The sequence below is a fragment of the Rhinolophus hipposideros genome (assembly GCF_964194185.1).
Source record: "Rhinolophus hipposideros genome assembly, chromosome: 3".
Taxonomy (NCBI): domain Eukaryota; kingdom Metazoa; phylum Chordata; class Mammalia; order Chiroptera; family Rhinolophidae; genus Rhinolophus; species Rhinolophus hipposideros.
The window spans coordinates 36,774,754-36,846,842 of NC_138049.1; the positions used below are offsets into that span (position 1 = coordinate 36,774,754).

General features: G+C 36.1%; 1 protein-coding gene across 4 annotated transcripts; it reads right to left on the bottom strand.

Annotated features, from left to right (window-relative positions):
* Positions 1–3,339: 3,339 nt before the first annotated feature.
* Positions 3,340–33,653, bottom strand: HSF2 (heat shock transcription factor 2). Of its 4 annotated transcripts, XM_081044782.1 has the most exons (14): positions 33,397–33,653; positions 24,158–24,266; positions 23,870–23,997; positions 22,894–23,018; positions 19,854–19,929; positions 16,635–16,696; positions 15,631–15,718; positions 13,949–14,097; positions 13,316–13,555; positions 12,584–12,689; positions 8,357–8,410; positions 5,597–5,681; positions 4,992–5,165; positions 3,341–3,860 (listed from the first exon to the last, which is right to left on the bottom strand). In XM_081044782.1, exons 1-14 carry the CDS (start codon positions 33,487–33,489, stop codon positions 3,805–3,807), a joined length of 1,545 nt encoding a protein of 514 aa, XP_080900908.1. In that variant the 5' UTR covers positions 33,490–33,653; the 3' UTR covers positions 3,341–3,804. The 4 variants fall into 4 exon arrangements, with proteins under 4 accessions (XP_080900909.1, XP_080900908.1, XP_080900906.1 ...); XM_081044783.1 differs by lacking the exon at positions 8,357–8,410 and having other exon boundaries at positions 3,340–3,860; positions 33,397–33,607; XM_081044780.1 differs by lacking the exon at positions 3,341–3,860 and having other exon boundaries at positions 4,160–5,165.
* Between the last annotated feature and the right edge of the window lie 38,436 nt (positions 33,654–72,089).

The window sequence follows — 72,089 nt, forward strand, 5'->3', positions numbered from 1 at the left end:
TAAAGATTGTTCTAGGATATAGGATAGAGTTCATTTTTTAGTGAGTTTTTTAGGGCTCTCCAGAGAAACAGAACCAATAGGATATATATAAGGTGTTGGCTCACCGAATAAAGAGGCCAATTAGTCAAAAATAGGTATGGACTGGCAGACAGGGCTACATAAAAGACTGATATGTATAGATAGTGATGCCATGGGATGCCTGGGTTGTTTTTGAGACTGCATAGGCGGTATCATACAACCTTTGGGCTCATAAAAATGTTCCTTTTGATCTCTTTGATGGTTCAGTCTACTAAGTCAAGGTTAACAGTGAAGTTAGGTTGACAGCATGCCTCTGAAAACTTCACCTCTGTAGTTTTTTCCCCCAAACCCATAATCCCCGTGTAATCATGGAAAAAGCATCAGGTAACACCACACTGAGGGACACTACAAAATACCAGGCCAGTATTCCTCAGAATTGTCAAGGTCTAACTTACCTGTATTGTTAGTCTGTTTGATAACAATTCCTGGAAATTTTGCTGATTTGCTTTATAGCCTAATGTGCAACCAATTCTCAAAAAAATATTTCACGTATGCTTGAAACAAAAGTCTAGGAGCTAATTCTTAAATGTAGCATTGTATGTGTTCATCACAATAAGTGTCACTTGGTCATTTTCCCAGTCTGCAGACCTTTTGTTCTCCTACTTCAGCCTCTAAACTCCTAAGTCCACCACCCACATGAAACACACAGAAGAAGTCCTCACTTAACGTCACCCACAGGTTCTTGGAAACTGTGATTTTAAGCGAAACAACACAAAACAAAATCAATTTGACCACCATGGGTTAATTGATATAAACAAGATTTAAGTTACTAAAGCATATTTCTGGTCACAAAAACATCACGGAACTTCTAAATAAAGACCTGAAACACTTCCAATATTAAACATTGAAATAAATGTGCTATATATACATTTGAGAAAGATTAACAAAAACAAGATACAGTAGTACCTCAGTTTTTGAACGTCTCCATTGACAAACATTTCAGTTTACGAACACCGTAAATTTTATGGCGCTATGGTATAGTAGATAGTAAAATTCATGCTAAATTTGCAGTTTTCGGGGTTGATTTTAAAGGTCTGGAATGGATTAATCCATTTTGATTACTTTCTATGGGGAAACCGTGACTTGGTTTTCGAATGTTTCAGAACTCGAACACTCTTCCAGTACGGATTACGTTAGAAACCGAGGTACCACTGTAACTGTTTTCCAACCCACTTATTCTAGTTCAGAATAGCAGGTGACTAGAACCCATTCCAGCAGCTCAGGGTGCAAGGCGGGAACACACCCTGGACAGGATGCCCTTCAATCTTAGGGTGACTCACACACCCCCACTCTCACTCAACTGGGACAATTCGGACACACAGATTTACCTCACGTGCACATCTTTGGGATGTGGGAAGAAACAAGCCCCTGGAGAAAACCAATGCAGGCATAGAGACTGCAAACTCTATAGAGCGGCCTTGCCCAGGAATTAACTGTTTTTCTCATCAACTTTGCAACAAAACAACATTGACAGAAATGTTATCTGAGGACCTGCTGTAGTGACACAACCTAAACGAACACTTAGCTCTAAGTCATACGCTATCTCCGATGGCCCTACTTTTATCTCTCAGAGGCAAAAGAAAGTTGGAGGGGGGATGTCTCCATATGGTGGTATTTGTTTTTCATATTACACACAGACTTCCTCTGGTAAACACAAGCTAAATTCTTTTTATGGGAATCAGTTCCCAGATTTTCAAATTCCATGTGTACTCTTTCCTAAAGTTGATCTGCCTGAAAAGATGCCTCAGGACTAAGTATCATCCCTCTTATCAATTATTCTTTTTACATCAGACAACAAAGATACACCTCTTTTTCATTCTGAATTTTACCAAGGCACTTTATTTTAAATAGTAGTTACTAAAATATCCTAAATTGCTTGAACTATTTAAACCTAAAATGAAAATCTTAAAATGTCAATTTAAGAAGTGCTAGGGGATGTAAAGTTCTTCCAAATTATTTTTAGAATACTTCTAGGGCTCCGAAATGTCCCCAAGAAGAACTTGCTCATATCCCAGTGAGGAAGGAATGGGGAAAAAAAAATCTCTAAAGTTATCTCTCCATCTCTAAATACTTCTCATCTTAAAATCTCTAGGGCTTTCCAGTTTTCCCAGCACTATTTTTTGAAGAGGCTTTCTTTTCTCCATTTGTCACCTTACACAAAAATTGACTAAAAATGGATCAAAGACCTAAACATAAAACCTGAAACAATAAAATACATAAGAAAATATAGGTACTAAACTTATGGACCTCTGTCTTACAGAGGATTTTATGAATTTGATTTCAAAGGTAAGGGAAGTAAAGTAAAAATAAATGAATGGGACTATATCAAACCAAAAAGCTTTTGCACAACAACCATCAACAAAATGTGGCAACCAACAGAATGGGAGAACGTATTTGCAAACAACACCTCCAATAAGGAGCTAATATACAAATTCTACAAAGAACAATACAACAACAAAAAATCCAATTAAAAAATGAGCCTAGAATCGGAACAGACACTTATCCCAAGAGGATATACAAATGGCCAACAGATTATGAAAAAATGTTCACTAGCTATGAGGGAAATGCAAATTAAAACCAAGAGATACCGCCTCACACCTGTTAGAATGGCTATCATCAACAAAACAATAACAAATGTTGCAGAGGCTGTGGAGAAAAAGGAACCCTCACACACTGCTGGTGGGAATGTAAATTGGACAGACACTCTGGAAAACAGTACGGAAATGCCTCAAAAAATTAAGAACAGAGTTCCATATGACCCTGGAATCGCTCTCCTATCTACCTGAAAAATTTGAAAACATTTCTCTGGAAAGATATATGTACCCCTATGTTCATTGCAGCATTATTCACGGTGGCCAAGACTTGGAAACAATGGAAGTGTCCTTCAATAGATGAGTGGTAAAGCAGTGGTACATATATACAATGGAAATACTACTCGGCCATAAGATGAAATGCTGCCACTTGTGACAGCATGGATGGATCTTGAGATTATCATGCTAAGCAAAATAAGTCAGATGGAAAAAGTCAAGAACCATATGATTTCACACATATGTGGGATATAAAACAAAAGCAACAAGTGAACAAGACAAAAAACAAACAACAAAAATTCACAGACACAGACAACAGTTTAGTGGTTACCAGGGAGAAGGGGGTGGGGAGGAGGTAGAAAAGGGTATAAAGGGTATTAATTATATGGTGACTGAAGACTTGCCTTTGGGTGAACACACGATGCAATACACAGATGATGTACTACAGAACTGTACACTTGAAACCTACATAATTTTATTAACCAGTGTCACCTCAATAAATTTAATAAAATAATAAAATAAAAACCTCTAGGAAAGTAATCTCTACAGCTTATGCAGAAAACTGTTCTAAGGTAATTAGTTCACCAAATTCCCACTGTTTGAGCCAAGTAGTTTAGGATCTACTAAAGAAGGATTTCCTATCCCACTGCATTAGGATTTAGTTTGAATTTTTACATCATAGTAAGAGAAATTCAAGATATCAAGAGACAGAATATGGCCAATAGGGAAGCCATCGGTGTAATTCCTCATCAAGTCGCCCTATCAAATATTCAGATATTAACTGTACTGCTTCCCGCCCCTGCCTGAAGGTAGAATTCTTCAAATGATAAAAGAAAGAGGTGGCTTGGCCTCGCATTAAGTCTTTATAATCCTTCTGAGCACCTGTTCCGAAGAGAGGAAGTGATCTGTTTCTCTTCTCTCAGAACAAAAATTGTAGGCCTTTGGTGGCATCCAGTGATGATGTTCTTTCCTCATCTGGGACAATGAAAGACATACTTTTCTCAGTTCTTTACTAAACACATAGAAAGCAAGCCAGTATAATTTTTAAACAAAGAACTGCAAAGCACTTTAAGTTTAAAGACATTATATTCCTCCCTTGTGGCAATACACAGTCTACCTTTTGAGATGAGGCACAAAGATCTTGGTGTAACTCATATTAAAAGTAACAGACAACAGACGCAGTTTACAGTTTAAGTCTATCTACTTCTTATGAAAAGAAAAAAAACGTTAACATGTGGGTGTCACCTCCAAAGAAGACACATAACAGACACTAGTATGCAACATTCATTAGATTTATTTCACTAAATATTATGGTTCAAAAAAAACAAACCAAAAACTTTTACTTAAAACTAGTCCAACAAGGTGGATGGGGCCGGCGCCATCCCATCCCCATTTTCTTTCTATGTATATGGAACTAGAACCGTATCAAACAGCAAGCACTCAGGGATACTTTGCCTTTCCTGCTGAACATGAATGAACTTCTCTGAACCAAGAGAGACAAATGAAGTTTTACAAGATACAGGCACTTTATGTTCCCAGTTTTAGAAATAAGTGAAAAATACTTAGTGAAAGTAACTGGAACAGAGAAAGCTTTAGGAGTTCTACCATTAGTTTTAGTGACTTACACTCAATGCAAACAAATAGCATCAAACAAGTAAAACAAACAAAAGTTTAACTGGAGTTAATGGGCATATATGTAAAAAATAAATCCACTTTACTACAATTGGAGAAAAATGCCCATCTGAATCCAACTTAAAGATATGCCAATAATGCGCATTAAATCTTGTGTACCTACATAGCTGAGTAACATCTAAAAGCTTTGCAAGAGTGTGTAGTTAGTGAGAAAAGCAAAAGATGCTTTTGATTCCACAGTATCTGATTAAACAACACAAAGCAATTTACAAAAAAAAAGTACCAAATGATACTTTAAAATAAATAGTTCATCATTTTGATGAATATATACATGTAGAGTCCACTTCTTGGAAATTTAGCTATCTAAAAGTGGCATATCACTATCCAGAGGTGCAGGAGCAAGTTCACATAAATAGAACAGTGTGGCTTCACTAGCTTCGGCTTCAGTCAATGGCTCCAGGCGAACGAGCTTACTTTGGGTTGGTTCTGGGTCCAGGCTGCTATCCAGAAGTTCATCAACTTCTATGGGTTTATCTACAGAGGACATAACTTCTGATGAAGCCGTGCTCCCCTGTTCAACAGTAGAAGCAGGGTTTCCATCGAGGAATGCAAGAAGCGGAAAGGCAGTGTACTGGATAAGCTGCTTATCTGTAATCAAGATTAGAAAAATGCTCTTTTATCACCAGCTTACACAGCATTCAAACTGAAGGTGGAAAAAACAGAAACAGAGATGTGCATATATGCAATCACTAACCTCATAGAGCAAAACATATTTTATCAGTAAATCAAAAAATGCTTAAGTCAGAAAAGTTATAGTCTTTTATTTAACAATTAAGAAGTGAGGGTTATTTCAGTTCCAAAGTTAAATTAAAAAAAAAAAAACGACTTAAATTTTAAGAGCTCACTGATTCAAATTTCTCTTTATGCTGGAATCTTGGTACATCATGCATAGAACTGAGATCAGCACATTCTGTGTTCCATTGTTAAGTATTGCAAGACGTTCTTTGGCTTACATTAGTTTCTACATAGGATTCCTAATCTAAAAAACCTAGAGAAACTAGTACTACATTTATAATTACCTGTTTTGGGTTTAGATTTTCTTCCCTCTTCTGAAACTGGCTGAACTACATTGTTCTTGGTAGTTTCTAATCCTTTATTCTCAGACTAAAAGAGAAAAGAATATAAAAATACTTGTTTCATATTTTTCATGTTCCTGAAAATAGCAAAAAAATAATGTACTGGTACAGTATGTGAATATTGGTACATTATCTGAAACATATGGGAAGGGGGAGTATCAGGAAAGATAAGACTATAGAGAGAAAGAGATTTGAGGGCAGGTAACAGGACTGGTTAACTGTTGATGTCATCAGTGAATGAAACAAACATCCTGAACTAGGATGACAATCAGCATGAAAAGAAAGGTAGCATTTCAACAGTAGGATAGACAGAATGTGTCAAGGATTAAAGACGGGAATGAATCCAAGATGGCTGGTTTCAAACTTCTAATTAAGAGATAATTCTTTAAACAAACCCATTTTAAACAATTTTGATTAAAAATGTATTACACATTTCTCCTCGTTCACAAACAGAATATTAGCATAAGTTAACATATTTAGAGTAGCTCAGGATAACATGGTGACATCCTTAAAACTATTAATCCCTATATTTGGAAGCCTCAAAGTTGAGGTGATGTTTCTTCACACTTCATTTTTGTGGCTCTTTCAGTTCTTTTCTGTCATTTAAATTGCTTCTTTCAACCACTGTCTTCTCTCCTTACATCTGATTGTAAGGGGATTAAATCTTTAATGCTGTTAAATTCTTCAGTGCTCTTTTCAACGGTGTTCAAATTGATGTGCAAAGGTTCACAATTTTTCCTGAATAGCTGTTAAGTCCCAAATATCTGCATGCTGGTTAAGTATATATGGTGTAACAAACATACTAATTCCTATAATTCCTCTGATATTCATCATAAAAATGAAGCAGTACAACTTTCCAGGATTCAGAGATAATAATGACACCAAGATATAATAAAAATTACTTATACCTTATCAAAAATTTACACAAAAGTATTTCTCATTTAGCATTCACAATGAACATTAAGGTAATAATACCATTTTTATTTGTATACTTCCTAAAATAGGTATTTTTCCAAGGATGCTATTTTTGCTACTCTAAAACATATGAGTACTAGGATGACACATGGGTTTCATCTCCCATACAAATTCTTCTTTATTAGTAGCGGCCACTTAAGATTCCTGTACTGAGGAGTATGAGGTATCCTGATTTATTAGAAAAGAGCTTTGTAATCCATGTCATATAATATCTGTCATGAGCGAATAACAGTTTGATGTCCCAATTATGTAAAAAGATTAATCTAGATTTTAGAACTATAAAAATTCTAGAACTCTCAAACATAATTTTTCTGTAGTATTGTAGAGCAATACATAATTTGCTGTTTAACTACTATCTCTGAAAACTGTATTTAAGCTATTGGTTTTTGGAATAAGGAGGATGATCAAAGAATAAAAAATGACTCAATGTCTACCAATAAGAAGTACACCACATTCACTAAATGAGTGCATGCTATGGGTTCATTCCACTTAAGGTCTAAAACTCAATAATAACAGACTTACTGAAACACAGTGCTGAATTGATCCATAGGATCTTACAACATAAATCTAGGAAAACTATGGCCCACATGCCAAATTCAGCACTCTGTTTCTTTTATGTACTATGGCTGCTTTTGCACTAAAATTGCAGTTGAGTAGTTATGACAGAGACATGGCCTGTAAAACCTAAAATAATTTACCAACTGGCCTTTACAGAAAAAGTATGCTAACCCCTGACATAAATCATCCAAAACTGACTGTATAATCAGCTTTCGAGTTGAAAAATTCACAATTTCTTTCAAATCTACGTTACCCAGGCTGTAACTTTGAAAAAGTAGAAAATCTGATCAGGCTATCCTTACATATGATAATAACTAGAACAACTGCACCCCTTCACTATGATCATATTTATTTGATATGTATCCATTTTTAGACTACAATTAAAGTTTTGATTCTACTAATCTAAAATCTGTACAAATTTCAGAAAACTTGAATTACCTTTGTATTCGATGAAAAATAGGGATTACTATACAACTTGGTATAAATACAAAATAAACGGAGTATATACTTATTCAAACCAATAAAGGTTAACAGAATGATTTCTAAATATCTGCTTTAACAACCTCAGACTGTCCTTCTTACTCATTAAAAACCAGTTCCAAAGAATTTCTTGTCAACACTTACTAATCCCAACTGGTGTTCCTATACATTTCAATAACCAAAACCGTTACTTAAAAAAATCCAAATCCACACTTCACTGTTTCAATTTGCTTTACCTACTATCAGTACAAATCTCTAAGCTTTTACACTATGTGCTAACAAAATAAACTTATTTATGATTATCAGTACCAGCAAATTCTTAATAAAAAATGCTGAGAAGTTTATAGAAATAAAATATACAACAAAGCACTTAAAACATGTAGAAATTGTATTTTAATAATTGATTTCAGTGATATACCTGAACATGCCAAGTTTAATCAGGTGATCTCCAGCACTTTGAGGGCTGATTTCTTACTGGCAGTTAACCACACAAGTGCCAGTAGAATTGGGCAATGATTCACCCCATAATCAAAAGCTAATTTTCATCTGGAATTTTACTGTCTTGATCACATAATCAGGTAAGAGTATAAAACGCTTTTTGTAACTGGAAGTGATAATGCTTTCTACTTACTAGGACTTTTTTCAGATTCTTACAGCTATGGGTCCTGAGCAACATGAATTAAAACTTACTTTTGTATTATTGATGTAATCTGTGGGATTCATCTGCACAGAACTAGTGAAAAGCTGAAAGACCAAACAAGAAAGATGATAAGATTAAAAAATATTGAAAAAATTTAACTGTGTGTTCAAATTTTTTATAAAGCTGTGTTGGATGAAGAGATGTAGCTCCTGCACTGGGAAGTTTCTGTACTTCCTAAAACAAGTTTGGAAGAGAAAAGCAGAAAAGCAGAAAGAATAATAAACAAACGAACAAAAGCAGAAGAAGCTAGCCCATGCATTAGATGTTGTAAGAATTTCTCTATAGAACTACGGCGTAAATCACTTGAGACACAAATGGTGGTTTTCTGCTCCTCTCCTCTCCTTCATTTCCTGTATTTTTTTTCCTCCCTAAACAGCTTTGGCTTTAAGTGGCAACCAGGACTGAGTTCCTTGCTTTGACACTCAGCTCTCACTGACTATTTGCTAATTATGTAGTAAATTTATAGAATCTGCTCTATGGCAGTGGCCATAGATTATACCTCATGTGGAGCCCTCTGACCAAATGACACACCTCCTTGTTGGTTCTTTACACCTCACCTAGCAAGGGAGCCATAAATGCCAAGACCACTGCTTACTGCACTCCTCAGTCCAGCCAGTTTACAGACATAACTTTTGTTCAAAGCATAAGCTTCAATGTCATTCATTCCATAGGGATTTATTGAGCATATAAGAAATAATTGACATCATGAAGAATACAAGATGAAGACACTGTTCCTGCTCTCCAGGAGCTTACAATCTAAAGGACAAGATAAGAACAACATCAAATAGCAACATATGATCAGATACAATCCAATATTTTAATAATAATGGATGGCGGAGCTCAACAGTACTAAGGAGTTAAGAGAAAGGAGGAAAAGACACAGACAGATGGACACACACACACACACACACACACACACACACGATGAAACAAAAGGTCTGGATGAAACTATGAGACAGGTATCAGTCAGTCCCTGGAGACTGGTTAGGACTTGCTAAGGAGAGAATTGAGGGAAGAATACATTTTTATTGCAATAAGAACAACACAGAAGAAGGACTAAGTTGACCAACCCAAATAACATAGAAGTTCTGAGTTAAATAGTAAATTGTACACATAAGGTTCTAAAAGTAAAGAAAGTCCGCTCAGGGGACAAGACCACATTCTGCCAGCAATAAGAGTGGTGAGAATGGCCTAAGCAATTAATCATAGTGATAGCATTTTAAGAGAATGAGCACACCAAATGGTTCACAGGATAAAATGAAATGCAGAGGCCACAGGCAGATTCCCCATCCACCCTCTAGACCTTGACTCCTCTAATTTCCACATTCATGGTAGCCCTAAAAATATCCTCAGCTCTTCCTTTCCTTTCATGAACTTTCACGCCTTTCATATTACCTACTGATCTACGAAAAGGAAGAGACTCGGTTCCTTAAGAGTGGACAGCTACCAGACATGACTGCCAGTCTCTACCAGTTCAGCTTGCACTGCCTTCGAGGCCTGACCATTTTTTGTCCTACTGAGAATGGCATATAAGGAGGGCCAGCAGTGTAAGCTCCTCACTCGTCCTTTGCCCTGTCGCCGCGCCCCCATGCATTGAGTCAGGGATACCTTCATGTGTTCCCAGATGTATGGTATGAAGTAGAAAAAAGTAGGTAATATGTGAGAAGCTGACAGAGTTACTGAATTCTAAGGCCAGGCCTCTCTGGTTGATTCCACACTGGGTGACTCAGTACCAAACTTTGCAAAGGGAACCTATGAACTCTTCGGCATACTTATGTCCTTACCATCTTTGTCATCCAGAGAACAAGGCAACCTACAAGTGTATTTTTTTATTTATGACAATACAGTATAATTCAAAGATGAACTAATGAAGGTCTTGAATAAGAGAGGCAAGAGTGGAAACGGAAAGCAGAGATGTCTTGTGAATGCTATTTTGGAAAACACACAGGACTTAGTGAATGCTGAGATAAAAGATAAGGAAACCAAGATGACTCTGTGATTACTATCCTGGGCGAGTGAAAGGAAGTCTGATACCACCACAGAAAATAAGAAGGCTGAAAAGGGTAGCTAGTTTAAAGAATAAAGAAAAGTTTGGTGTTAAACACAAATATCTAAGACAAGATTTAACTGATGATCCTAACGGCATGGAATTAGAATTCAAGTAAAGTTTACTTTTAAAACTATCAAAAGCTGGAGATATATATTTGGGAGCAATCCTACAAGCTCAAATCCTTCAAAGAAGGATAGAAAAGGAAGACAGGCAGAAAAAACTAAAGAGGATAAAAGACCAGGTACTCTGAGGAATACCCACAAGTAGAAGAGAGCAGGAAAAATAAAAGCTCTTAAGAGAATGTACAGGATAGTTACGGGAACTGGAAAAGAACAAAGAGGTCCCAGTGCTTCTAAAATCAATACTGTTAACTCCTTTATAATCCTCACAACAGCCCTTCATGTTAGGCATTAGCCACATTTTACAGACAGCAAAACTGAGCAAGAGAGGTTCACTTTCCCAAGTTTAGTAAGTAACACGAGCCGAAAATGGAACCCAAATTTGATTCAAAATAAACTTTCTTCCATTAACCCAGTGACCTAATTCGGAAAAAAACAAAAACAAAAAAACACTATGTACTTCCTATGGATAAACCTAGACAGCACAGGCTTAGAGTAAATAAACAAGACAATGATAGTTTCAAAAATACAGAGTAAAAAAGAAGTAACAAATGTAGCCAATTATTTCTAAATGAGTAAAAAGATTAGAGAAACAGAATGGTAAATGAGCAACATATAGAAGTGTTTTTTAAAGATGGGGAAGATCTGTACTTATTGAAGGCAGATGGGAAATATAAAAGATAGAGACAGAAAACTAGAGAGGCAGAGAACAGCTGCACAAATTGGTTTTGAAGACAAACTACGTGCTTCCTCTAAGAAGAAAGGATATGAGATTCCACACCTTATGAGGACAAGGACTACCCTCTGTGAATAGGGAACAACAAACAGTTGGCGGGATGAGGTCTTAAGGACAAACAAGTGTGATAAATGTCCCTAAGTTGAATTAAAATAGCTTAGTTGAAGACTGCAAGGATTTGTAGAGGGTCAGAATTATGGATTTTATTTCTTCCTTAGTGATCTAAGGGACAGATATTCTATAAGGTCCCTGGATTCAGAGTGGGGACAAAAACTGATAGAATCAAGAAGCCAAGTTACTGTTAACAAGTTGCAGTAGGTCATTAACATGGATGTTGAATTCATTTAAGATAGTAAAATAGGTCAGCATGGAAAGGAAATCTTCAAGGAAGGTGAAATCCATCCTGTGGGAGGCACTCATGATTTGGAAAACATAAAGTCATGAGACACAAAGACTTCTAAGAAGCAGAAGGATAAGGTGGTAAATTAAGATTGAAGAGTAAGGACTAATTCCTTTTAGCCTCATTGAGAAGCTCTTTAAAGGAGAAGACTGTAGACGCTTGATGTGAGAAAAGCTGCATTTTAGGAAAGAAACACAAAAAAAGGAACAATAAAACTTTCAGGATAAAGGAAAAAACATGTTCACAACAGGAAATGAAAATGAGGAGAAACAGATTCACCTGGATGGGAAGAGGCCATGCAGGAAGCTTTAAGTAAGGGAAAGAGGGGTGACAGGAACAGGAAGGAAGAGAACAAGAAAGGTGGTTGGTGCCAGAAATGGTATATAAAGATTCACACACCAGACAACACTGGAGTCAAAATCATAAAGGTGAGAACTGGAACGGGAACCTCAGGACACAGGACATAAACATTTTAAAAACATAGCAAATATAACACATTTTGAGTGGGAAACATAAATTTCCAAAGTTAAGAAGAATCTCCATGCTGTTTCCTGGCTAAGTATCTCTATTACTAATTTCCATCAATTTCTATTCAATGACAATTTAGTCTAGAGCAAAACATAACACAGCGACAAGTCCAGACAAGACCTGGATTTAGCAGTACTGTTGAACAGAGTTTGATATGTTGTTACAGGGGGATTAACTGAACTGCTGCTCAGAGACAGTAGTGATTACCCTCCTTCATTGTCCTGAACCCATCTGTTCACTCTTTCTGATAAACAAAACCATTCATGTAAAAAAAAAGAAAATGCAAAAACAGTGCAGAATACAAGAAAATGACGTACTGATTTATAAATAATATACACAAATACACAAACTGCCAGTACAGCAAAGATTATTCAAAGTACCTACATCAACCAGGAGATCTGGGTCTATGCTAAACTGTCTTCCTGACAGCATGGCTTGGAAGTCCTCTAAACTGCAATCAATACTGTCAAGATAATCCAACAGCTCAACCCTAAGGAAAAAAGATTTTTAAAAAATCAAATATTAGGTTTCCTTGTTTTTATGTTTAAAATCACATTGAAATCTAGCTAGGCAAAATATTCCTAGCAACTACTGAATATTAACCAATTCTTAATCTTAAGAGATCCTATTCAATATTTGGGATTCCTAAAAATCTGGTTGAAATCTCATAGCCTTTACACAAAACTTTAGTACTTACAGAAAAAAGGTTCTGCAACAATACAGCTTGATTCATCTATTTCCTCTTTACTATAAATTATAAAATGTTTAACCTCTTATTACTCGTTATTGCTACTAATTTCTTGTTTTTTTATGCTATAAGTCCCTTAATAAAGATATATATACTATAGTCCTGATAAAAATACAAATACAATCAAACATACTTTATGTACATTCAAAACAAGTATTTCATCAAAGAAATCTGAGGAACTACCAAGAAAATCTCTAGATTGCTCTTGGGATGATTAAATCCTTCTCAAAACACCATTTGTGGTGCTCAGCCCTGACCAAACAGAGAAAAGTGGACTCTGAAAGGAAGATCAACTCAAAAAGAAGTAAAATATGTGAAGTAAACAAAGAAAACAAATAAATTTAGACAACATCTAGACGAACACTCACTTCCCCAAAAGATTGATGTTATCATTTAAAATGGAATCCATCATGGTCACGGGATCTTCTGTGGTCAGACTCGATGAACCATTTAGCTGGACAGCACTAGACATGAGAGGGCTGGTGGCATCACTGCCTGAACTTAGGGATTCACGGCTTGATTCATTCTGATCTCCACTCTGAATGACAGGTGCATACTCATCTTCATTGTCATCTTCCACAATGACAATATCAGGGTACTGGCTACAGCTAGATCAGCAATATGAGAAAGAACCAATTACATTTTCAGACCAATTCAATAAATTAATTCTATCCATTCATTCTCGTTGGAAACTCTTTCCCCAAACCACATATCAAAGAAATTTAAATTTCTTGAGAAAGCAGTTTAATCACAAATATTGATAGTTCATATAGTACAACACCATAAAGAATCAACTAAGGGTGTTTACAAAATTTGTAAAATCGAAATTAATTCTCGTTACTTTTTTGTTGGGATTCTTTTTGCTGGGGAGTGAGGGGCATTTGGTTCAATAACATGGCTTAATTTTTTAGTTTAATAATCCAAATATAAGTCAGGTATTAGTCTATCCAAGAATAAAGTGGTTTTGAATTTTCATAAATCCTATTTCACAATCTCCTTACTTGGAGGTATCAGATATAACATCCTCATTAGTTTCTGGAATAACTGGGATATTTTCTTCATCTGTGTTGTCATCAGTAACATCATAAATAATGATGTCATCTGAAATCCGCTCCCTTGGTTTTAAACCTTCAGTCCTGCTGTGTGGAACCTAAAATATCAGCGAGAAAATGTATCAAAAATATGAAATCATATTGATGACCAAACATTATTTGAAAAATGCCAACTGGGAACCTACTTTTTAGTAAGCAAAATAGAGATGTTCTCTGTCCTTCTGGGACTTACATGCTAATTAGAAGTAGTACCGAAGGTATATATTCTCTGTACTCCACTTACTATTTTTTTTAACTGTACAGCACCTTGAAGGTGATATGCCTCCTAAGATTTTATGGAAAGATCTTCAAATTTTAAAGGTTTTTTTTTATACTTAAAGGATAAGGACTTAAAAGTCTTAGGACTTCACCAGAAATTTCAAGCACAACCATCTGGTCACTGTGCCGATTTCATCTCAAACTACTCTGACACCTATTTTATTCTCACTCATTAAGCAGTTTCAATAACAGGACAACAAAACAAAACAAAAACAGAAACAAAAACAAACAAACAAAAACACTTCAACAAGTCCACAGTTAAATGTCAGACTGGCTTTTTAGCAATGATTTTTTCATCTGATTTTTTTACATATCAGACCAAAAGCATTTAATTCTCTAAAGCAAACTGAGGTCATTAGTATAATGTAAAAATCTATAAATTTCAACACTAGATAATAAAGAGGCAAATGGTGTAAAGTACTTAAAAATATATAAAGCCAGTTAAAAAATCTTCATTCTCTTACATGAATCTTCAATCCTAAAAACAAAATAGTTAGATGTGCTTGATTAGAAACAGTGGTGGGAAGAAAAACCAGACATTAGGTTAACTCTGATTTTACTGAGAACAAAAATCTCGATAGTTTAATAATAAATTTCCAACAGTATTTAGAAATCTAAGATTTGAAAGTAACAATGATAATAAAATAGTAAAAGAAGTCTGGACTCTGGACTGAACTAATTTGTCACCAGATGTAAGAGAGCCTGTGATAAAAATGAAGGCAAATAAAAATATTTTTTCAAATTGCTATAGTTAATAGTCTAGTCTGTGGCATATTTATAATAAAAGTTGGAAACTTAAAATAACCAATAGATGAAAGCATTAAGTACATTATCATAATATTCAATTAATATCATACAGTAGTTGAGATGAACTAATTCTTTATGTTTAATAAATCTCAAAAGCAAGACCAAGTAAAAAAAGCCACAATACAAAAATATGTACAAAACGGTATCATTTATATGAAGTTTAGATATATGCAGAGTAATACCAAATATTGTTCAAGGATTCACACATATAAAATGACCATGGGAATAATCAATACTAATTCAAGATAGTGATTATGTCAAAGTGACAGGGGAGACTGGAGACTGGAAGAAAAACAAACTTGGGAATGGGCAATTGAAACAACTACATATGTTTGTAATGGTTTATTTCTTAAAATAATCTAAAGCAAATAATGAAAACGTCATGATTTAATAAAGCTGGGGCATGAGCTTAGAGTATTACTCACTAAACTTCTCTGCATGAAATACTGTTAATAAAATTTAGTTTGAGATAATAAATATAAAATAGAAGTTAACTGAAAAATTACTTTATGATGGTGATTATCGGCTGGTTCTTTGACTATGTGCTGAAACAGATTCTTCTTTTGGGCTCCATTACTGTTTAGAAGTAGAGGCCTGAAAAATCAGAAGATATTCATGAAGTTCAATGAAGCAAACATACGAGGAATTTAAACTGCTTCTAATAATTTACCCACACATAAACACACTCATTTTAATAAATAAAAAATTTTAGCAAGGATACATAGGAACTCTTAAAAATGATTATACCAGTATCTTAGGAACAAAAACTAGGGGATGAGTGTGTCTAGGATTTTTATTTCTCCATTCATCTGTATTACATTTGTTACAATAAATGTAATGAATTACTCTTTCTAGATATACTTCATTGCTGACTGAACTATATAACTCTTTATGAGTTGTACTTACATAATAAAAAACAAACAGAAAATATCGTACGAATTAATTAGTGGAAATAGAGTTAATCAAGGACACAGCATAAACTGTGAGCATAACCAAGCTTTGCCAGAATCTTAGTCTTACAAGATAATTTTTTTCTTCTTCCAACTATTCCTTTGTCTATTGTTCTTCTTATGTATTAATTTTGACAATGGTAGTTACTGACATTTATAGGTATCATAACCCATGGTTGACACACAGGCTTTTAAAGACAGTTATGACTGGATTAAACATAAGAGGAATCAAATAAGATATGGCCTCTTTTAAAGAACTTCCCTCAGGCCTTCTAATGCAAAATTAAATTGCTAATGTGAATGAAAAATGGTTTATCTATCAACTGTATGTGTGTCTATAAAGTGACCATTTAGGCTATCCTCATCTCTCAAAAGGAACAGCAGGATGACAGCACTAGGAAATAACACACTAATGAAATGTTGTAAGTATAATTTAAAAGGGAGGAATGTTTATCTAGGACAACAGGCCTACATTCAGCTAATGTGGGCCATTCATGGTTAAACAGTTAAATTTGTACTTCTCCATGTAGAGGTCAAAATGTTGTATCATAAAAACTTACCTTTTACGTTTTAAACTCACGAGTTGGTTATTCTGAACCAATGTAACAATAAACTGGACAATCTAGAAGAAAAATATAAACAAAATATTTTCCATCAGACTCCTTAATTCTTAATCCACATTACAAGTCTTAATTCAAATACTGTATGTCCTCTATTCGAAGTCACATAACTTATCATTTATTAACACATTTGAAATTTGGATGCATCTTTTGCAATTGATATCTAAAGAAACATACTACCGTGTTTCCCCGAAAATAAGACCTAGCCGGGCAGTCAGCTCTAATGCATCTTTTGGAGCAAAAATTAATATAAGACCGGGTCTTATACAAGATGGGGTATAACATAATGTAATATAACACCGGGTATAATATAGTATAATATAATACTGGGTCTTCTATTAATTTTTACTCCAAAGGACGCATTAGAGCTGACTGCCCGGCTAGGTCTTATTTTCGGGAAACATGGTAGCTTTCAGGCAAAAGAATAACCTGCGATAAAGTTGCTACTACCTAGGATATAGAGATGCCTAAGACTGATCCATCCAATCCATCCAATCCATCCAATCCATCCATCCATCCATCCATCCATCCATCCATCCATCCATCCATCCATCCATCCATCCATCCACCCACCCACCCATCCATCATTCCACCCACTCACCCACCCATCCATTTATCTATCCAATATTCAGTTCAGTTATTTGTTTTGGTGATAAGTAGTAGCAAGCATGCCTGGATACAGATCCCAACTTTTTACTTAAAATTCTTTCAAGAAGATTATGATGCAAAAAAGAAAACGGGTGTTTGAGAGGCTAAAGAAATTGCCAATTTTCTTAGAATAGATCATAAAATTTTCAAGTTAGAATAAGTTTATTGGCTAATTCTAGAAAAATTATTGTTGATGTATTAACCATCTGTCAAAGCTTCCTGCTGACAATCATGAGAAGCTGGTTTAATCTTCAAAGTGTGATTAAAGTTAGAGGAAAAACTATCACAGATTAACACATACCAACAGTCCTTCATATTTTACGACAGTATATCTTAGTGTGTTCCATAGACCAGCAGCGTTGGCCTAGAAAGTTAATGATATACAAATCCTTAGACACACCCCAGAATTGCTGAGTCAGAAATTCTGAGGATGGGGCCCAGCAATATGTGTGTTTAGCAAGCCCTCAAGGTGGACTGATATGAGAACCACTGGCTCAGGGTATGCCATGAAATTATAGTCAACTTCCTGAAGAAGCTGGAAAAGTGAGGATCACATGGGGAACTATGAACAACAGTCATCACTGCAAGGCTGTGAATAAAGGCCAAACGTGATTGGAAGACAATATAGAGTCTGCGCAAAAGTTCTCTGTAAGCTCTGTAAAATGTAATTACGTGATTAAAGTAGAGAATTGTCAATTAAAAATACATACTGTATAGCTTTAATATTGTGTTCTCCCCTAAGAGAGGCTCCTAAACAGTATGCCTTACAATCAATATGAACTTTCCCATAGGAAAAAATATAGACATTTTAATTGAAGAGTTAAACAACATTAGAGTATAAGGTTAGCTACTAAATTGCTTATTCAAAAGAAAATGCTGAGAGCATTTAAAGACAAAAAGACAACATTTAAGTTTAAATATTACCTATGAAATCATTCAACTTCTATTACTTTTGTTAATTTATAAAAAAGTGTTATGGGAAAACTCTAAAAACATTAGTAGTTGGATTTATTAAGAACTCGAATCACTGGCTAAATTTCTCCTGAAATTTGTTCTACATCTCAGTTCTTTTTACACTTCTGTGTCACACTGTACAGACTTTATTACCTGAAGCAGAGAGGCACCTAACATTTACAGCATCTAACTTCTGTACCTGACAAGTCCTAGAAGAGGTGCCTCACATACATTATTTCCAGTTAATCCAAGACTAAAGAGTAAATGGCAGAGTTAGAAACCAATTCCAGTAATAGAGAAAAAAATTATCGGCTGTCTTCATGCATTATGTAAGCTCCCTAACCCCCATCAAAACACAAAGATTGAAACGCAAACCTGAGCAAATAGAATGTCAGCTTTCATGAAAAACTGAAATGTTATATAAGTATTTTACCAACTAGCTTTGCTTTTAGGAAAAAAAAAATCCAACAAATTATGGAGTACTGTAACTTAATATTTAACGAAAACATTGTTTTCTGAACAGGAAAAACAGATTTTTAAAATAAAGTATAAGTTCAGGTACATTTTTCATTTTAAATCAGGTATTCTTAACAGGGCTGCAAGTTGGAATTAGCTACGAAAGTTTTGAAAATGTATGTACTTTGATTAAACACATAAAATTGAATTCGACATTCAACCTTTACTTACAAACTGATTAAAAAAAAAAAAAAAAAACAGTATTATCTACTTGACTATAGGCCAAAGGCCGCAACTACCATTCATCTCTGTTCTAAGCCTGCTCCACTAGATACAAGTCCTGTCAGTCATAACCCTATTTTTAGCTAAAGGCCTCTGAGCATGAACAAGCTGAAGCTCTCTCACTCTCCCTTCCCCCAAAAAAACCTGTTGCTTAAACTTAATAGTCCAGTTTACTCATGAGCAAAAAATAGCTACCTTAATTACTTCTATGTTTCACCTCTTATTAACATATGAAAGCTGACATGAACGGATCAAATTACTAAGATACAATGCAACATAGAGCTTCTGGGTTCCCCCAGTAATTTTCAGCTCAGATACTAATATTCAGGACTTACTTTACAACACCATATTAACTTCTTTTCTGCACAGACTAACAATGACATACATTGATAACTCATTTTTTTCCAACTCATAATTTGGTCAACTCATTTGAAAGTATTAGTAATTTATCTTCTGAAACTGCCTTTCAGAGTAAAAAATAACAAAAAGAAAACACACACACACACAGTAAGGCTGTCTTTTACAGTAAAAATTACGTAAGAAATTGGTAGTATAATATCAGGTAAAAGGTCATTTATTAAAAGCTAATGACACATTAGCTGGGAATATGGAATGACCATATTTAGCTAATAAATTTTTTATTAAAAAGAATATATAACACTTGGCTTAACACTTGTTTGAGTTCATAGATTTACTTCCACCTATGCACCCAATATATAAGATTAATCAAATCACTGACTATTCAATTGAGACTTCTTTTTGTCACAAATGGTACTCTTTAAACAAATGCAAATTATGCTCATAGGATAAAAAGCTTACCTTTCGAATAACTTGTTGCTGTTGTGCATGTTTTGCTCGTAATTCCGACACCTCCTTCCAAAGGGACTCATTCTCACTATGTTATCATTTATTTAAAAACAAAACAAACAAAACAATTCAGCCAGGAAGCCAGGCCTCAATATCTTTAATTAAGCATACCAAAGACCCCCCACAGACATAGAGAACAGGCTGATGATTGCCAAAGGGCGGTGGGGGGGGGGGAGGCAATGGGAATAAACATTTTTTTTAAATTAAAAAAATAATAAAGATCATTTTTTAAGAAAACAACACCAGTAAGGATTTAACTGGCTTTTAGTATATATTTTATGAGACTAGAAAAATCTCTGGTTCAATTACATACAATGGCAATTATTTTGACTCGAATCTAGACTCATTCTTTCATAACTGTAGTATCTTTTACTCATAGCAATATAGACGTAAAACTTGAAGACTCATGACCACATCCAATAAATTGAGGCAATTTATTCCTGACAATCTGGTTCATTACTTCTTGTTTATGCTAACCTTTCAACTATGGCTACCAACTGAATTCAGAACTTGTGTTTATGAAACAATTCTTAAAAGGAAGTGACATTTACCTAGCTAGCACTTGCTATGCTCCAGGCATTGTGCTAAGCATTTTATGTGTATTACTTATTTAAACTTCTTTCAAATCTATCAAGAAAGGAATTATTGACTCTATTTTATAGATGAGGACACTGAGACTCAAAACTTGCCCAAGATCACACAGTCAATTTGCTAAGTATTGAAGTCAAACTAAAGTCTGTCAGACTCTAAAACTGTCTATCTTAAGATCTGCCTCACACAAGCATATGAAAACACTAAAAAATATTTGTCTTTTCCAAGCATATGTAGATATATAACAAACCAATAACTTGCCAAGTACTAAATATCATGTTTCCCCGAAAATAAGACCTAGCAGAACAATCCGCTTTAATGTGTCTTTTGGAGCAAAAATTAATATAAGACCCAGTATTTTATATTATATTACATATTTATATTATATTATATTATATTATATTATATTATATATTATACTACATTACATTATATTGCATTATATTACATTATATAAGACCCGGTCTAGTATTATAGTAAAATAACACCAGGTCTTATATTTACATTACATTATATTATATTACATTATCTAAGACCCGGTCTTGTATTATAGTAAAATAACACCAGATCTTATACTAATTTTTGCTCCAAAAGACGCATTAGAGCTGACTGTTCAGCAAGGTCTTATTTTCGGGGAAACATGGTAGTTTTTTTCCTTCATTCACCATTTTTAATTGAAACTGCATTGAGTTATTAACGTTAGCAGCAATGATAATGCTGAGAGGACATGAAAGATAATCCACCGATTAAATGTTTAATTTTCACTCTTGTTAATTCCACAAAAGCTATCTTCCTCAATCCAAGCTATTACGAAAAGAACTGGATTTACATATGGAGGGTACTGAAAATGAGACTTTCTTTAATACCAACCGAATAAATACTGTGCTATTTTTGACTCAGAAATGTATGATACTGTCATCTGTCTACTAAAGGTAAGCAGAAGAATGGTTACCTTTAAGACTTAAAGGATGAATTTGGGCTCCTATTCCTTAAGGACTAATCCTGAGATTCAAGGAAATGGGTCACACAGCACCTCAACAGATACAAGATACACACAGCAAACCAGCACAAGTGGTTAAATAAAATATGCAAAATGGGAAAGCTTAAAATTAAGGCTCGGGGAGGACGAGTGGCTCAGTTGGTTAGAGTGCGAGCTCTGGGCAACAGGGCTGCCGGTTTGATTCCCATATGGGCCAGTGAGCTGCACCCTTTGCAGCTAGAATGAAGACAAGGAGCTTCAGATGAGCTGTTGCTGAGCTTCCGGGTGCCTGGATGGCTCAGTTGGTTGGAGCGTATGCTCTCAACCATAAGGTTGCCAGTTCGACTCCTGCAAGGGATGGTGGGTTGCGCCCCCTACAACTAAAATTGAACAATGGCAACTGGACTTGGAGCTGAGCTGCGCCCTCCATAACTAAGACTGAAAGGATAACAACTTGACTTGGAGCTGATGGGTCCTGGGAAAAACATACTGTTCCCCAATACAGTCCCGGAAATACACACTGTTCCCCAAAAAAGTCCTGTTTCCCTTCCTCAATAAAAATCTTAAAAAAAAATTAAAATAAATAAATAAATAAATAAAAAGTTAAGGCTTACTCAAAAAGGAAAAGTCAAAGGTTACTTTTTTGAATGAAGTTATTACTTTTTTTAATGAAGATACTTAAGAATGGTTAAACTAATGTCCCACATGAGTCTTGATGGGAGGGAGAATAAGTAAAACAACTACTCTCAAGACCTTGGGACCTATTAGGATTAGAGAAAATCTCAGCTACTTTTACTAAAAAAGCTGCACATACCTACTCTATACATAAGCTGCTACTGTGGTGACTTACAATACTACCAAGAACTGTAGTGAAACAAAATAAATCATCTTTCTGTAGATAAAAGGTTTGAAGAACACTCCCCCCCCCCCGTCTATGTAAAATAAATATCAAGTAGAGCAAGTCTCCTGTGTACTTCCCCCCTATTTTTTGTGTCCTCCTTTTTCCTAAAATAGGTCATATACAAAAGTCTTTAAAAAACATCACAAAAGAAAGAATGGGTAACATATGTAGTACTTCTTATGGCTTGTGTGCCCTAACATGTGTGAACATCATATAAAAGCTAACCTAAGCAGAATCATATTTCATACGCCAATTTAAATCTACTGTTTCACGAATTAGGCTTGTGAATCATAGTTTTGGATGTCCACATTTATATATTCTTTCGATCAACATTATGAAAATACAATATTGGGGCAAAGTCTACCCAAGATAAAAAATAAAGGGAACCAATACTTACAGAAAAATGACCTTTGATCTTGGCTTCAACAACATGATCTAAAAGTACTTAAAATACCAACCTTCAAGGCCCAACACACACACCAACCCCCGTATTACAATTGTATGTGGAAATAATACTTTACCTTTTTAATTCAGAAAGCCTGGACTCAATAGTTTCTTGTTTTATTTGAACCTTTTGAGCACTGCTTATAATTTTTGTTAAATCTTCCTGACGAATTTTATTTTCTTCTGGTTTTGAAGATGAAACCTTTCAAAAAGCAAATTTAGGAAATAAATATTAAATACCGTGATTGCAATTCAAAGCTTTCCTATGTTAAGAGGTTTTTGTAGCCTGTTCAGGAAGTGAGATCTAGTCCCAAAAAACCCAGAATAGGATTCTAGGGAAAGAATAAACTTCACAGCTCAAAGAGAGAAGATAAGAAATAATCAGTCTATTAAAAAAAAAAAAAAGTGGAGAAGTTTCTACAAGCAAGAACACCTTAGGGGCTTTTTTTTTTTTTTCATTTCCAAACTCCCTGTAATTTCTCCAAGTCTCTTTATGATCACATTCCACATTTAATTAAATTTATGCAATAACAGCTTCATTCTTGGGAATTTTCTTTCATGGTTCACTACCTTTTAATACCCTCACCCCCTTTTGTGGGTTTTGTAAAAAAATATCTTATTTCAGCAAAAGATTCATTCAACAACTGTATTATTAAATGCCTGCTATATGCAAGGGACTTATTCTAGGCATTGGATATTCAGCAGTGAACTATAAAAATGGCCCTCCAGGAAGCTTTACATTCTAGCAGGAGCTAACACTTTTAAAGCTAAAGTAAAAGCAGTATAAGCTATCCCAATATGAATGACTCCTCACCTTCATTCAGAATGCAAACATTTTCCTTCCCTTTAGAAGTTGCCTGAGACCTCGGTGTAGTTCAGAACCAGGAAAAATAAAGTAGGGGGAAGTAACTAAAGCTTTATTAATCTAAGTCATCCCAACAAGAAACACCAGTATATTTTTGTACATTCTTAATTTCAACAACTGAAACATAAGTTTTGGCCAAGTACACTACACAGCAATGCCCTAATTAAATAACGGTAACAATAGCCCACCTTCCTTTTAATGTTCTCCAACAAGTCATCCTGGCCTTGTTTGAAGTAAGGATGCTGAAATTCAACAGGACCATCCCGTTCCTGCTTTACAATTCCAGAGTCAATATGTACTACTTTACGGAAACCATCTGAAAAAGATACAAAATTCAGATGACGAAAACAGAAAAGAGTAAAAAAATAATGGTGCGTCTATGGAGTATATTTTCCTCTTTATCATCCTAATGGAAAAAAAATGGTTTAATCAGTGGCTGATGACAGTAGTCCAAGCAAACTGCTGTTCATACTCACACATATTGAGTTGCCTCACAAAGCTTGCCATGTTATTGTGCTTGAAGTATTTGGGAAGAATTTCCTTTGCAAATCTTTGTTCATCCAAAACCAGAAAACTTTGGCCATTCTGAAAAAAAAAAATGAAAAAGTCAATTAGTTAAGACCCTCTGACACTAGATGATACATATGAACTCTCAAGCTGGGTAAGTCTTTCAGGATATCTTCAGACAAATATTTTATTCCTGTTAATGGCAACATAAACTCCAATTAAGTGTCAAACTGCAATTAAATGTCAACCTGCAATTAAGCTTTTTGATGTCAACTTCAAAAGCTTAGGAGGTGTGTCTCATATCAAAAGCTGCATCATACGCTATGGGGAAATATTAGAAGAATTTCCATTCAATCAGAAACAAGAAAAATACTGTATGTAGCCAGCATAATTATTTAATAGTTTTAAAGCCAGTGCAATTAGACAAAAATAAGATGAAATTTGGGAGGAAGAAGTATTTCAGCATTATTTGCAATAGACATAATTATATCTTTGTACAATCAATTGAAAAACTGTTAAGAGAATTCAGTAAGACATTTGGTTATTAATTAAAAGTCACTAATTGCTCCTCCATACAAAAACTAATTTGAAACTTACTACAAAAATACAGTAATCAAAACAGCATGGTACTTGCATAAAGAAAGACCAATAGAACAGAATAGAGAGCCCAGAAATAAACTCTCACGTATACAGTCCAAGGATTTTTTATAAGAGTGCCACAACCATAAATGAGGAAGACAGTCTTTTCAACAAATGATGCTTGGAAATTGAATACTAACATGCAAAAGGACAACGCTGAACCCTTACCTTACACAATATACAAAAATTAATTCAAAATGGATCAAAGAGCTCAAATTACTAAAAATTTAGAAGAAAACGTAAGGGGGGAAAGCTTCAAGATACTGGATTTGGCAATGATTTCTTAGACAACAACCAAAGGACAGGCAACAAAAGCAAAAAGAGACAAAGGGGCTACCTCAAACTTAAAAAAAAACTTTTTTAGGGCCAGCCCATTGGCTCATGTGGTCACCGGCTCGATTCCCACATGGGCCAGTGAGCTCCCTCTACGCTAAGATTGTGGACAACAGCTCTCCCTGGAGCTGGGCTGCCATGCACAACCAGAGGTTGGCGTGAGCTGCCATGAGCTGCCGCCAGCTGCTGTGTGCTGCTGTGGGCTACCATGTGCTGCCTTTAGTGGCCAGCAGCCAGCAAGAGCTGCCGTGAGCTGCTGTGAGTGGCCCACCGATGACCGACTGCCTCAGCCGAGGGAGGAGGGCAAGGATCATAATAGCAGCATGGGCCAGGGAGCTGTGTCCTACACAACTAGACTGAGAAACAACGGCTTGAACGGGAGTGGGGGGATGGGATGGGAGGTAGAAGAAGGGGAGGAAAAAAAAAATTTGTGCAAAGAACACTAACAAAAGAATGAAAAGACAAGTCATGGAATCACAGAAAATATGTTCAAATTGTATTCATCTAACAAGGGGTTACTATCCACAATATATAAAGAACCCCTACAATTCAACAACAAAAAACAAACAACCTGATTAGAAATGGGCAAAGGACGTGAACGGACATTTTTCCAAAGAAGATACACAAATGGCCAACAAACATATGAAAAGATGCCTAACATCACTATTTATTAGGGAAATGAAAACCAACACCAAGAGATAATCATTTCACAGGATGGTCATTAACACACACACACACACACACACACACACACACACACATACACACAAAGAAAAAAACACAAAACAAAACAAGTGTTGACAAGGATGCAGAGAAATTGGAACCCCTGTGCACTGCTCGTTGAAATTCATACTAGTGCAGCTGCAAGGGAAAACAGTATGGTAGTTCCTCATAAAATTAAACACAGAATTACCATGTAATCCTGTAATTCATTTTTATGTATATACACAAAACATTATGACAAAAGTTTAACTGCATTAATAAAAAAAAATTCTAAAAAAAAAAAAAAAATTCTAACAAATGAAAACCTCAATGTGAATTTTAGGGAGACCCAGTCTCAATCATTATTGAACATACAGTGAAACAAATAATGATTTTTACTTATTACATTGGCAAAATTTAAAGAGTTTGTTAATAACTAGTGTTGGTTATTAGGTAATAACTTAAAATTAAAAATGCATACAGTATTTATTATCTTAAAAAGGCTTTCCCTCTACTTCCCTCTCTTATCTTCCCACCCCATTTATCTTCTCCTTCACTGCAAAATTTGACAAATATATTAAAACCCCCTTCTCCAATTTAGGACCATCTACTAACTTTCACTAAAAGTTGGTTTGTTTCCCTCACACTACTAAAACCAGTAGTGTCAAATGCCAAATTCAATGTCCTCTTTTCAGTCCTGATCTTCCTATACCTCTCAGTGTCATTTCATTTGTCATTACTTGACAATCCCCTTTTTAAATGCTCTACTCTTGGTTTTGAAACCATACACTATTGGCTCTCCATCTCTCATATTTCCTTTTAATTGCCTTCCACTTACTACCAAGAGGTGGTATTTTTTTAGGTTTCTATCCTTGATCATGGCACTTTTTACACTCTTTCCTTGGGCAATCTGATCTACACCAGTGTGCCCAATTATTTACTATTATGTATGATGATTATCACATCTACACTTCTGCCCATCTCAAATTTCACACTTAAATTTCCAATTGTCAACATTTTTACAATGTTCTTTAACTCACTATGTTCTCAACCTATTGTCTATTTCAAACCTATCTTCCCACTCCCCAAAAGTCAACTTTTTCCTGTATTCTCCATCTGGCATGCCTCTCTCTCCCCTTAAGTTACCCAATTAAGTTTGACATTAACAACAAAAACATAAATTAAAAACTCTCAATTTTAACAGCTATTGACTAAAGGGGGAAATATTTTAAAAATTCCCTTTAAAAATAAGGAAAAGGAATCCCATGATCACTGTTTCTATCTGACCCTCCTACTGAGGTCTTATCCACTGCAAAAAAATAAAACAAATTAAAGGTATAAGGTTCTGAAAAAAAGAACAAAAGTGTCATTTACAGATGCTATGGATGTACCCTTAAGAGAACCCCAATCAGTAAAATGAGCTCACTGATTTACGATCAATATACAAATGTTACCTGTATTTCTAATTACCAGCAATAACTGTTGGTTATTACCAGCAATAAATGTATTTTAACCAGAGGACACCACTTACATCTATAAATTACCTAGGAAGAAATCTAACAAAGGTGTGCAAGACCTAATTGCAAAAAATTATAAAACTTTATTAAACAATAAAATGAATTTAGAAACATGCCTTGTTCATGGGAATACTCAGTATTGTAAAGATAATCCATTTTCCCTAATCTGATTTATAGTTTCAATGCAATTCCAATAAAAATCCCAATAGTTTCCCACCCCTGCAATGGAACTTGATTTTGAAACATGTATGGAAGAGCAAAGACCAATAGATAAAGTACTCCAGAAGAATAAGTTGCCCTCCAAAAAGCAAGATTTTTTATATAAAGCTACAGTAATTAAGACATGTGATTTGTAATTGTCCAATGAAAAGAACAGAGAACACAGAAATAAAACTGCAATATCTACATATAATTTTACTATAAAACACAAGTAGCAACACATATCACTGGGGAAAGAAGGAACTATTCAATAAGGAGCTAGGACAACCAAATATATTAAAAATAATGAAACTGGATCACTCATACCATACACAAAAATCGATTTCAATGAATTAAAGACGTAAGATGTGAAACGCAAACCTCTAAACCTTTCAGAAGACGAGAAATGGAAAAGTATTTTTCTCTCCTTGAGGTAAGTAAGGGAAAATATCCTGAAGAGAAAGCATGAACCACAAAAAAAGATTGATAAATTATACTAAAATTAAGAACTACTGGTTAAAAGTAAAAAGGCACAAACTGAGAGAAGGTATTGGCAGCACATATATCCAAAAATGAATATACAGAATATACAAGGAGTCCCTATACATACTAAAAGATAAACCATCCAATAGAAAAATGGTCAAACATTTAATAGAACAGGAAACACAAATGGCCAATACAAAAAGACAAAGAAACAAAAACTCAGACACAGACAACTATTTAGTGGTTACCAGAAGGTAAGGGGTGGGGGAGATGGTAGAAAAGGGTAAAGGGAGCCAAATATATGGTGATGGAAGGAGAACTGATTCTGGGGTAGTGAGCATACAACGTGATATATAATGTTTTATAGAAATGCACGCTTGAAACCTATGTAATTTTATTAACCATTCTCACTCCAATAGTTTTTTTAAAAAAGGTTTGAACTTATCAGTACGTGGGGAATTATAAATTAAGACCTCACTGAGGTAACTCTTTACATCCATTAGACTGGCAAAAATTAGGAAGCATAGTATCAAGTTTTGAAGATGTGGCTTAATGGAAAATCTCATGCATGGCTAAAAGGAGTATTAACTGGTTTGATCTCTTTGGAAAATAATTTGAACTACTTTGAGGTTGAACATTTCATATCCTACTTTCCAGCAATTCTACTCTTCAATGTAGGCATATACACCTTAGAAAAATTTTTGCTTACATACACCAGGAAAAATATACAACAACATTCATAACTGCATTTGACACAGTTAATCATCTTTCTTGAACCATTTTCTTCTAGTAACTTCTAGACCTGTTCCTATTTTTCCTCCTCTCTCACTATTCCTTTTCAATCTCTTTTGCTGGATTTTTCACGTCCTTATGCCCTCTAAACATTGGAATACCCTATCTTTCAGTTCCTTCTATCTTCATTTGTCTTCCTGGATGACACCACCTAGTCCCATGGATTTAATACTCACAAGCTCGAAACTTCACTGTGAACGTTAGTCTCATATCCAAACACCCTATTCAACATTACCATGTGAATGTCTTGGACTGTAGAAGTCACTCAGGCTGTTCAGAAATATTTGTTCTTCTTCCTAGCACTGCACTTCCCCACCTCTTTTGAAATTAGGTGTGGCCATATGACTGTGATCAATTAAAATGTAAGCAAAATGAACTACTACTACTAGTGATCCATTTTTAATCTCAAAGTTAATATGAATCCCCATATTGCATTTCTCAAAATACTCCCCCATCTTAGCAAATGGTATCCTTCATTCCATCGCTCAGGCCAAATCCGAGTCAATCTTAATGGTTCTCTGTCTCTCCTCCATCTCCAGCCAATTTATCAGTAAATTCTGCAGCTTTGCCATCAAAGTAAGTATCAAATCCAACCATTCCTCACCACTTCCATTGCTACTACCCTAGTCTCAGCCACAGTATTTTCAATATAAGCGGAAAACTGATAAGTCTTCTAACTAGTTCTTTCATTCTCAATCTCCTTATCACAGCCCTAAGGCCTTATACCATCTGCTCCTATCTACCTCTCTGACCTCACTCTCACATTTTCTCAGGATACTCTAACCACATGGGCCTTCTCCAATCACATGAATGTGCCATGTTCAAGGTCTTTATATTTGCCATTCCCCTTTGGTCTATCTGAGAAGTTCAAAACGATACCAGAACATTGGGAAGTCAAAGGGTCTATGGCATAAATTCATCCCAAACAGTTAGAGAACACTGAACAATTTCTGTTTTTGCTCTCTTTCCCTCCTATTTCCTGATTTGTCTGCTGATTTGAGAGGTATAGAGAAGTAGAGAATGCCACAAGGCACAAAAATGTGGATATGAGGCCTTTATGGAAATTACTTATTTGTCTTCTCAAGAAATCTGAAGAACAGAGACAAAGGTACAGTGTTTTCCCCAAAAACAAGAGTGGGTCTTATATTAATTTTTGCTCCAAAAGACGCATTAGGGCTTATGTTCAACGGATGTCAATCCTGAAAAATCATGCTAGGGCTTATTTTCCGGTTAGGTCTTATTTTCAGGGAAACACTGTAGTAACACTGGCAAAACAATGACTTCCCAGTTTTCTCCTTATTTTACACTGCTTCACTTCAACATACACAAGTATCAAATATCAGTAACAGTAAAGGCTGTTCCTCACTATCAATGGCAAGAACTTCTTCCATTTAACTTCCATAACCTCGTCCCTGAATATCAAGTTTCCCAGTTGCTTCCAAGCTAAACCTGTCTTCTGTTTCAGACTCTGTGACAATTGAAACAGCTTTAGGTTGTCCAACAGTACTATCTCTGTCCTTGATTTGGCAATAGATTGCCTACCAGAACCAAAATAGTTACATAAAATTTTGAAGTTACAGGAAATGTAAAACAAAAAAAAAAGAAAGTAAAAAGAAACTTCCCTGGGGAAAATATGGGGAAAAGAAATATACAACATGTTTTAGAGATACTCTGGATCTAAAGTCATTTCTATTATTTGAAACAATAATACACTCAGTATAATTTTGATCACTTGGAATATATTTCTATATTTAATGATGACTAGGGGGTTTTATTTCATTTTTCATTTTTGTCATATAACAAGTTTCAAAGAAAACTAAAGTTATTTACGTCTTTAGGAACATTAAGACAAGCTTTTCAAACTGCAGTTGGTTAAGAGTTTTCTCCCCTTGCCTTACTCAAGCTAGAGGAGTAAATTATTTTTCAAGGAAAAAAATACACATATATTGCATAAAGTATTGCCTGGTTTCCAAAACATCTGCTGCTTCTAAAAGGTCTTAATATGATTTTCACTTAGAAAGTATAAATGCTAAATTACCTCAACAAAATTTCAGCAAGACCAGTTTGAAGGAAACCAGAAACAACCACACATAGCAAATTTTAAAAGATGAGAGTAACTTATTTTGCTTTTTTTCCATCTAACATCATTGTTTAAAGTTTTACCTTTCACTGTTAACACTGCTTTTGGAAAAATCTGTGGGTTAAGAGACAGCTTCCCTAAACCACTAAACAGCCCTAGGCAACATTAATCCAGAACTGTCCACTGACTTTGTGGAGGGGTAATATTTTGGTAACTAAATATTGTGCCAACCTATATTAAGTGCAGTGATGTTGGTGAACAACTGATCTAGGTCAGAAATCTGTTAGGTTTCCACCTCCAATAATGGCTAGCTTTGTAATTATTAATAACTCATCTGGCCTGTCTAAGCTTCAAATTCTCATCTATATAATGATGAGGCTAAACTAAGATGATCTCTAAGACTCTTTTCAAACATAAGTCTATCTTTATTATTCCTACCACTCTTCCATTACATATTTCAAGGATTTTACTGATTCATCAAACATTTATTAAGTACCTACTGTGTCCCTGGCACAGATACTGTCCCTGTTCTCACTTATATTTTAAATGTCCCGTTATGTATTGGAAAATGTGTAGTTAAGTTTCAACTTAGTGGGATAAATAAGAATGATTTTTAAGTGGTTTATTTGGCTTAGAATTCATGTTTTTATGTATTAGTTTGAAACTCTCCATGTTTGATACTGCCCATAAGAATGTTATTAAAATATATTGACTAATGAGAATTCATCGGACCTGACACCAACATAATACCCTTTAGTCAAAACCAATTACCAATATACTTAGTTACCACTTCTAGGCAATAAAAACAAAAAGGCCCATCCAAACCAAAATAGTATAAAAGTCAGCTTGGGTGGGGGGTATTCTCAGTACCATCTCCAACAGGAATACAAGACTGAGTAACAGCAGTCTGTGCTGATCCACCCTTGTCAACTTTTAATCCTTCTGACTGATGAGAAGCATGAGACATCTGTTTATTTTTAAGTGTATGCTGATGGCTGCCTTCCCTATTTTCACCTTTGGAAAACTGTACAGAATTCATCAAATGCTTAATGTACACCATCCAGCAGATGATAGCAACCTTCAAGAAAATTAAGTCCTAGAAGATAAAAAATGAACAAGTGACAGGAATGTAAGACAGTATATGTAACGTAATGTATAATATGGTGTTAGAGTAGTCAGAACTTCATATACTCAATATAGTGCTCCCTGTTAAGACAAAAGTAAATCACAAAACTGAGAGTTCTTGTAATAGGAAAGGAACAGAAAAGAAATGGAGAAAGAAGGAAGATAACATTTACTCAAGATTTAACAGGTGCCAGGCACTGTGCAGGTAAGTTTTTCTTATTCCTTTCCAAACCTCTAAACAAGAAAATATCCCAAACAGATGAGATGATCAGCTACCACAGGAGAAATCCACTCCCCTTCACAAAATGATTCCAAAAGCCTACGAGTGTATTCTAACACAAATGCACCGTGTATGCAATCCTCATTCCGCTCAGAATCTTAGTATTTCGAAGTAGATGGGGTCTTGGATCACCTAGGCAACGCAATCATCGCATGGGTGATGAAACTGAGGCCAAACACGAGAAGAGCTTATCCCGGTTTAGTGGCAGTTGGGATCAAACTAATGATCATGGCATCCAGATAGCTCTGGGGGCAACTGTTCCAGTGAAATTTAGTGATTCGTTTTAGCTCCTCACTAAGTCACGGAACACGTCTATTGACATTTTATTAATCATAAAAATCCATTTATACAAACGGCTCAGAATCTCCAAAGAATAACGTACCATTTTCTACATGTTTTAAAACCGTACTGATAAGCAGTACCCTGCATGTGAACATGTGCCTACTTCTCTGCTTGCCTCAGAAAGATCTCAGATGCGAAGAGGTGTGGGTGGGTGAGTGTGTCTGAGTGTGTGTGTGTGTGTGTGTGTGTGTGTGTGAGTGTGTGTTCAGTGACGACCATCGGGTCGTTGAGGTAGATTTCCTCCGTTAAACCCCGGCGCTGAAGATCCCGGCCCAGGGCTGCCCGTGCCCTCAGCAACTCGTAAACCGCGAGTCGGGCAGGAGGACGGAGGATGAGTGTGCAGTAACGTGGCTCCCGCGCCCTCGGCTCGACAGCCGGCCTCGCTCCGCCCGGCGGGTTCCGAACGCCCAACGAGCCGGACCGTTACGGGGCCTCCCGGACCGCGGCGCTCCGGGCGGGCCGCCCCTCCCCTCCCCCATCGCGGCCTGGGCGAGCGGCGCCGGCCGGGACCCCCGCGGCTCCTCGCAGTTCCCCGCGTGAACAATACAAGGGGTCCTCCACGGGTCCCAATGCCGAGGACCGCGCCGCACCGCACCGCCACCCCAAGGGCCTCGCACGGGGTGTCGGGCCACAGGCCGCAGGACACAACGCTACAGGAGAAAGCGAGACGCAGCGATTAGCCCGGGGGTTCGGAGGCCGCCGTCCCCTGACCCGTACCTGGCTCCAGGTGATGAACTCGTTGGTATGGGTTTCCTCCACCAGCGTCCAGAGCTTGCTGAGGAAAGCTGGCACGTTCGAACTCTGCTTCATTGTTAACCAGGCGCAGGGATTCCAAATTCTATACCCGAACGCGGCGGTAGCGGCGGCGGCGGCGGCAGCTGCTCCCGGAGAACGCCCACAACGCAGGCGCAGCGCTTCCCGGGCCCCGCCCCCCAACCTCGCCAGGCGCTCCGCGAGGCGGGGAGGCCCCGAGGCCGCGCGTGATAGACAAGGCTCCGCGCTCGCCTGTGCTCACTGGGCCCGCGCGGGTCTCGTTCCCGGCCAATCCCGGGCGCCGACCCAGGACACAGATAAGCGATTGGATGCTGCGGACGTGAAGGGGGTGGGAGCAGAAGGGGCCCGCTGCCTTCTCATTCGCCTTTTATACAAGAGCCTTCACTGTAGCGGACTTTTGGCCTAGGTTACTGGGTTTGCTTGTTTCACGTGGAAACAGTTTTGGGTTCCTGGGCTGTGGCTGAGCGTCTACAAAAAGTCCTCACAGGCCTGAGTCATGTGTGTGGCAGGCAATGTGTGGTTTGCGCCAGTCGGCGGGAGGGAGTATAGTAATTCCGATGGGGTGTGGGCTGGGTTTCAAGCATGATGTGCTAGGCCTCACATTGGAAGTATCTTAGATGTTAGGAACGCTGTCCTTAAATTTTAATTAGAAAATGGGCCCTTTGAAATACGTTTACCAGAAAGAGGAATTTAAATAACTCACTCTTCACTAAGCGTGTACTGCTGTGAACCTGGATCTATAAGAGGAGCCTTACATGGTGTTTTTAATTCAACACATCGAATGCCCATTATATGCTCAGCATGAAAAGAAATAGTCTTACTTATACTATTTTAATCAACTAACAGATTGTTCCCATGTGAGCTTTACAGAGATACTGTTTGTGGAGATAGTTTGGTTAGAGTGGAAAAAATATTGGACAAGAAGTCAGCATATCTTTTAGACCCAGCCTTGAGGACTCGTTAGTGGATATTCAATTTAACTGCCGACATGTAATTTAGAGCAATTCCTTAATCTGTCAATGCCAGTCTTTTCCATTTCCTCATTGGGAATAGGAGTATCTCTCTTTTCACCCATGTAAGGTAATACTAACATAACAGGTGTGCAAATGCTTTGAAACTATAAAGAATTATAACAAGTTGGTGATGATAACACTGTACAAAATTTAACAAAGGATTGGCTTACTGGGAACATGTGAAATAATACATTAAAAAAATAAAATACAGTTTCCAATGAGCAATGATTATTGAGTACAGACTTTTATATTCAGCACTGGTCTGTTTGCTGAAGCAAAATCAGATGTATGGTGGCATACATCTGATAAAGAAACTAATATTTGATGGGCCCTTTATGTGCCCAGGATTTTATATGTATTATCTCATTTAATCCTCACAACAACCCTAGGAAGTAGGTCTATTATCACATTTTTCCAATGAAGATTCTAAGGCTCGAAGTGAATTAATTTACCTACATCACAACTAGCGAATGAGAGAGGATACTTACACCCAGGACTCAAAATGCTGTGCTCTTTCCATTGTGTGATGATGGTACCATCTTGAAGCTTAATTTATATTCTAATTCAAGAAACAACATGAACACAATGATCAGCAATCATTAATATTTAAAAACTAAGAGCTAAATTTATGGTATAAGACAAGTACTTGAAAAGTTTAGAAAGACTTTAAGTGAGTTAAGGTGACTTTTAAGTGAGTTAAGATGGTAAGGGAGGACTTCATGGAGGCTGGGACCTTAAGTTGCGTCTGGAGTACAAATACATTTGGATAGCTTAAAGGAAGACAACAGTGAGCAAAGAAGGAGAGACTAACGAGCATGGTCTGTCTATGAACATTACAGTGCAGGAGATAAGATTGGTAGTATCTGAGGGAGAAATGTGGTCTCTTTTCTTGACATTGTATTATTTCCATCTGAAAAAAGAAAAGGTGTGGTTAGATAACAAGCAGCAACTCCTCTTTGGACATTCAATCTGTACAGTTATAGGCCCGTGCTTAGTAGAACCCTTTACTTGGTTTAATGCACTGCTATCACCATCTCAAAATTCTTAATTTTTGAACAAGAGATCCTGCATTTTCATTTTGCACTGGCCCCTTAGATTATGTAACTGGTGTGCTTCCAGTGTATTAGATCTTATAGACCAATAGTTCTCAAAATTGCGCATGTATCCAAATCACTTAGAGGGGAAAGACTGTCAATATAACAAATGAACAAAAATCACTTATCAGGCAGTATTTGTAAAACTCATAAGGACACTAAGAAGCGAAGTTATTAACCAGATAATCTGGTGTTGGCACCAGGAAGTAGATGATGTGTCTAAAATCACATGACTGAAGTTGGAATTGAAACCATTTTGTCTTTTCTAGTCTGAAACATATGCTTTTTTTCCCCTTTACACCAGCGTGCCTCGAGCTTTAGCCTACACCAGACTCGCCTGGAGGGCTTCTGAAAAAACAGATTGCTGCTTCTCCCCCAACCCCACTCACAGGATTCAGGCTAAGACTTTGTATTTTTAACAAATTGCCAGGTGATACAGATGCTGCTGGTCCTGGGCCAACACTTTGAGAACTACTGTTATAGAGAAAACGTTAGTAAACTGACCTTTTTCTTGCAAACGTAGACAGACTTTTTGTTACCCTACATCTCTTGACAAAATCCAGACATTTCAGGAATAATTTATACTACTGTATTTTTCTATGAACTTAATTCTTAATATTTATTGTAATTAATAAACTGAAAACTTTATTGACTAGAGACATTCTGAGGGAAGAGAAAATCAGCATTGGCTCATTTGCACTTATTTATAAAACCGAGCAGCAAACAAAACCAAGCTTTTTAATTCACAATTATTTGCCACCCACAATATCCCACAAATGTCAGAAGAAACAAATTTGAGCTAGTGTCAACAATTTTGAAATGTTTACAATATTAGAGGATACAAATGTCACTTTCTTAAAGTGAATAGCCTCCTTCTGACTCCAAAGAAAAATGTTGAACTATTTCCATGGCTCATTTGTAGCCTGTAGTGTAAGATTTAGAAAATTTAGAATAACATTAGAAAATATGAGTGACCCAGGCTTTGCCTAGGGAATAGAAAAGCATATTGTGGAGCGCTTTGATGATTCAAAGCATCTGATTCAGACTGTACAAATTCTGTCTAACCAATTATGCAAAATTAGTTTGAATCAGTAGTAGAAACACAACTTTTAAAGATTATTTTCAAGGATAACATTACTCAACTCTACTGAGGTTTCCACGTACATTCCTATCTGGACAAAGTGTTATTTTATTCAATTTTGGAATGACCTAGGAAACGTGAGGCAAATCACTTGACACCTCCAAAGTAGGATCCCTCTGTATAAACGAAGTGAAAATACCTGCTTATACTCACTTCACAGAGTGGCTTTGAGGTTCAGATGAATTGCTTCTTCCTCCAGTCCACCCTCACAATCTTTACAGGTATCTTTCTAAAACACAAATCTGAAAAGGTCACTTCCTGACTTAAAACCATTTAGTGATTTCCCATAATTTTCAGGGTAAATCTAAACCCGTTGAGGTTGCATAAAAGACCTTCTATGATCTGATGCTACCTACCATTCCAGTCACTGTCCACAACGCTTCACAAACACAGTACCCTTAGCCAAACCTAATTGCGTGTAATTACCTTACTGGCCATGTTCTTTCACACTTCTAAATATTTCTGCAAGCTGTTGCCTCTTCCTGGAGAGCATTTCTTCCCCATTATCCTGTGAGTTCCTCCTTAACCTACAAGGTTAAGTACAATTCCATATAGAAGTCCTCTTTTTTGTGACACCTTCACTGGAGATATTTATTACAGCCCTTATTACATCATTTGTAATTATTCACTTTCATGTGTTTTTTTTTCATTTTAGACTATGAAACTCCACATAAGACTATGTCATATTTACATTTATTCTGACCTACAATGGCTATCACAGTGCCTGTACACATTAGCCTCTCAATAAATATTTGTTGAATTAATCAACGAATACACGATCTTGAGGGCTAACCATCCATTTAGTCTTCCATGAGCATCAAATGTGGATTAGTTGTTTCTCCCATATGCTCCCATAGAATGTGGAATTTGACCTTCATGGTATTTGCCACACTGCTATTGCTGATTTACTTCTTGGAATCCCTCATTAGCCTGACAGATTGTGCTAGCAGCATTCACTCTTGTATCCTTAGCAGTAAACACAATGCTAATAATACAGGAACGGCTAAATAAGTATTTGTTGAATGAATAGTTTTAGTTTTTGAAGCCCTTTGGGTAAAATGTCCTCTATCTAGTAAGGAAACTCCTTACAATTTATTAAGTCTCAGTTTATATATACTTTTTAGTTAATAAGAGATGAAAATGAAGACAAGGAGAGCTTAAGCATAGCTTAACTGAGAGGCAAGTGATTGAGGAGCTATTAGTGGAGCAAATGTAAGAATCCTGGAAATGCCAGACATTAATGAAATGTCATATAGTTCCAGGCTTGAGGTCCTTTGAAACAAACAACTCTTAGGTGACAGTGGCCAAATGCTTAAAGACCCCCTAGTAGGCGTTTGAATAAATAGAGAGCTAGAAGACTGTGAAAGTTAATTTCTTAAAATTTTCAAGAAGGTCAAAGAAGAACTTACTTTTTTCTAGGGCTACAAGGTGGGTGCAAAAGGCACTCACTGGAGGAGCTTTTAAATTAGAAAATGTGTTAGCACTACTTGTACCAGACTTGCACTGGGACTGCTTTACGTGACTCTTCCACTGGAGGCCCAATTTGCTAGAATCCAACAAGTCACCAAACAAGAATGGCAAAGTAGTCCAGGTTTGCACAACACTTTCCAGTTTTAGTACTGAAAGTCTTCTGACCCAGGTACTACCTCAGCCCAGGCAAACCAGAATGATCAGTCACCCTCACTCCAGCCTCTTCCAGTTATTTATATTGGACAGGAAGCAGGGAATCATCAAGCTAAGCTAGGTCACCCTATGGCAGCTAGTACACATGAGGGATCTAAAACTTTAACGCTGCTCTTAGTTTTTCTGGAAGCAGGGTGGAAATACTCTTTCACAGGAACTCCAACAGCCAGCTGATAAATAGAAGGAATCTGTGTACCCCACAAATCAAGATTTTGGTGGAGGACCAGACCGATGCAGAGAGACGTTGATGAGAAAGAAAACTCCAGGCTAGAAAACTTAAAAGGCTTGGATGCATTAGATAAATGTAGTAGATTAGTGACTTGGCCTGTGATATACTTGTAAGCTTTCCACTATTTCCACTAAAATGGCATCACATTTAGGGCTCCAGTTTTCATTCTCCTGAGATTGGTCTTGCTCCAAATGGAGGTAGCAGCCAAGATAGATGGTGTTTGGACTTCATCTTTTTATATAGTGAGGTAAAATGATTTATTTTATTCAAATAATTTGATGGTGAAGATCTGAGCCTCCTCAAAGAGTAAATGAACTGGGTCATATGGTTTGAGTATTGAAGTCTACCCATACCTTAAATATAAAATTAAACGGGAGAAGTCAGCTTCACTGAGGAGGCAGCCACTGTCAGGTGTGTGCCATGTTTTGAGAGGTATGTAGGGAGAGGTGGCAATGATTAGAACCTTTACAACCTCTTTAAACTTTAGCCAAGTACTATGAGCAGCATTCAGGGACCATCTGGAAAGGGAGATATTCTTTCTAGCTTGTGCACACAGTACCTATCGATACAGCAGAGATCAAATAGAGGCATCTTATGATGGAATTGAATGACTTCTGACCTTTCAGAGAAAAGTCTGGCCTTGTTTGAATCAAGGATTTGCAAGAACACATGAAAGAACTGCTAATTCTTGATTTATAAAGCCCTTATATATGGTGATTGTAGCATTTACTATAATCTACTTTTAAATGCTGCTGTCTAAACAGTGGTATGTAGTGTGACAGTTCATTGTAATTTACACCCTAGGGGCAGTTAGTTAACATTTGAAATACCTGAATTAGGGACTCGTGTTTTCCAGCAGTGGTTACTTAGCATATGAAAGACTAATCAAAAGCCTACTCTATGAAGGCTTTATCTTATTTTTTTTTTTTAACAATACTAGAGGTTTTGTTATTAGGATAATGGAAGTGGAAATGATTTTTCTTACTGAAATGAAGTTAAGCATATGTGTATTGTCTAGACACTGTTGTTGGCTTTCCCCACTCTTCACTATACTGGGTATCAAGATATCTTGACACAGTAGCCTATGCCCTTCGGTAGGTGCCTAACCTTAGAATTCTTAGGTCTTTTATTCAAAGCGCTTTCCAGGTAGTCCGAAGATTTGGGTAGCTTAGGTCAAAAGTAAAAATGGAGACCCACATACCTATTTTAAAGATCACAAATAAGGTTGCCAAGCTGTTAAATAGAATATGCTGTATTTTCCTACCTTGACAAATGCATCTTCGTAATAACAAATTTGAAAGACATGTTTAAAGCTGTAGTTTTTATAAGACACACTAAGTTGGCAAAATATCCAAGAAGATCAAATTTAATTATTGTCTGATGTTGTGTCCATTGGGAAGTGGTGTTGTAGATGACTAATAAGGACATACATAATTCATAAATCATGTTTATTCTATAACATTTTTTCTTTCTTTTATTTCAGCAAAATCATTAGATTGTCATCAAGATTTTCACATAATCTGTGTCCTATCGATGGTAATAATCAAAGTATTAAAAATGTAATTGTATTTAAAGCACAATTGTATTTAAAATCTAAATTAAATATATTTAATAAAACAATTTAAAATAAATGTAGAAATTTGAAAAAGTAAAGTTATATGCATATGTTTAAGTTATAAATTATTCAGAATCATGTAATAAAATTTAAAATTAAACATGCATTATAATTAATTTTAAATGCTTCCAGCTTTTGGCTACTGTGAATAATGCTGCTATGAACATTGTTGTATATACTACCCAATTTTATGCATTTTGTTTTCCTCAATTGACAATGCATAGTGGAGATTCTCTCAAGTCATCTGGCATAACTACAATTTCCGCATTTTAATGACTCCATGGTATTCCATGATCTGTGTGCAGCACAATATATTCAGCCATTCTGCTACAGGTGGCCATCCGCTTTGTATCAAGGCTTTTATTTATTTTTTTCACTCTAAAAGATGTTGCAAAAAAAAATCTTTAAACGTAAGTCTTTAATTACAGGTGCTTTAATTTCTACAGATTAGAGAATTAAGATTTTCATATGTAATTTGCATGGTAAATTTATACTTTCCATTATTGTACTGGTATATAAAAAGAAACTCCTGCCAATTAAAAAGCCCTACATCTGAGCTAACAGAACAGTATTGTATATGCATCAGTACTGTGATGCTCCTAGCAACCGGAAATGGCAACATTATACTTCTATGGCAATAGAGATTGTTGAAGCTTGATAGAGAAGAATTTAATACTTGGTGCTCAGAGGAGTTTTGACTATTAGAAATCCAAAGAGATACTTTTATTCTTTTATATTTTCATAACACATTAATGCAAAGCCAAGAAACTGTAGATTCTATTACATGTAACATTGAGGGCATGGGTGGCTGAAGATATATTCCATGTTGCTTCTGGCTCTATTTAGTTTTGGTGTGCTTTTCACTGGATTAAATTTATAATTGTCAGTAATTATGTCCTCTAGTCCTACTCAGCTAAGTGAAAAGAATAAAGAAAAGGAACTAGCATTAGAGAGAGATTAATTGAATTGAGACATTCTCATTCTCAGGAAGTTTCATTACATTCTCCTAGATATATAACCAGTATGATATATATTTAGTGTTTTGGTTTGGAACTTTTTCACTTTAAAACCCATGTCTTCCCACCACTTTCTTTAGGATTTACTCTCCGAGGACCCAAGAGGAAACCCGAACTACACCTGGCATCCCAAGTCTCATAGCTGATGTATCTGGAGTGAGCACATGGCATTCTCAATCCACAGTGATAGCGTTTTCTTTTGACTCTCTTTTCTCCTGTAAACCCTATAACTGGGATTCAGTACAGTTTTCTGATTTGCACTCCAATTTCCATGCTAATTCCAATTCCCACTCCAATGCCCTGCCTCGAATACCCACTTGGTTGGGCTGCTCCCTTAGTTCTTCGTCAGAGTTGGCCACAGGCTGGCCAAGAACTTTAGAGGCCAATTAATAAGATTCTATTACAATAAGTATAAGAAAATGCAGTAAAGTTGTGCTTTTTCCATGATGACTTCTTTGATTCTTTTTGAAGATATGAAAATCTGCCATAAACAACAACAATAAAACAAAGAAATATGAACAAAAACATTTTTTGGGTCTCCTGCTTTGCCTAGTTCTTAAATAGGTAATTAAGTGCTCCAGTCCCGAGTCTTGCTTCAACATTCAGATATTGATGTTAGGTGTTATGGGCTGGATAGTGTCCCCCAGAACCATCCCACATTCATATGTTGAAAATCTAACCCATAGGACCTCTCAGCATGTGACTGTTTGGAGATAGGGACCTTAAAGAGGTAATGAGATCAGATGGGTGGGCCCTAATCCAATATGACCGGTGTCCTTACAAGAAGTGGTTAGGGCCGAGACAATGCACAGACTGAGAAGTAAGCATGTGAGGATACAGCAAGAAGACAGCGATTTGCAACCCAAAGAGAAGGCAGCAGAAGAAACCAAACCTGCGGACACTTTGATCTCAAACTTCTGGCCTCCAGAACGGTGAGAAAATAAATTTCTCTTGTTTAAAACACCTCCCCTGTGATATTTTGTTATGGCAGCCTTGGAAAACTAATATCTAGGTGAGCATTGCAGCAAGCCAACTATTCCTCTACTTCCCTTTGGGGGTATCAGCACTGGCCCAGGTAGGGAAGAAGTTCACCGTACCCATCAAACACTGTGATAGGTTCTGCTGGTCATCTGCTCTCATCTGGCCTATAGCCAGGCTCCTGCTCCTACCATGGTTCTACCTATTCATTCTCCCCCCCTTGCACACTGGAATTCCTGGAAGCCCTGCAGCTGAGCCTGCTAAAGTACTCTGCAAGAGATCTGTGACCTTCTGCTACACCAAAACCTCAGGTCATCCGAAAAGTCCAACCCCTCTGGGTTTGGACTTTAATCAAAATATTAACTAACCTAGTTAATTTATAATGGCTGGATAAACTGACAAGCACATTTTAATGGCTATTCATATTTTAATAATAAAAACTTGATGAGATCTTAAGGCATTACTCTAAACTAAAGTGAATAGGTATGATATCTGTACATTAAAATTAAAGTTTACCATGTGATATCTGTTATTAACTAGAAAAGATTTAATGAATATGCAATACTTGATGCCTAAGAAAAAGAAAAAAATACCGTCAATATTTTGGACGCAGTTAAACAATTTTTTCCCTTTGCTAGCCTCCTGCTTTTAAATTTTCCTTTAACAAGTCACTATATGGCTCTATGCTACTTATTTTAACTGCAAGTATACATGTCCCTCCAACTAAAAGCCAATAACTGCATATCTCTGAGCTCATCCATTAACTATTCTCATTTCCTTCCAGATGTACTGGACTCCTTATTGTTCCTCAAATTTGTCAGGAACACTTTGCCTAAGTGCCTTTGCACTGACAGTTGCCTTTGCCTGGAATGCTTTTTTGCCTAGATATCCTCAGAGCTAACTCCAGCTTCTCTTCTAAAAGTCTTTCCTCAAGTGCCATCTTTTCCATGAGCCTATTTAAAATTGCAACTATTCTCACCATCACCCCTCTATGCATCCCTAATCCCTTTTTATTTTTTCTGCAGGGATAGGGATACATCAACGATCTTCTAGATCCCCTAGGTTCTAGAAGAGGCCTGGCACATTACAGGCGCTGCATAAATATTTGTTGAAAGATGAATGAGGAGCAGAGTTTTAGATAACATTTTATCAACTAAGTTTATAGCCAGAGCTGGTTAAAGGACTTGTCATAAAGGCAGGCTCCATTTAATGATGTATTAATTCTACTCCAAGTTAACAAAGAAATGGCCCACTCATGCAGTCAAGAGAATTTAGGCTGATCTTGAAAATCATAAAATAAAAACCAAAGTACTTTATTGTTATTATGAACTTTGTTCTCTCAGTAAATCCTTATCCAAGAATTTCCATACCACCTGTGAAAAAAAAAGTTTCACCATGGAAAATTTTCTTTTTATGATGTTTTTAAAATATTTTTATTAAAATATTGCTCACATACAATATTATATTAGTTTCAGGTGTGCATCATAGTTATTGAACCGTATTCACCTAACACTATAGTTATTACCACATTATTTATATTCTCTATGTTAAAGAAGTGATCACCATGGTAAGTCCAGCAACCACCTGACACTGTATCACGCTATCACAACATTATTGACTATATTTCTTATGCTTACATCCCTGAGACTTATTTTTTATACATGAAACTTTGAATCTCTTATTCTTCTTTATCTTGCCCCCCTTTTTAAAATTTTCAGTTAGAGTTGACATTCAATATTTTTTTATATTATTTTCAGGTGTACAGCGTAGTGTTTAGACATTTATATAATTTAGGAATTGATCCCCCTGACTAGTACCCACCTGGCACTATACACAGTTATTACCATATTATTGATTATATTCCTTGTACTTTATATCCCCATAACTATTTTGTAGCTACCAATTTGTATTTCTTAATCCCTTCACCTTTTTCATCCTGCCCTCATTCCCCCTCCATCTATTACCCCAATAGACTTAGTACCTATATGACCCCATACGTAGTTATTACAATATTATTGACTATATTGCTTATTGCTATGCCTTACATCCTCATGACTTCTGGGTGACGACCAATTTGTGCTTTTTAATCCCTTTCCCCTTTTCACCCACTCCCAACCCACCTCCCATCTGGCAACCATTAAAATGTTCTCTGTATCTATGAGTCTGTTTCTGTTTAATTTGTTTATTTTGTACTTTAGATTCCACTTATAAGTGAAATCATATGACATTTGTCTTTCACTTTCTGACTTACTCCAATTAGCACAATACCCTCTAGGTCCATCCATGTTGTCACAGAGGGCAAGATTTCATTTTTGTTTATGGCTGAGTAATATTCCATTGAATATATGTCTTTTTTATCCATTCATCCATTCAGGGACACCCAGGTTGCCTAAATATCTTGACTTTTGTAAATAACACCACAATGAACATATGGATGAGCACATCCCATCCAAGTAGCATTTTAGGTTTCTTTGGATAAATACCCAGAAGTGGGATTACAGGGTCCTTCTTTGTCTCATATTACAGTCTTTGTTTTAAAGTCTATTTTGTCTGGTATAAGTACTGCTACGTGAGCTTTTTTTTGTTGTTTGTTTGTTTCCATTTTCATGAAATATCTTTTTCTATCCCTTTACTTTCAATCTGTGTGTGTCTTTAGATCTGAAGTGAGTCTCTTGTAGACACCATATGTAACAGTCTTGTTTTCTTGTCCATTAGCCCCTCTATCTTTTTATTGGAGCATTTAATCCATTTACTTTGAAAGTAATTTTTTTTCTTTTTAAAAATTTTTTATTGGGGAAGGGGAACAGGACTTTATTGGGGAACAGTGTGTACTTCCAGGACTTTTTTTTTTTCCAAGTCAAGTTGTCAAGTTGTTGTCCTTTCAATCTTAGTTGTGGAGGGTGCAGCTCAGCTCCAGGTCCAGTTGCCTTTGCTAGTTGCAGGGGGTGCAGCCCACCATCCTTTGCGGGAGTCCAATCGGCAACCTTGTGGTTGAGAGGACACACTCCAACCAACTACGCCATCTGGGAGCTCAGTGGCAGCTCAGCTCAAGGTGACATGTTCAATCTTATTTGCAGGGGGCAGAGCCCACCATCCCTTGCGAGACTTGAGGATTTGAACCAACAACCTTGTCTTTGAGAGCCCATTGGCCGATGTGGGAATTGAACCGGCAGCCCTCAGAGCCAGGAGAATGGAGCCCCAACAGCCTGAGCCACCAGGCCGACCCCTGAAAATAATTGTTGATAGGTATATAGTTATTGCCATTTTATTATTCATATTTTTGATTTTTTTTTTCATCTTAAAACAGTCCCTCTAAGATTCTTTGTAATACTGGTTTGGTGGTGATGAACGCCTTTAGATTTTTCTTGTTTGGGAAGCTCTTTATCTCTCCTTTTATTTTACCCAGCTTTGCTGGGTAGAGTGATCTTAGTTGTAGGTCCTTACTTTTCATCACTTTGAATATTTCCTGCCAGTCCCTTCTGGCCTACAAAGATTCTGTAGAGAAATCAGCAGATAGTCTTATTGGAGCTCCCTTGTAGGTAACTAAATGCTTTCTCTTGCCAATTTTAAGATTCTTTCTTTGTCTTTAACCTTTGGCATTTTAATTATGATCATCTTGGTATTCGACTCTTTGGGTTTATCTTGTTTGGGACTCTCTGTACTTTCTGTGCTTGTATATCCATTTTCTTCACCAGGTTAGGGAAAATTTTCTATCATTTCTTCTTCAAATACATTTTCAATTCCTTGTTCTCTCTCTTCCTCTTCTGATTCCCCTATGGTGTGAATGTTGTTATGCTTGTTGTTGTCCCAGAAGTCTCTTAAACTATCCTTATTGTTTTGAATTCTTTTATTTTATTCTTTTAAATTTTTGATGTTCTGATTGGGTATTTTTTTGCTACCTCTGCTAAATTGCTTATTCGATCCTCTGCTTCATCTAATCTCTTGATTCCCTCTAATGTATTCTTCATTTTAGTTATTGTATTGTTTACTTCTGACTGGATCTTTTTTATGTTCTTTATCTCCATTTTTATGTTTCCTATCTCTTTGTTGGAGTTCTCCCTGAGATCACTGACATCCTTATTACTGGTGTTTGGAACTCTGCATCTGGTAGATTATTTGTCTCTGTTTTGTTAGTTATTTTTCTGGAGCTTTGTTCTGTTCTTTTATTTGAGACATGTTTGGCTGCCTCCTTGTGTTTTTTTCTATGTATTAGGCAGGACTGCTATGTCTTCTGGTCTTAGTAGGGTGATTTTATGTAGAAAGTGTGCTATAGGGTCCAGTGTTGCAGTCTTCCTTGTCACCTGAGCTATGCAATCCAGGTTTTTCCCTTGTGTGGGTTGTGCCTGCCCTCCTCTTATTGTTGAGCCTTGGTTGCTATTTGCATGTCAGTGGCAGTAGGGTTTGACCATCGGGCTCACTGGTTGTGAGGACTGGCTGTGACTACAGTGGAGGAGCTGTGGTGCAGGGTCTGAACCTACAGAATCTACAGAGCAGGGTCTGTGCCATCTTGTGTTGATACTCCACCTCCTTTTAAAGTTGGCCACTGGGGGTACCAGCCCAAGGGCCACCTGGGAGGGGACCCTCTGTAGGTCAAGTTTGGCCATAGCCTGTGTCCAACTCAGGGCCACCTGGCAGGGGCCACAAAGCAATCTGCAGATGGCCTCCACCCATGCCATGCTTTGAGGTGTCTTGAGAGCCAAGCCGCGAACCAAGGCCGGCTGCCACTAGTGCTGGCTTAGGGCTGCTCAGCCAGAGCTACAGGACATGATCAAGCCAAATGCTGCTTGTCTGGGTTCTGTGCACCTTTGAGAGGCCCTAGGAAGGTCTGTAGCATGAGCCAAGGAAGGTGGCTTGTATGTAAAAGCCAGTGGAAGCGGCTTGGGTGTGCTCTAAAGTTGGGCAGGGTGGGGTCTCAAATCACCAGGGCATGGCAAGTGAATGGCATTAGCCAGCTTGATGGAGATGCAGATATGGCGGCCACCTGCATCTGCATGCCAGGAAGGGGGAGGGCTCAACGAAGAAAAATGGCCTCCGCAAGCTCCTCTGTCTGGGAGAAAGCTGAGCCTCCAGCCTTTGTCCTGAAGTCAGAAAACTCAGTTTACCCTTATATGTTCCTGCTGCCTCTCCAGCTTCTGCGCCAGCAGTGGAACTCAGAGCTAGTGATTCCATCAGTGAGTAAGTCCCTGCACAGACTACTTCAGAGAGAGCCTGGGACTCCACCTGAACCTACACCCTCCACCTGAACCTACAGAGCAGGATCTGCCTCAATAGTGCTCTGGTGCCTGCCCAATCCACCCCTTGTGTGTGTTATCCTTGGAGGCAGCTGGTCGATACTCCACCTCCTTTTAAAGTTGGCCACTGGGGATACCAGCCCCATCTTACTCAGTCACAATCTCTGCTGGTTTTCACAACCAGAAATTATGGGGACTTCTCTCCCCAGAACTGGAACCCTGGGCTGGAGAGGGGCTAGGACCCCCTCACTTCTCTGGGATCCTCCACAACTGAGATAGCCCTTCCAGTTTTTAATGGTCACAGATGGGTGTGGGACCAACCCATCCTGCACTTCTAAACCTCCTACCAGTCTTGAGGTGGCCTCTTCTGCATGTCCTTAGTTTTAGGGCTTTGGTTCAGCAAGATTTCAGGTGATTCACAATGTTTTGTAGTTTAGTTGTTATTTTGATGTGGTCATGAGAAAAGGTAAGCACAGTGTTTACCTACTGTGCCATCTTGAACAGAGGGATTTCTCATAATTTTTCAATATTAATATTTGTTGACCTTATAATTACTTTGCAGAATTCCAACAGTTTCGCTAAATCATTTTTTGTCTCATTTGATAGTTCTTGCTAGATTTCCTTGGATATCTGAAAATTTGCATTTTGATTTTTATTCTCACTTTATTTGTGCTTTCATAATTGTTCTGCCTATGTAATATACCTGGAGTGAGCTCCAAAAAAAAAATTTACTTTTCCAATTTATCTTACTTATATTAGTGGAAGATGTTATAGAAGAAAGAGCACATACTCTTGGAGTTTGGTAGACATGGATTTGAACCCTAATTCTGTCATTATTAATGACAATGTGACTGGACCTCTCTGAGCCTCACTCATTTACAAACTCCCACAAGGTTGTTGTGAAATTTTAATTAAATAATGAATTCACTGTGGATAAATAGATGTGCAATAGTGAATATCCAATAAATGTTCCCTGATAGTGTCAAATAACCAGGAAACAGAAAAATACTGTTTATATGAATTCTTCTCAGATATCTTCTAAGTTTATTTACAATTTCACTTTCCACTAATGAATGTGCAGGCTTACGTTTCATACTAGTTACTTATTCACTTCTAAAATATGGACTATATTGATTAGCTAATGTTTTTTGAATGCCCATTAGCTTTCCTTATTCATATTAGTTCCATGGACAAATCAAGTATGTATACAATATTTTGTGGTCCCTGCAAAAGGAATTTATGATCTAATGAAGACATAATATGAAAATATACAAAATAGAATAATTAAATATTAACCAAGCAACACTGCCTAGGAGTGCAGTGAAATAAAAGATTAGGGTGGGTTGTAGAGACTAGAAAAAGCTTTATGGAAGCAATGTAGAGCATTTGAATTGGCCTCAACCCTTAATATAACAACATCAACAAGCACAAACACTTTAAAGTACTTAATATGTTCCAGGAACAGTTGTAAGTACTTTACATTTATTAACTTATTTAATTCTCATCAAACCTCTATGAATTAGGTACTATTTTTACCCCATTTTACAAAGGAGGAAAGAGGCAAATAAAGGGTAAGGATTAATAGTTGTTATATTCAGTCTTTCCCATCAAGTCTACAGAAAGTGGGAAGAGATTTACTGGAAGGCAGAGTCTGTTATGAATACTGCAGAGGAACCATCCTTATTGTCTAGCAAATAATATAAAAAATTCCCAGTTATTCTTCCACACACACTCCGTGCTTTAACAGGATTAAACTACCCCTCTTTCACCTTATGTTTATTATTCATCTTGTTCTCTCCATGTAAATGGAGACCTTTACAAAGGCTGTCTCCTTATAAAGAGTTTGCACATTTAATCCGATATCCCCAGAGAAAAATATTATATTTTTTTCTGATGGTACTGATATTATACTGTCTTGATAGTTATTTGTATCTATTTCCTATTATATTATGAGCAACGGAGGATATGAATTATGTCTTTCTCATTTTATCTTTCTTATTCATTTCTTATTGCTACCCCTCAACTCTGGTGCCTGGTATACATGTCTTATATACTATGTATGTGTTAACATTTATAAAATAAGTAAATTAGTGAATATAGCTACAGATATTGTTCTTTCCACTTCGCAAAAATTGAAAAGAGGTAGTGTTTTCAGTAAACGTGAAAAGAGAAAATTTTGAGACAATGTCTAAGATTGTAGAAAAAGGAAAACTTACGAATGGAAGAAAAAAGATGAATGAGAAAAAGGGAAAAATTATTAAAAAGGAATTAAAGAGCATTAGAAAATGGGTTGAAATACCATGTGATTGGGAAATATAATAAAATAAAATAAGAAAGAACAAATAGGAAACATTTGGAGAAAAGGAGTTGTGGAAATGAAAGAAAAAAATACAAAAGAAAGAAAATATATGAAAAAAATGAGTAAACATGAGACAATAGAGTAGTGAATAGGAATTTAAAAACGCCCCTTTTGTGGGAATAATTCTGTAACTGGGCTACTCTAAAAAAATCTTTAGTAGAAGTCATGAGTGAGATGATTTATTTTGGCCTAACCCCGTTCTCCAAGGTGGAAAAGCTTTATATACGGAGGGCAGACTCTTGGCACTGATTGGTGCAAAGGTATTTGCAACAGGAGTCATAGAGGTGCTGAATTAAAAATGATGTTTCTAAAATATTTTAAAAATAAATAAACAATAGGATCTTTTCCTAATTGTATTTACCCAAGAATTAATATTTGGTGAGAATGGGCTCCATTAAGGATAGTTTGGCATTTTCATATTACTTTTGAGAATACAGAAATCTTCCAATTATTTCAATCAATATGCTTGGCTCACCGTCACGGTGTGGAGTTTTGCATGTGCATGCCTGGGTCGAATTCAGGCCTCCTTTGGCGGTATTGAAATAACTATCCTCACTGACATTCACCGTCTGGCCTGTGTCTTTTGCTCCCTCTGCTGTCCATGCTGTATTACTGCTGTGGCCTGTAAATGCTTGCATTATTTTGGGCCTTTGAGTTAAAAATAAGTACAGCAGAAAAAGACCATTATAAGAAAAAAGTTTATTAAAGAAACATGAATCTTATTTTCAGAGACACAAAAAATGGTGTTTAAATGGATTAATTTCCTAAGTTACACTCTAGGAACCTGCACTAAAATTTCTCATTCTTAGCAAAACTTATCAGTGTATGTACTTCAAAGAGTTGTATTCCCTAGGATCAGATTTTCTCCCCTGGGTTAATAGCAGTTTTCTTTTAATTAATGATAAGACATGAATGTACAGTAAGTTATTCTACTGGCAGGCATGGTTTAGATGATGTTAAATGCACATGATTTATCTGAGTTATTTCAATGATTCATTAGGACAGTAGAACTTTGGAATACTATTAAAATATGGTTCATATTTGTTTAATTTTTTTAAAAGTTATTTTCTTAAATTTAAAAAGTGTGGTCATTTCTGAGGAAATCAGCCCAGCATTAGAATATACTTATTCTAATATACTTAAATAAATTACATTTATAATGTGTATTACAATGACTATGTTATTGAGATGAATAAATTTTAATTTTGAATATTTATCTCTATGGTCACCAATCCACTGGGTATTAAATACCCCAAAGGGATAAGCAAGCAGTATAAGACAGGCAGTGAACATACTAAAGCTTAGGCAGGACAACCAGTATAAAAGGGAGACAAGACAATGAAAGAGAAAAAGGGACAGGGACAGGAGGATAATGACAAAAAGTGAAGGAGAGAAAGGAAAAATCAATATACATAGCAAAGAGGAGTAGAGTGCCCAAATAGTTCTGCCTGAAAGATCATAGAAGGATGCGAACTTGATTTAGTTGCATTCATATTAATCCTTAATCCAATCTGGCTTTAAAAAGATTTTCACTAGTTTTATAGCAGAGCTTAAACATTTGTCATGTAATTTTATATTTGGCATCTCTAGACTTTGGAATTGACCTTATTCAATAGTAAAACATGATTTTTAAAGTTATTTAAAGCATTTCTAAATCAAACCAATACTTATCATTATTAAAAGAAATAATGAGATTAAATAATCAAAATTAAGTGCCCCATGGCTCACTTCCCTATCTCCACCGATATTACTCATCAAGAGGCATCAAATATATATTTATTTGTATGTGTCACTCAAGGTATCAGGCAGTATTATAAGAGATTTACATATAATCACTCATTTAATTCTCACAATAAGCACCACGAAGTATGTATTATTATTATTCTCATTGAGGAAAGAGGCATAGTGAGATTAATTTAATTTAGCTGTCACACAGTTAGTAAATCTCTAAGATATCTTCAAAATGTGCTTATATATTTCTAGATTTATCAGTTTTAGGTTTTATTATTATTTTTTTTTTACAATATTGACTTTTTGCTATGATTGATAGCTCATTATTACCAAGCTTTCCAATATCTCCCTGCTTCCCAATATATTTTTATCAAACATTTTATCTTCTATGCTATAGCTTTAGTTTTGTTTAGGTAATATAAAATTTTTACTACCTTGATTTCTTGTTTCTCCAACTATAGAGAGCGTCTTTTGACTCCATTCTGTAAAACATGGTTGAGAGCCATGCTCTCTTCAGTTCTCCTACTTTCCCTTCCGTCTGTCACTGTACTTTTACTTTTATTGAGGTTCACACCACTTACATTATACTCTATAACCATAATATTTTTTATACTTTGTTCATAACTTGATTCTAAAATATGAAATTCAATAGACACTGTTAGTGGTTATTATGATCATGTAAATATTATTTCCTACAGAGTCAAAGAGTATATTATATAGATTGGTTTCTTTTTATCCTTGTATCACTTGCCTTTTTTACATTTTAAATTTTGTTCAAACTTTCTAGCATGTGGTCTATGATATCATTGACCTTTTATCTGCCAAGTTCTCTTGCCTGGAGCCCTCCTTCCTCCTGGTCTACCCAGTTGACTGTCTGCCTGGGTGCCCCGCTGTCATCCTGTGACTCACCTTCATTGCTCTTCTGAGTAGAATCCCCCGTTTCCTGGAATTTTCCTTTTTCTTAGAGTATTCTTTCTTTTTTGTTGGAGTATATCCTAAAGGAATTTCATCAGAAAGCACTGTAGTAGCTAAACTTTCTGGTTGCTTACTTATCTGAAAATATTAATTTTTTTCTGCCTCACATTTGATGGAGGGTTTTGCTGTATATAGACTTCGAGGTGGAAAATCATTTTCACTCAGAATTTAGAAAAAAATCTTCCACTGTTTTCTATCATCTAGTACTGCCAATAATTCTGATGATAGTACGTGATTTATTTCTTTTTAAGGAATTTGTTTTTTTTCCACACTGGCAAATTTAAATATATTCTCTTTATTTATTGTTTTGAGGCTTTTCCAATGTTATGGCTCAGTGTATCTGTCTTTTATTCATTGAGCCAGACATACCACTGTCTCTTTCAATCTGGAGACTTTCATGGAAAGACTTCAACTATAGATTTCTTCTATTATTATTATTATCGCCTCCCTTTTATTATCTCTATTCTCCTTTCTAAAGTTGAATATCTTGGCGAAAATGTCTATGTCTTCTTTTCTCTTATATTTTCTATTTTGTATTTCTATACTGGAAGATTATTATTCATATTTTAATTTGATATATTATAATTTCACACATTTGCTTTCTGATTTTTAATTTTAATAGCATCCTTCCTTCTTGTTTGTTTTATACATGCAACATATATAGTATCTTCTTTAATATTTTTGAAAATGCTATAAAAAGCTTTTTTTTTTGATCCCTTTTGTGGATAAATTACCTCTGTTTTTCCTGGAATCATTTTTTGCATATTTTGGTCTTTCTCATTCATGTTTCAGGTTTTTTTTTTCCCCTCAGAGTTTTGGTGGTTTTGCTCGTCCATTTATATTCAAGAAAGAGATAATAGAAAAGCTTTGTGCATTTCTGTCAAGGGCATTTACTGCACTGGAAAGCTTTGTTTCAAGGTTTGTGGGTGTGGAGCCGAACATTATAATTTGGGATTTTTAAATGTCAGAGTTCCAACTCCCACGCAAGCTGCTCTAATTCCCAAGCAGCGTATTCAATTTTTATTGAGCTGCTCTCCTTCCTTCTCTCCTTCCTTCCTTCCTTCCTTCCTTCCTTCCTTCCTTCCTTCCTTCCTTCCTTCCTTCCTTCCTTCCTTCCTTCCTTCCTTCCTTCCTGCCTCCCTGCCTCTCTCCCTCCCTTCCTTCCTTTCCTTTCCTTTCGCTCTCCCTTCCTCCCTCCCTCCCTCCCTCCCTTCCAGGTTTGAGATGAGGGTAAATGCTAGGCAGTTGGATCTAATGAGAAAAATGCTGGGTGAGAGAGGTGGGTGTGGGGGGAGATACCTTGTTTACTCTGAAACCTTTCAATGAATCTCTTCAGTTTTAGCCCATATCTCACTTCTACTCTCCACTCTACAGTAGTTGGCACCTCAAGGTTTTCAGTCCTCTGGATCCATCGGGCAGATGAGCGGTCTGCCGTTTCTGTGTGTATGCTTTATAGCGTCTTCCTTTGCCTTTATCAGTCACCAGTTCATCATCTGCATTCAGTCGTCTGAAAATTTTGTTGAAATCATTTGTAGATTGTTCTGCTTTCTGTTCTTTTTTTCTCCTTGTTCATTTATACCATTTTGGTGTATAGCTCTACTATCATTTCCACTGAGTCTGGGGAAAGAGAGGAGATAAACATAGGTACTTTTTCTTTCTCCTCTTGAGTTTTTTCTTTGAATGAAGACAAAAATGATCATTGTCATTCATGTTATTTGTTCATTCAGGAAATGTTTATTAAGTTCTTCCTAAGTCTATGCCGTGCACTGAAAATATAGTAATGAGCAAAAACAGAGACTATTTCTGTGCTAATGGGGACACCAAAGGGGGCAGATGGGAGAGAATAGGCTGGCATTAGTAATCTCAGAGGGCAGCTTTCCTGATCTTTCTCATTCATATTTCAGGTTTTGTTTTTCCTCTCAGAGTTTTGTTGGTTCTTACTTGTGTCCATTTATATTTAAGAAAGAAATAACAGAAAACCTGAGTGAGTTTGAATTGAGAAAGTGAATTTGAATTGAGATCTAAGAGATAACTGAAAATAAGGTATTTAGATTAACATGCAGTGGGAGGAAGACTGTTCCAGGAAAAAGCAACAGTATTTCCAATGACCCAGACTTGGAAAAAACAATGATGCTTAGAGGAACTGAAAGAATTCTAGGCTACAGCATGGAGGACGAAGGGAAGAGCAATGTGATGTGAGACAGGTGAAGCAGGTACTGGCCAAATGAGATTGGTGAAACAGGCCTTCTCAGGTAGATTCAGAACTGAAATCTTGATCTGTAAGGGCACTGGGAAGCCACTGAAAGATTATTAAAGGTTTTGAGAGTTGGAGGCAATGGGAAGAGACTGGTCTGGCTGCTGTGTGGTGAACTGAGCGTTGGCATTAGTGATGAGGGGAGATGATTTTGGCAGTTAAGACAATTGCTCAGGTCAGAAGTGTTGGTTGTTTGAAGTAGGGTTGCAGAAGTGGAGATAGACAAAAGTGGATAAATTTTAAAGTTATTTAGAGGCCAAATCTGTGGTCTGGACAATGGATTAGATTTGGAAATAGAGGCAGAGGCAGTTTACAAGGACCATTTTCAAGTTTCACGGTGTCTTACACTAAACAAAGCGATCTGCAAGAAAAGCACATTTTGGGAGAATAATGACCCTGAACATGTTGAGGTGAAATGTCCATGAGCTATACTAGAGATGCTGAGTTGGCTTTTGAATATGTAGATATAAGATTTGCATTATGGATATCAATTTAGAATCAATGACACATAATTATTAACTGAGACTTTATTTTTGAAAGAGACTAATCAGGAAGACAGAATACAATGGGAAGAGATGGAGGCATAGAGTTTTAGTCATGATTAAGTACTTTTAGTACGGTACAGTAAGAGGAAGGAGCCTCTCTCACATTTTTAAAATAATTGTGTTTATAAGTAACAGCAATAATTATTTTTAGAAAATAAGTTGGATATCTGCCATAGAGTTACATATTAAATATGTTTACTCACAGAAGGTAGTGTCATAGAAGGTAGTGTTACTATTAATTTAACTTACTTTGCTATATGAAGTTATGAGGCCCAGAAAGATATTTGGTAAAAATGTTTGATGATGAAGTTCAATTCTTTTATCTCTCTCTCTCTCTCTCTCTCTCTCTCTCTCTCTCTCTCTCTCTCTCTCTCTCGTAATAAAACAGATTTGGAAGTTTTTTGTAATCTATATTTCAGTTTTACTGTCAGTAATACGGATTTTTTTTTGGTATAAACTATTTGTTGGTAACACAAGTGCTACATTTAACTTTAAATAAACAGACTTTGGTTTAATGTTAGAAGAAATTCTAACTGTAGGCTCTCCAACTTACTGAGGTAAATCAGAGTTCAATCTGTTGTAGAAAAATTGTAAGTAATTGCAACTGTAAGTATTCCTGCTAGATTCCAGTTGGCATCTGGGTTCATATAGATAAGATAGAAAGTCATATTCTAACAGGACTAGCTAGGTGAAAATAGTTTCTGTTTTATAACTTTAATGATGAAATTGTTCAGTCTGTTTATGTAACTGATACGAGTGTTTATGTACTATATAAATTTTACGTATTTCCTCTAGGTGGTGCACAAGGCACATTTATATTGGAAAATAAATAGGAAATCCCTAAAGCCTCTCTCTATTTTATTCTGAATAAAACCAAATCTATCTATTATAATTTAAAAATTGAGGTAACATTATGGTATATTTTTGAGACACTGGTATGTATATAATGATTGATTGAAGTATAGTAAAATTAAGGTATATATATTTTTCTTGGTATTATTATAAAATTAATTTTTAGTCCTCAATAAAGACAATTTTGATATATCGTATCCATTTCTTCCAGTTATTTCAAGTGAATGATAAATATCCAAATATCAAGACTATCATCAGCTATACAACTATCAATGTAGAATGGAAAATAGGTCTACATTCAACTTTACCTCTTGAAGGTATATACTGTTGCCATATCTTCACATACATTAAACAATTACTGTCTATTCCCTAACATCAATGAAGGGTACAGGAAGTCGTCATGTAGTGGCACATGCAATTTGGATCATCTTTCCTCTATGCTTGTTGCATAGGACAGGAGCCACCACAAGACTGCAGGGCAAGGTTTTTGCAGAAAATGGTATGGCAGTAGACTGATGAACACTGGATTGGCATGGTTGGACAGAATCACTTTTTAGGTATTAATATGAGTTTTATAATTTTTAAAACTTAGGTTGCTTTTCTAAAAGAAGTAGCTATATGTAACCCTAAAGCCTTCCTTTCTTCAATCTTAATAACTCTATAAGGTTGCGTTTCTTTTTTCTTTCTTCTGAGTGATTTATTGACCTAGAAGTTTAAAACTACAGTATTTAATTAAAGTTTGTATTTCTCAAATTAGCATCTTGTTTATTCTTCTCTTTGTAATGTAGATAATGTGGTACAGATATTTTGTGAATAATCTAGCAAATATGAGGTACTAGTATTACCATGATGAGCATTGCTTGAGAACCATGCTATTCCAGGGTCTAGTATTTCAAAGAAAACTTTTCTAAATCACAAATACATAGTATAGACAATAAGTAAAATACCTCTGGAGTTCAGAGTTCTTTTGAGACCTCATGTAGGAAAGAAAGTCTCAAAATGGGCCTTGAAGAAATGGGAGGAGTAAAAGCTCAGAGGCAGAAATTTCTTCTTTCCCATTCTTTTCCCTCTCAGTGTTTTTTCTCTTCATTATCTTCCCAATAAATTTTTTTTAAAGATTTTATTGGGGAAGGGGAACAGGACTTTATTGGGGAACAGTGTGTACTTCCAGGACTTTTTTTTTTTTTTTTCCGAGTCAAGTTGTTGTTCTTTCAATCTTAGTTGTGGAGGGTGCCATTAAGCTTCAAGTTGTGCTTTCAGTCTTAGTTGTGGAGGGCACAGCTCAGCTCCAGGTCCAGTTGCTACTGTTAGTTGCAGGGGGCACAACCCACCATCCAACCAACCAACTGGATGGATCCACCATCCAACCGACTGAGCCATCCAGGAGCTCAGTGGCAGCTCAGTTCAAAGTGCCGTGTTCAATCTTTAGTTGCAGGGGGCGCTGCCCACCATCCCTTGCAGGACTCGAGGAATTGAACTGACAATCTTGTGGTTGAGAGCTCACTGGCCCATGTGGGAATCGAACCGGCAGCCTTCGGAGTTAGGAGCATGGAGCTCTAACCACCTTAGCCATCGGGCCGGCCCCCCAATAAATTTTAAATTATAAAAGAATTCCATGCCAGCACAAACGAAAGTTAAACAACATGGAAATTTGTAATGTGGAAAATAAAATTTCCCGTTTGTCCCTAACGCATTCCCTAGAGGTAGCCATTATTAAGAGTTAGATGTGGATCCCTGACATTTTAATACATAAATATTTACATACTTTATACCAATGTGATATAGCCATATGTCTACTCTGCAACTTGTACTTATTTTTGCTGTTTACAAAAAGATTCAGCATGTTTTAACAAGTGTATCCTTCTTTATGCAACATCTGTAACCTTTTTAATGTGCTAATAATATTCAGCCTTCTAGTAAGAGTTGAATAATCTTAACACTCTCTATTATATTGTATTTTCTGTGATTACAGAGAGAATGCATATATATATATATATATATATATATATATATATATATATATACTTTAAATCTCTTAATTTTGAAATAATTTTATATTCACAGGAAGTGAAAAAGATATGTATAGGGAGGTCCCATGCACCCTTCACCTACCCTTCTCTAATGTTAACACCTGTAATACAGTATTAAAACTAGGAAATAATTTATAGAGCTTATACTTTACTAGTTATATATGCCCCCACGTGTGTGTATTTGTGTGTGTGTATATTTCAATGCAATCTTATCATATACAGTAGTTTCTCCTTATTTACGGTTTCTCTTACTGTAGTTTCTGTAGTTTCAGTTACCTGTGGTCAACCACAGTCCAAAAATATTAAATGGAAAATTTCAGAAATAAACAATAAGTTTTAAATTTCATATCATTCTGAGTAGCATGACGAATCTTGCGCCAACCTGCTCTTTCCTGTGAATCATCCCTTTGTCCACTGTCTCCACGCTGTTATGCCACCCTCCCGTTAGTCATGTTGTAGCTGCCATCTTTCTTATCAATGGATTCTGGTGGTTTTGCAATGCTTGTGTTCAAAGAACCCTTACTTTACTTCATAATGGCTCCAAAGCTCAAGAATAGTAATGCTGACAACTCGGATATGCCAAAGAGAAGTTGTACTGTCTTCCGTTAAGTGCAAAGGTAAAAGTTCTCGACTTAATAAGGAAAGAAAAAAAATCATATGTTGAGGTTGCTAAGATCTACAGTAAAAATGAATCTTCTATCTGTAAAATTATGAAGCAGGAAAAAAATTGTGCTAGTTTACTGCCACACCACAAACTGCAAGGTTACAGCCACAGTGCATGAGAAGTGCTTAGTTATGGAAAGGCATTAAATTTGTGGGTAGAAGTTATGACAGAAGACATGTTCTGATTGTTAGCAACGTGCTGCACCAGAAAGCATTGAGCCTATTTAAAGACTTCAGCAAAGGATTCCCTGAAATGAGTGATACCAAGCCATTCACTGCAAGTAAGGGATGGCTACACAGATTAAGGATAGGTTTGGAATTGTATCATCTCACATCATCATAAGAAAAAGGATGAGTACCGTACAGGATATATTGAGAGAGAGAGAGAGTCCACATTCATATAACTTTTATTACAGTATATTATCTTAATTGTTCTATTTTATTATTAGTTATTGTTGATAATCTCTTACTGTGACTAATTTATAAATTAAAGTTTATCATAGGTATGTATATATAAGAAAAAAGCATAGAATATGTAGGGCTTAGTACAACCCATGGTTTCAGACATCCACTGGGGGGTGTTGGAATATACTTCCTGTGGATAAGGGGGTCTACTGTGTGTAGCTTCCTGTAGTAACACCACAACTGTTCCATCATTACAAGTCTCCCTCCTGCTAACCCTTTACAGCTACACTTTCAATCCTTTACCTCCGACAATAACTAACCTGTTTACCTCTGTAATTTGATTTCATGAATGTTCTATAAATGGAATTATATAGTTTGTAACCTTTTGAAATTGCCTTTTTTTAAAAACTCAGAATAATTCCCTTGAGATTCATTGATGTTATTGCAGTCACTTGTTTTGGCACTTAACATATCATAAATACATGTGTGTGTGTGTGTGTGTGTGTGTATAAATATATATATTTATATATAAATATATATAAAAATATATATATTTATACACACAAACACAAGTGCAGTATGCCATTGTATAGATGCATCGTAATTTATTTAACTGGTTATTTCTTATTTGACATTTGGGTTGTTTCCTAGGTAGTATTTTTTATTTTTTATTTATTTTTCCAACAGCTTACAAAATTAAAGGGCTTGATTCTTTTTATTTAATTTGTTTTTCAATTAAAAAAATGTAAACATTTTTTAGTGCAAAATACCAGGATATAAGTACTTAAAGCATCACTGTATATAAAAGCATGTAAAGAGTGTCAGCACATTGTCAGCACTCAAGTAATATTTGCTCATTTGATTTACAACGTCTAAAACAAAATCATATACCTTGATCCAGTTCTTAGCCGTCCAAGCCAGTTTCTCCAAACTGTCTTTCTTCCATAAATCATATTATTTCCCACCTCTACCCCCCACCCAGGTCATGACACCAATCTAGAGTTCACTCTGTGGGGACAAAGTCCTAGAGAGCAGTTTCCAGGCTCCCCGCCTCACGTGGAAAGGTGCTGGCTGGGTTATTAGATGGCCTTCATCTGTAATCAGATGGCCATCAGCTGTGACGAGTTGGCCATCAGCTGTTACTGGTTAGCCATTAGCCACTAATATAACTGCCCTGGCTACACTAAGGGGTTGGTTGGTAGTTTGGCAGAGAAGTGGACGGTGGGTTGCGCATCGTGTGGAGCCTGCTTCCTGTATCTCTAACCCAGCCGCCAGCCAGAATATAGTGGTATGACTCCCCTACCTATGGCTCCATGGGTGTTCCTTTTTGGCCTCACCATGTGCTGCGTTCATATGTGGGGAGCGGGACCAGAGACCCTGCATGACACCCCTTGTGACAGCACTTATCATTTCAGACCTTGAAACTTCACAATAGCACCTTAAGTGCATTCCTGTTTTTAGTTTTCCAGTTATAATAGATATAATGTACTACATAATAACTGCACACAAAGCTTTCTATGGCTCACCATTGTTTTTAGACTAAATTCCACATTTTTTTGGCCACAATCTGGCCCCTACGTCTCTAATCTATTATTCTACTCATCCCCAGATCAGAGTCAGTTCCAGACAAACTGCTTTGCTCATTGTGCCCTAAATATGTTTACATTTCTTTCTCCTAACTGAAATATGAACAACCAATAATATACAAAATGGCTTATTCTCACTAACAATTAAATATACATTAATTAAAACAAAATAAAAATTTAATCTATCAGATAGGCAAAGACAAAATTAAAAAGTTGATAACATTCAATGTTGATAAGGGTGTGGGAAAATAGGCACACTAATTCATTGACAAAAAAAATTACTTCAGTGTTTGGAAGGCTATTTTTATCAGAAATTTAAAAGGTATCCCTTGTAACTCTATGAATTTGTGCTATAGATACTTTAGTTCATTCTTTGTATGTCTACCCTATTCCCCAGACTATATGTAGATGCCATTGTGGGATAGTGGGATTCTGGGGTTGCTGAAACCTTTGCTTGTCAAATATATCCTGTCTAATTTATACATTTGAGTTTGATAATCCCACCCAGTAAATATTCTCCCATCAAACCAACATCTAACTCAGATTGCATCTGCTTTTGTTATGCCCATCTCATATTTTCCTCTGTGCTTTGCTTAGAGTCCTAATTTCACCCATACTTCTGGCATATATCTTCAGGGCACTGTAACTCACCTAATAATTCTTGGGGTATTTTACTATGATATACCTGATGTTGTGCCTCAAACCTATGCAGATTTTTATTTTCTTAACAACTTAGTATTGCTGTCCTAAATTTAAAGGGTTGTTCCTCAACTACATTTCCAATGGACTCTATATTTGCAGCCGAAGAAGACACCTTTTAATAGTTTCCAGGATCCTAGTTTCCTTCTGAGAAATCATTCCTGTTTTCTGTGATTTTACTCTCAAATGTTGTTGGGCCCTAGTAACTGTTAGATAGCTCTTCCTTTTCTAACGCTTTCTTTAATAGCAAACAATCCTGGATGCATCTCTTTTTCCTTTTTATGTTTCTATTCCAGACTTAAGAATCTCAGTTTCTCCATTTTATTTGTCTGTCCTGTCTTCTATATTTCAATTTTATAAAGATGTCTCTCTTACTCAAGCTTTGTATTTGTGTCCAATTTTTCATCTGGAAAATGAGTATGTAAAGGCAAATTTGAATCATATTGTAGAGGGCCTTGAATGCAAACTCTATCCTACAGATTCCTCTAATGTGGCTGCATATTAAAATTACCTGGGGAGCTTTTAAAAAGCCAGTGCCCAGGGCTCACTTCCAGAGATTCTGATGCACAGTGGAAATTAGTGTTTTTAAATATCTCCCCAGGTGATTCTAATTCTTAAGAACAATGAAGGGTCTGCAATTTTACTTTATTTGCTGGCTAAAAAGTTAGTCTGCCATAGTTTCAAGGATGCTGGTATAAAGTACGAAATTCTTTAGTCAGAGAGGAAGGACATTTTATCATGCATAGAAATATCAGTAACCAGAATGTCATCATTTTTTGTGTATGCTTTTTCCTTGAGCCCTAATTCTCATAGGGTGATATAAAGGAAGCCAGTTGACACCTATACACATAGTAGGTTTTATTATAGGAGAGGATCTATGAATTTAGGGGACCTGAATATTTTGTACTGGAAAGTATTATGTCTACTCTTGGCTCCAGAGGGAGAGAGAGATTCCATCTCAATTTTCTATAGACATTGTTGAAAAGATAATCTGAAACAAAAGGCGCTCAATGATTTGCTTCACATGATGAGAAAAATGTGATTAACCTGTGGAAAACTGACTTTCAAAAGAGTTGAGAGCACTTCTGCAGAAAAAAGGGGAATCCTAAAATAATTTTAAGCTGGTGAATAAAAGAAGTGCTTTAAATGCTATAAATATCAGAAAAGATGAAAGGTAGAATAATAGCTTAGAAGCTATGACTGTAGTAATTCAGGCAAAAGTTGTGAAAAGGTTTTGGCCATGTCGTGGTGGAAGACAGGGATTGACACAATGGGAAATTTTAAAGAAAACTTGATAAGCATGGTCTGTTGATTAAATATTAGCAGCAGAAGATAGTGAGAATGGAATCCAATTTTCTTTGTGGGAAAGTTAATTTTGATTTCTTTAATAGATAAAAAGCTATTCAGGTTATCAATTCCTTTTTGAGGTGAGCTTAGGTAGTTTAGTTTAGATTTTTTCAATGAATTTATTAATTTCATTTAACTTACTGCATTTACAAGCATAAAGTTGTCGATTAGCCAGACAAGGATGGGATATATAATTTCCCATTGGTTTTAAACAGTTGACAATATAGATTTTGTTCCGACTAAGAAAATATTAGGTTGGTGTGAAAGTAATTGCGGTTATTTTTAACCTTTTAAGCCACAATTACCTTCCTTCTCTTCCTCTTTTATTCCCTCCCTCCCTTCCTTTCTTTCCTTTCTTTTTCTTTTTTAACTTTTCTTCACACATCTCTGAAGAAACAGTGTGGCACAGGGAAAAGTGCCTTCAACTTTGAAATTGTTCAGGCCATTTATCAATTACTTATTGAATATTTACTGTGTGCCAAGAACTGTTTTAGGAGCTGAAAGTACATTGGTGAATTATACTAAGTCTGCCATGATGGAGATCATATTCAAGTGAATGAAGACATCATTTGATCTCTGAACTCCAATTTCCTCATCTCTAAAATAGTATTTTCCTAAATAGGGGTATTGTGATGTAATGAGGTAATCAATGCTAAGTTCCTAGCACATAATGTGTATTCATGAAATGGTACCTGTTGTTATCACTATATTCTTTGTGGTCTATAACTAAGATTTTTAATTTTTTTTTGAAATTTACTAAATTCCTGGTAGAGTGGGCAGAAGTCTGAGGTACCTTGGCAACATGTACAGTTATACGCTGCTCATTAGGTGCTCTCTTGAGCTACCCAAGCAGGTAACTCAAAATTACCTGTTGAAAATCAGTGATTAGCTTTCTCTAAAAGTTCTTTGACGTTGATATTTTTTTTTTCAATGTATGACAAACAGCTTTCCCTCCCTTTATCTCCTTGCACAGCCTTTTTGTCTCACTTGTCACAGAGGCGACTTTGACAATGTTCCTGGTGCCTATAGATAATCTACTTGGTGGAGTAGCCAGAAACCAGGTTATAAGCTACAGAATTTCTGGTTTAAGCTAGAGAATTTTATACGTGGTTTCTATCCTATGGCACATTTCCAACTACAGGCTGTTGTGATAATGAGGTAAAGCCGCAGGAAGTGTATAACATGTAGCAGGCTTTCCTTTACTAGTCTATATTAATTCCATTTTGTAATAGCAATAAGAAAGCCTAACAAAATAATTTCTAGTTGATTTATGCAGTTCTTGTGAATCACTTTGCTTTTGGCCTGTGAACTTACAACAGCCACTATGATAACCACTCAGAAATGTGCCCCAGCGGGCTGCCAGGCTTAAATAATCTACTTTTGTTATTTCACTCAGCAGCAATGTGGCTTTGAGGGAGAAGAACCTAATGCCAATCACTCCTTAAAGTAAAGCAAAGTTCAGAATCTTAAAGGAGTGGATATCTAATTTTATGTAAAAGAGCTTCTGATCATTGGATATTATGTGGATTATTGCCATCTCGGCATGATAAAGGAACAGCCAACACTTTCTTTCTCTTATTATAAATCAGAAAGTGATTCTGGATTGAAAGGTATTTGAAAGCTTTTTCTGATGTTGTCATGTGTGACTGAGTTCTTTGGTAGCTGAATATATGTTACTATATTTAGAACTAATACATATAGCTAACTCTTAGATTTTTAGAGGGGCTATCAAGAGGTCATAGATTATTCAAGCCGGTTCGTTCACTTGATGACAGATTGATTTCATTGAGGACAACATGACTTAGCTGTCTCTATGCGCTAGTTAGTGTCACACAGAAACACTGTTCCTTGGCCACATATTGTATTCAAGTCTCTGGTTAGCTATTCCTTATGTACTTGTTCAAAATCGAAGGTTGGAGCAAACACATCTGTTAATAGAAATCAACTTGAAGTTGCGTCTTGTGACAGTTCTTTGGAATTTCATCTGTGAAATAATTTTGTCATTGATTATCCCTTCTAGTAAGGAAATGTGGGGAGAAACAAGAGATTAAATATGCATTCAGAAACATGATGCACCAAATAGTTTGGGAATTTTTCTAAGTTGCTCAGAAGAGTTTATTTGTTGTAAGTGCATCAGTGATATTTAATAATAAAAAAAAATAATCAAAGTGTTTTCACAGGATAGTCTGTTAAAATAATTATTATAAATATTTTCTCTTTAGCTATCAGTGAATTCAGTTAAATTAGCTTATAGGATGTTTTTAGTAAATGCAATAAATCATTGTTAAATTCACATATTTGGCGGATCACCTGGTGTTACTAGTGGCTGCACAGTGCTATGGAGAGGGAATGGGTTTTGGAATCAGAAAAATTTAGGTCTGAATTCTCATTCACCTATTTGCTCACTATCTGAACCATAACAGTCTCCTTACTAACACCAGGTCAATAATATTTATACTTGCTAAAGTTGCTGCAAATATTGTTTTTAATGCCCCCAGCATCAAAACAGAAACACATCAGAACAGTAGTTGTTCAATGAATTGGGTTACTTTTCCTCCTGAAATTCGCAGAAGTGTAACAAGGGTGATTGACCTATAACCAGGCCTTTTTCCATTACCATGAATATTTGCAAGATTAAAACTGTAAGAAAAAAATGTTATCCATACCACTATAACTTATTGATGGAGAAAACATCCAACAGAGACACAGTAATTTTTCATGTTGGATATAAACGTGAAATATCTTACTTTTCATTATCCCAGAAGTCTGTATCTACTTTCCTCAAAGCAAATGTTTTCTAATTGATGTTCATTTTGTTTATTTTCTAAGAGTATTTTACAAGAAAACTTGTTATTTCAATCTTTATTTTATTTAGAGAAGCACACATAAAAGGGTTTTAAGCAGAAAGGAGGACCTACTCAGTGTACCTGAGAGACCAAGCAAGTCTCAGTTTTTATTTCCTTTTTATTGATATTTTTCTATTGAGGGGTTGGGAGGTTAAATACTCAGATTTTTATTGTTCCTGTCTCATTATTTATACCTAGTCTTCTCATCTGGGACTTGCTATGGAAAATAAAAAAGGGAGAGGAAAAAAATACACTGACCTGGATTTTGGATCCTCACTCTTTCATGCAAAACATTTTTTTTTCACCATCTCTTGATTTATTTTCATGTCAAGCATCCAATAAGTCCTTTGCATAAAAACCATGCTAGATTTGAAGCACTTAAATTAGAGTTTTGGTTTTCAGTGGGGAAGGACAAAATTCATGTGGGTTGTTGTTAGAGTAGGATGTGTATTTGAGATGCTGGAATTCTATGATTTTTATTTTTATTTATTATTATTTCCTTGCTTTTTTGTAACAACTCTCAGGTTTGGGATATTGTGTTTGTGTTGTTGTTTATTTAATTTATTTTTAAGATGAATTGAAGACTGTCCATAAAATAAGTTTTCAGCTTGTTAGAGCATCAATATTGGCGTTGTAGAATGTGGAACTATTCTTTTGAAATAGCACTGAATCAGTACTTTGCAATCTAATTAGTTCTGTGCTCCTGGGAAATCTTAAAGTTCTAACTTCGTATAAAACTCCCATGAAACTTCTCCTTGAAGACAGTAGTTGTTCAGGAACATTAGTGAGGTGATAATGTATTTGAGCTGTATCTCCTTTTTCATTTTGATAGTTACTCAGTATCATTTAAACTCCCCATGTCCTTTCAAATTGGTAATGTGTTACTTCTCTGTTGCTTAAATTTAATTTGTTTTTAGTGAACTGCTTCACTAGCTATTATATTTCATTCTAGGAGCATCTCAATTTTACAGGTGAAAGTGGATTTCCTTTGTCTTTTAAATGAAACTTAGGAAGAAGGTGGGAAGCTCAGTATGAGGATACAAGTTAGGGTGATGTCTATGCTAAAGACCAAAATGCACTATTGCTAAATTTGTTCTCAGCTCTGGGACCACAGCTAAGAAATAAAGAATATTTTATGCTAAACAAAGCCTTGAGCTAGATGACATAATGTTTGGCTTCTAGTCTTAAATCTGTCATAAATTTGCTATATGAATCTGTCTAACTAATCTTTCTGGGCTCAGTTTTCCAATCTATTAACATAAAATTACTGTGTTTTCCAGGAGATTCCCCCCCACACACTTTAACATTATGATTTGAGTTAGACACAGATAGCATCAAACTGTTTGGTGGTAAGAAGCCCAGAAGCATCCCTGAGTACAAATTACTCAGTTTGAAATGCTATTAGAAACTAGGATAGGAAACGATTTGGGGCCGGGGTGGGGGTGAGGGGGGTGGGAGGGCGGGGGGTCCTTGAATATGGAAATGAGATACCCTTGTAGGACTGGCGGGGGGACACATATGATCAAGAACAAGGCAGGCCAGAGAGTTCAAAATCTGAGCAATCTCTGGACTGATGAGACTATCAAGAGCCGTAAGCATAGGGCAAGTGAATAGAAAGATAGATTTAAGGTACTAGCTCTAAGAAATTTTTAGAATTGAGGTAACTAACACTCTGCTTCTCCCAGTCTCTTATACATTCCTGTTCAGGCATAACAAATCCCAGTTATGTCTGGCTTAGGAGGTGAAAGAAGAGAAAGTAAAGCAGGAATAGATTGCTGATGTAAACTGAATTTAGGTAAAGAAGAGGGCAAATTTTTATATATGTAAATCAAATCAATTTTCTCTTCATATACGATTTTTAATGAAAATTGCTCTTACATGTCAATGAATTTGGGCATGGCTTGATATCTAAGGTCACATAGAGTGAACCATAACTCAAACTGATTATTCTCCTAGTGATGATCACTTAGTTATTAAAAAGCACTGTCAAGTTAATCACATAAGTGTTTCGAACCTCCATGTCTCGTAAACTGGAAATATAAACCTGAAATTTGACATCTTCACAAAAATTAGTTTTCTCTGGATCTAAAGTCATGTGAGAGATAACAGACAATACAGATATGACTTTTATAAATGAAAAGTGAAAGGGAAGGATCCATTTCTTAGGCAAAATCATGAATTGAAATACCTGTTTGATATGCTCACTTGAAGATCATGTCATCGACTTATTTTTGGAATTCCCTTCTCTCTTACTCTACCATCCTTGTAGTTTTTACTTCTTAGGCATCCAAAACTTGAAACTCAAAAATTACCCTATATCTTCCCCTTTCTCTGGTCTTTTGTAGCCAGGTAGGTTGTACGCCCTATTGATTCTCCATCTAAAATATATTAGGTTGGGTCAGACAAAGACAAGTACCATACAATCTCACTTATATGCGGAATCTAAAGAAGAGAATAAGTGAATGAAGTAATCAGAAATAGTTTTGGAGACAAAGAGGAAAAACTGAGGGTTGTTAGATGGGCGGGGGGGTGGGGATAAGGGGGAAGGTGAGGGGATTAGAAAACAGTTGGTAACCACAAGATGGCTACAGGGTTTCCAACTATAATTATATATATATATATACATATACATATATATGTATATACATATATATGTATATGTATATATACATATATATACATATATATAATTATATATATACATATATATGTAGTTATATATATACATATATATATATGTAGTTATGGGGATGTTGGGTATAGCATAAAGAATATAATCAATAATATTGTAATAAATATGTATGGTGTCAGAGGGATACTAGATTTGTTGGGGTAAAAGATGGGAGAGGGTCTAGGGGCAGGGTGAAAAAGGCAAAGGGATTAAGAAGTACAAATTGATAATTACAAAATAGTCATGGGGATGAAGGGTATAGCATAAGGAATATAGTCAGTAATATTGTAATAACTATATATGGTATCAGATGAGTACTAGATTTATTGGGGTGATCACTTCGTAAGTTATACAAATGTCTAATCACTGTTATACACCTGAAACTAATATGCTATTGTATATCAACTGTAATTAAAAAATAAAACAATTTAAAACAAATAAAAATAAAAATATATATTAGGTTGGTACAAAAGTAATTGCAGTTTAAAAGGCTAAAAATAATTTCAAAAACAGCAATTACTTTTGCACCAACATAATACCTAACATCTAACTTATATTTTCTTGCCTGTTTCCAACATAATCAGCTCCCTACTCATATTACACAAGCTGCCATTGCCTTCTTAACTTATTCTCAATATACTCTAATCCAGTGGTCACTTTCACACATCCCTTTATTAATTTTCTCATTATGAACTTTATGTTTTGAAAAGGTCTAACAATAAAATAAATTGCATGTATAAGCAGTCTTGGTACTTAGTTAATTTATCTGTATTTTGTAAATCTAAGAGATATAGTATGTAATTACAATAAAAGTTTGATCCACATGTAACAACCAGCGTAACCACACCAAAAAAAAAAAAAATATGCTCCTTTTGGCATCCTATATAGTCCTCCACTTGTGGACAAAGTATCTTGGGGCCACAGACTGTCTATCACTGTTCTAATCCATTTGAAAGTAAATGCTAATTCCATTATGTCTAGGGAGATTATATCAATTTATTGTTCAAAATGGATCACTTTGAACAGTGAAGGGGAATATATTAATAGTTATTATAGTTATGTCTGGACAGTGGTGTAAGCTAGAACTGTCCCTGGCGAAATGGGAAGTAGGATCATCTAGTCATGTCACCCCCTTCTACAACTCAGTGCCTTCCACCATCTATGAATAGAAATAAGAATTATTTAGCTCAGCATTCTGGAACTTTATATTAACTTTTAAAATTTATTTTCAGGTGTACAAAACAATGTAATAGTTAGACATTTCTCATTTATACCCCTCACAAAGTGATAATCCCCCTCCCCCAATCTACTACCCCTCTAACATCGCATACAGCTTTTGCATCTCCACTGTCTCTATTCCTAATGCTGTACTACACTACTTGTGACTACGTGTGACACACACACACACACACACACACACATATATATTAAATTGTATTTGACATTCATTATTGTTCAGCTTCAGCTTCAGGTGTACAGCACAGTGATCAGACATCTATACCATCTATGAAGTGGTCTCTCTATTAAGACAAGTGTCCATCGGATAGCCTACAAAGTCTTTACAACATTATTGATTACATTCCCCAAAATGACTTTTGCATCCATGTGGCAATCTTGTGGTTACTGATTATGCTTTCTAGTCCCCTTTCCTTCTCCCTCATCCTCACCCACCCCCAATTAGCAACCCTCAGTTTTCCCTCTATGTCTCTGAGACTGTTTCTGATTAGTTCATTCATTCATTCTGTTCTTTAGATTCCACATATAAGTGAGATCATATGGTATTTGTCTTTCTCTGTCTGACTTATTTCACTTAGTGTAATATTCTCTAGGTCCATCCATATTGTCACAAATGGTAAGATTTCTTTCTTCTTTATGGCTGCCTAATACTCCATTGTATAAATGTACCACAGTTTCTTAATCCAGTCATCTACCGATAGGCATTAACTTTTTGGGTCTCTGTGATGGGTGTACTTACTGATCCCTTCACACCCTTTGCTTAAACTTTTCTACCTTTGCACCTTTGCTTACATTATTCTCTCTTCCTGGAATGTCATTCCACACCACTTCACCTACCATATTTCTATACAACTTTTAAAGTAGAGTTCATCCCTTTGATTTCTCATAAAGCATCTCAGTTTAGTCTACTCTGCTTAATTACTATTCTCTCTGAACTACTAAGTACTGGTTGATCACTTGGCCCATACATGTAATCTTTCCCTGATGACAGATTTTTAGGTTTAATTATCTGATATCTCTCAAATGGATTTCAGATTTCCCAAAGGTGCCGTTCCTTTCCTATACTTCCTTTTGGTATTTCAGGGTTTTCTTTTACCTTTTCTTCCCATTCTTATTATTTAGACACTGGTTACCCTAAAAGGAGCTCTGGGGGGTGATGTTAAAATGAAGGAAGGGATTCCAGAGGCCATAGACTATAAGAGATGAAAAACACAGAGTCTGGAGAGATGGACAAAGCTAGAAACTTCATGAATGTACCAATAGTTAATAGAAGGGGAGTTGGGGTAGGGTGTCGTGAAAAGTGGATCATGGAGAAGACAATAAGTAGGTTGGGAAAAAATCATGGGAGAAATTGGGAAGAATGGCAGCAGTAGATTTCTAAACATTGTCTAGCCCTGAAGATTTGTTCCACAGTCTACAGTCCAGCAGCATTGGCATTGCCTGGGAGCTTCTTAGATGTGCAGATGATTAGGCCCCACTCTGGACCTACTGAGTCAGACTCTTCCTATTAACCACATCCCTAGTTTATTCCTTTGAGAAGCACTGGTCTAGAACATCCATTTGTCTTTGCATACAGGTTTCATGATATAGCTGGATTCTGATGCATGAGTGGATCTCTCTGAGTTCAATATTCAGGGGTGACATTTAGAATATGCAGTAATAAAGGTGGGTTGATTAAATATTGGGTTGCAATATAGTTTTATTTCCCCATTGGTTCCTTAGTGCTTCAAATGTTAGTGTAGCTCTTGCATAGACTTTCAAAAAGGTGGGGTGGAGGAGATTTGAGCTCTATGAATGCTAGAATAATATTTTTTCAGATAGCAAACTGAGATTTAGTAAGAGTTGGGTGGAGAATAATTGAAATAATCTAATTATGGATGAACCAGTTTTCAAGTGTCTGTTCATGTCATTAGGATCTGTAAGGTTTTTGACCTCAACCATATTCTTGCCAGTTTTAAGTGCTTCAAGACAGGAAAACAGTTGGCCATCTGGTTTTACTAAACACTTTCTCACGTACAAGGACAAGATGTATTACTTGGAGCAGCTGGGAAGTGCACTGTTGGAAGAATTTTAGGACATTTCTCTATACAAACTATTTCTCAAGGATGAGAGCTTGGCCTGTATCAAAAATTAAAGGAATTTCTGTTGGGAGTACTTCTGATTCTTTCTTCATATGCTTCAGTTTTCTGTAGATCATTTATAAATAAGCATTATTTAAAAAGGTATCTCACAGTTGGAGCTACACAAAACCACTCACATACCCTTCCCTTAATGGAATAGAAAACTTGGCTATCTAAATTTTCGTTAAGTGAATTCTGCTATATTTTTCTGGTTATTTTTTATTATTGAATTAGAGAGGACTCTTGGCTACTTAAAACTGTTACTTAACAAGAAAAAAATGAAATCACATATTAAAAAAACTAATGATAAATTTCTG

Bases quoted from the DNA above. Each gene is read 5' to 3' on its own strand.
- HSF2 (XM_081044780.1), bottom strand. From the start codon at position 33,489: ATGAAGCAGAGTTCGAACGTGCCAGCTTTCCTCAGCAAGCTCTGGACG. The intron at 24,267-33,396 runs GTACGGGTCAGG...TTTTTTTTTCAG, and splicing joins AGTTCATCACCTGGAGCCAG to AATGGCCAAAGTTTTCTGGT. The intron at 15,719-16,634 runs GTAAGTTTTTAT...CTGATTTTTCAG, and splicing joins GTGAGTTTAAAACGTAAAAG to GCCTCTACTTCTAAACAGTA.